Consider the following 72,089-nt stretch of genomic DNA (forward strand, 5'->3'; position numbering starts at 1 on the left):
CTCTGATCAATAATGATTTGGAACACTCTTTCATATGAGTGGTAATAGTTTCAATTTCATCCTCTGAAAATTGTCTGTTCATATCCTTTGACCATTTATCAATTGGAGAATGGCAAGGCTAGTGTTTCTAATACAATATTGAATAACAATAGTGGTAGTGGGCAACCTTGCTTCACTCCAGATCTTACTGGGAAAGGTTCCAGTTTTTCCCCATTGCATATGATGCTTACTGATGGTTTTAAATATATGCTCCTGACTATTTTAAGGAAAAGTCCATTTATTCCTATCCTCTCAAGTATTTTTATTAAGAATAGATGTTGGATTTTATCAAATGCTTTTTCTGCATCTATTGAGATGATCATATGGTTTTTGTTTGTTTGGTTATTGATATAGTCAATTATGCTAATAGTTTTCCTAATATTGAACCAGCCCTGCATTCCTGGTATAAATCCTACTTGGTCATAATGTATTATCCTGGAGATGATTTTCTGTAATTTTTTTGCTAATATTTTATTTAAGAGTTTAGCATCAATATTTATTAGGGAGATTGGTCTATAATTTTCTTTCTCTGTTTTCAACCTACTTGGTTTAGGTATCAGTACCATGTCTGTGTCATAAAAGAAATTTGGTAGGACTCCTTCAATCCCTATTTTTTCAAATAGTTTATATAGCACTGGAGTTAATTGTTCTTTAAATGTTTGGTAGAATTCACATGTAAATCCATTTGGTCAACAGCACCTACTTCTAATTATTAGTTTTATTTTAAAAAATTAATCTCAGCTTTGATTTTTCAGGCTTTCCATTTTACCAATTAGTCTAGTCACTAAATCTATAGGCTACCTAAATTTAAAAGAATACTTTTGTTAATTTGGCTTACCTGTGAAGGCTAAATTTCCCTAAAGAAGGGAGCTTAATTCTACAATCAGACTAAAATAAATCAAAGCAATCAATACTGCTTGAATTTTTGCTCTACCACTGGTATTTCACCTCCAGGACAGCCCTGACCCCTTTGTTACAGATCTCTCCTTCCAAATTCTCAAGCTGACTTGGGCTTCAAAAATGTCTCAACCTGATCTTTTGTTTGCTCTACTGCTGGAGAATTTGATTGTAGTGGTTATTTTAAAGTCATATGGAAGGAAGTTTTGGGAGAGGCCTGCTGAGTGCTTTCTCATTACTTCCACTTTATTCTGTCTATAACTTGTTTCTCTGTAGGTATTTGCATGTTATCTTCTCCATTAGACTGAGCTCCTTCAGAGTAGAAATTGGCTTTTCCCTTTCTTTGTGTCTCCAGCACTTAGCAAAGTGCCTGGTCCATAGTAGGTGCTTAACATATGTTCATTAACTGACTGTTCTGGATCAGATTCTTAGTAATAGGAAGAAGTTGATATTTAAGGCATACATAGAACAAATTCTCATTTATAAACATAAGAAGAATTTCTCATTTTTAATTTCCTAAAAGATAAATTGTCAAGAGAAGAAATCTAAACTATCAACAAACATATGGAACAATCCTCAACATTAAAATAACTGGAAAAAATTAAAATTAATGGAACTTTGATATTTTCTTTCATAACTATGAGTTACAGGGAATTGATACTGAAGATAAGTGGATAGACAATTAAGAAAACAATTAAATTTCCCTCTATGAACTGACTGGCAAAGATAACCCCTTTAAAAAAAAAAAAAAAGCAAACTGACAATTTTTGGAGAGACTGTGAGAAAACAGGTCCAGTAACAAACTATTCATGTAGGTATGGGTTAGTCTAACCATTCTGAAAACTAATTTTAATGTATCAGCCAAAAACCTTGAACTGAGCATATCTTTTGATCTAGCTATACCACTCCTGGATCATACACCAAAAAGATCAAAGAAAGATGGGAAGGATCTGTGTATACAAAAATATTTATAGCACCTTTTTTGTAGTAGATTTAAAGTGGATATTTAAAGTGGAATGCCCTTTAATTGGCAGAATATTTAACCAAGTTATGCTTTATAAATATAATGAAATATTATTGCACCACAAGAAATGTCAAAATGAAGAGTTTCAGAGAAACCTGGGTTACCAAGTATTAAAATCAAAGGTCTGCTTTGTGGATAAAAGATTAGACTTGTTCTTCTAGGCCAGTGTTTCCCAAAGTGTGGTACGCATACTGGGGTACGAGAAGAATTTGGTGAGGGTATGTGTTGCACTGGAGTTTGGTGGGGATATGCACTGCATCGTGCTTAGCTGTGCCTAATTCTACGTTCTCATGAGTCAAGTCAAGACAATCTTGTGAGGTGTGAGATGGTCCAGTGTGAAACGGTGTGAATATACTGCACTTCGTTACAGAGACAACTTACTTCATTAATAGTGTCTTCTCCAGGCACCTGTGCATTTTTAGCTTTTGTGCGATTTTTCTTATAGGAAAGGTTTGTTATGTGCTTTAGTAAGTCCCACTGATTTTCATTATTTTTATATAGAAATTGTTTGTGCTGAGATAACAGATCATCATAATTTGGTTCCCTGGTTGTTAATTTTAATCTGAGATGCGGCTCCACGTCCAATAGTCTGTTCCTTTTTTTTTTTTTTTTAACTACAAAATGCTGAAAAAGCAAGTTCACATAAATATGAAGTTGGAAAAGGCAAGATGTATTTCAGAACTTTTTCTGTTAAAACAAGATACTCATGTTGCATTTGTAACTGGAATGATGTTAAAGTACACTCCTTATGTCTATTTTTCAAGAATCCTTCTGAAGCCAATTCCAACAATTGCTCTTCTTCTGCATGCGACAAACCTTCTGGCATGGATTTACATTTTATTATGAATAATTTTATTTTTCATTTATTATTATTTTGTGTATGTACCAAAAAAATAAAAAATAAATATATTTTGATTGTTATTAAAATACATCCATTTTTTTTTTTTTTTGACGAGGGGTACTCAGCGTTACAAAAATTATAGAAGGAGTACACATATGTCAAAAGTTTGGGAAACACTGTAATATAGACCACTTTAGATTTGATAGCAGGAAAAACTTACTAAAATATGTTTCCAAAAGTGCAGTGAGTTGCCTTGAACAGAGGGTGATTTCCCCCTCTTTGGACCTTTTTAAGGAAAAGTTACATGACCATTTTTCTCTTATACTGGAAATTCTGTTCATGTATGAATTGGATTATTTGGCTGCCATGGACCTTCTAAATCACAAGTTTTATGCACATTATTTAAACCAAGCCTGACAAGGAAATCTGAGTACAACACAAGGCTTTTTAAATAATGTTTTGGTTCCCCCAGTTACATGTAAAGACAATTTTAATATTTGTTTAATTTTTTTGAGAAAGGAAGAGAATTTGGAACTGAAAAAAATTAAATTAAATTAAACTCTCTCTCTCTCTCTCTCTCTCTCTCTCTCTCTCTCTCTCTCTCCTCTCCCTTCCTCCTTCCCTCCTTTTCTTTCTCTCTCTTTCTTTCTTTTTCCCACCCTCTCTCTCTCTCACCTCTCCCCTTTCTGAGATAGTCAATAGTCAAAAATTTAGTATGGATTAAACATGTTTAATTATGCAAATCATATAACCATATTAATTATTCTGTGAAAGAATACACAGAACCAAAGGGAAAAAATCATGAAAAATACAGAAAGTGAGAAATAATATACTTTGATCTGCACTCAGACTTTATCGGTTCTTTCTCTAGAAGTGGATAGAATTTTTCCTTATGAGTCTTTAGAATTGTTTTGAGTCACTGTATTGTAGAGTATAGTAAAGTCTTTCACAGTGGATCATTGTATTCTGTTACCATGTACAATATTCTACTGATTCTGCTCACTTCATTTTGCATCACTTCATGGAAGTCTTTCCAAGTGTTTCTGAAGTTTGCAATCTTATCATTTATCAGACCACAGTAATATTCTATGACCATAATTTAAGTATGTTGTATTGCTTTGGCTACATCCTACAAATTTTGGTTATGTTGCTTCATTGTTGTAATTTTCTTTGATGAAATTACTGTTTCTGTGTTTTGTTCTTTGACCTACTCATTCTTTAGGATTAGATTATTTCGTTTCCAATTAATTTTCAATCTCTCTTTCAGTGATCCTTTCTTAAATGTCATTTTTACTGCATGCTGATTTGGATAGATTTAATATTTCTGCTTTCCTGCATTTTACTGAGTTTATTATGCCCTAATACATGGTCAATTTTTGTGTATATATCATGTCCCAATAAGGAAATGGTATATTCTTTTCTACCCATATTCAGTTTTCTCCAAAGGTTTATCATAGCTGACTTTTCTAAAGTTCTAATCACCTCCTCAAGTTCTTTCTTGTTTGTTTTATGGTTAGATTTACTAATCTGAGAGGAAAAGTTAGGTCTTCCAGTATTATACTTTTATTGTCAATTTCCTCCTGTTTTGGCATTTGTTGTTCTCTTCTGAATTTGTGTTTTCATCTTTCCTTTTGCCACAGTAAGTTTTTTTATAGTCATACTTCCTTCCTTCTTCCCTCCCTCCCTCTCCTTTCATCCTTCTCTCTCCAAGGGGGCTTCCTTCCTTCGTTCCTTCCCGACTTCCTTCCTTTCTTTCCTTCTTTCCTTTCTTCCTTCCCTCCTTCCTTCTTTCTTTCCTCCCCTCCTTCCTTCCTTCTTTTTCCCTTCCCTCCTTCCTTCCTTCTTTTTCCCTTCCCTCCTTCCTTCCTTCCTTCCCTCTTTTCTTCCTTCCTTCCTTTGTTCCCTCCTTCCTTTCTTCTTTCTCTTCTTTCTTCCCTTCTTCCTTCCCTCTTTCCTTTCTTCCTCCTATCTTTTCTTTCTTTCCCTTGTCTTAGCTTGCTGTTCCACTACTTCAGAGGCTAACAGCTTGCTTGTTGTACTTTCGTCTCCACATCTCTCAGACTTGACCAGTGGCCTCTCTTGAAACATGACATGTTTCTGGAAGACATTCCACACCTATCCTACCCCATAGAAACCAAGCACATAAGGTGAAGCAAGCACAGACTCAACGGTTGTTGAATCAATGAATTGTACACATGTGAAATGTTCTTGCTGCCTCATAGGCTGAACTGTAATGCTTTCTCGAGTGCTTGGAGTCAGAAAGAACTGCATTCAAATCCTGATTCAGATATTCACATGTTGCATGACCCTGGCAAGTTCCTCTCTTCACCACTGGTGGCAAAAGGACTGGGCTAGAGCCCCACATCCCCATTGGGCTAAGTCTGGTATTATATAGAACCAGAACAAAAAAGCCCCCAAATCAGGATTGACTGGAGGTCAAGTGCAAGTTTTCCCCTGGGACAGTTGAAGCTTCTCTTACTGTTTATATTAAAAGCAGTTTACATTCTCTGTGGGATTGTAGGTCCCGCTCCCAGACCCTGTGCCCACCACACGCAGAGATAATTGAGGAGTTCCTAACTCAGGTAGGACAGCCAGAGCTTTTCCTCAGGGTGCTGATGAGTTCAGAAGGGGCTGAGTACTTGCAGTGTACTGAGAGAGAGATCTACCCTTTCCTACCCTTGCCTAGCCTCAAGGCAGCCTCCTGAATTTGGCAGCAGTCTTTTGGGAATCTCTGAATCCCTCGTGGGACCTGGAGTTAGGAATCCAGTTCAAACCCAGCCCTAGGCACTAATTAGCTACACCACCTTAGGCAAGGGCAAGTGAGAATGTTCCAAGTCAAGCACTCCTCCCTCTTTCTGCCTCCTCAGTAAGAGACAGCCCATCTGAAAGTCTCTGTAATCTTCCAGAGTTGCTTGGGGCACTACGGGGTTAAGTGACTTGACTGTGGTCTTGCTATTAATATGGGTCCAAAGCAGGACTTGAACTCGGAGCCTTCCTGACACTAAAGCTGGCCCTCTACCCTTACCTCAAGGAATCCCTCTCTTCCATGCAGACACAGTTCAAGCATCACGTCTACCATGAAACTTTTCTTGATTCCAGCTGCTAGTGGCCTTCTTCTCGGAACGCCTTGTATTTTGTTTTATTTGTATTTATTCTCTACATACTTTTCCGTGTTTTTGGTCTATTTAGAACATAAGCTTTTAGTGGTTTGGGACAGTGTTTGCGTCTCTCAAACTTAGCACAGCGCCTGTAATGCAGTAGATACTTAAGAAATGCTTGTTGATTACTTAATTAAAATTAATTTAAGTAATTAAATTACTTTTAAAAAAACTGCCTGGCTATGTGCTCAGCACATAGTAGGAGCTGAATCTATAGCTATGGAAAGAATTCATGAGTTGTAGATCTAATCTAGAGTAATTATTAATTATTATAATTATATCTTTTATTTTGTCTCAATCATAATATTCATCATCTATCACCATTATTTTATTTATCATAGCTAACTCATAGATTCTTTTGTACTTTAATTTGATACATGGTATGAGGTGTTGATCTCCATCAAATTTCTGCCAATCTACTTTCCACTTTTGCCATATATTTTTTAGTCAAGTGCTTAGCATAAATGGCCCGCTGGGCAAATGTCAGTCCAGCAATTTCAAAATGATGTGAATTTGCCCACAGACGTGGCTACAGGTGAGAGAGGGAGGCAGGTAGGAAGGGGGCTGCCTGCCTTTGAAAGGAGGAGGCCACAGCACCAGGGATGCTAAATCGAGAGAAGGAGCAGGATGTTGGGTGTTGGGGCCTGTGACATGATGGCCCGGACAGAATTGAGAGGAAGCTCATGTGAAGGACAGACAAGTGGAGACCTGACATGGCCACAGACACAAGAATAGAGGCAACACAGAGAGTGAGGAAAGACACAAGGTTCCTAAGTACGGATGGACAGGAGACAAACTTGCAGATGCAGACACATGGATCAGTGGGCAGAGGATGGCAAATGTTTCCTCTCTCAGTGATGGAGGTCTCAAGCCAAGCCCTGATCCTGAGACTGCAGAGGCGGGAGGAGTCACCCTGTCTTCCTTTTTTGTTAATTTTTCAGCTGATATTTCCTGTTCCTTACCTCACTGTATCCTCTGCCTTCCTTCTGCTCCTGCCTGAGAGCCAGGGCAGGTAATAAAATGGCGTTTTTTGTTTGAGGAAAAAAGTCAGAACAACTATATGGTACACAGAGGAAAAGACATTTGGAGCAGGACACATACTCTGACAACATTTCAGTTACTACAGACTTACTCTCTGGGGAAATGCATCTAGTCTTAGAACATTCGGAAGAAAAGATACTTGTGACTGGAGACACTGTCTCTGAGAACATACCGCTTACTGTCCCTCATTACTACAGTTTTACTATTTACTCCTGTAATTCATTCAATTTTTCCATTAAGAATTGGAATGCTATGTCATTTTGCACATATATATATTGACTATTGATATCATTTCACTGTATATGGTTGCTCTGAACTTTTAAATTTAGGATACTTTTGTTTCCCAGCTGTTTGTCCCTGGTCTACTATGGCACCTGTCTTCTGAATTTTCCATGTCCAGCCCCCACATATCTGCCTGCCAACATGTTTTTTTCCTTTTTGTTCCAGTCAGGTCCTCATGGGACTACTCTCAGAAGACATCTGTTCCTCTTCATGCTCCCACTTCTTTGTGCTCAGTCCCTATGTATCCTTGAACCAGGTGTTGGCTCCTTCCCCACATGTGTGCAACCCTCTGACTTACTTCTCTCCTGACCTCTTCCATATCCTTGGGTAAATTCACATTACATGAAAATTGTTTTATATAGAGATTTGGGAAACGGTTCACCTATGTAAATGAGAACTATCTGTATACTTTTTTCTTAGCTGTTATGTGGCAGCTTCATAAATATTGAACTATAAATCTGTGCCTTTGGCCCAGTAATACAGCTATTAAGTCTGTATCTCAAAGAGATAAAGAAAAGAGAAAAGAATCTATAGACTCTGTTTCTGTGATGGGCAAAGAAGCAGAAACCGACAGATGCCTGCTTATGGGAAATACCTGAACAAGTTATGCATAGTGAAGAATACTATTTTAAAAATTTTTTATTGATTTATTTTGTTAGCATTTTATTTTACAGCATGGGTTTTCTGTTCCTGAGAGTGCCTTGACATTGACCTTCAATCTGGTCGCAATGTAATGGCTGAATATAGGGCTTGTTTTATGTCTTCAGGTTAGTTGCTTAAAAGCAGTTTACAACAGAAAGGTAAATAAATTCCAACTTTACTTTTATTCTTTTTGAATTTGAAAATGATCTAAAAACTTTCCTTCTTGTAAAGTTCTGCCTTGTAATAATAAAAAATAATTCATATTTCCTTCCTGCAATGAGTCTATCTCAACTATAAATACAGTTTCTTAAGGATATCTTTAATCTACAATTAAGTTAAAATCAATTTCACAAAGAACCATTTTCTCTTTTTAAAATTCAGAGTTGTGGAACTATTTAAAATTATGGAACTTATTCTAATTCCTCCTGTATTCTTTTAAGTTTTTTAAAATTTTAACACTTTTTTGAATGTGCTGAATCTCTTTTTTACTGACTTATCTCCTTAAGATTATATGTTTAATAAAATCATTCTTAAATTTTAAAATACAACATTAAAATTAATTTATAGTCATTTTAAAATTCCCTTTTCATGATGTAACCGGATATATCAATTTTGATTTTCATTAAATTTTACAAAGTTTGTTGGTACCCTAAAAGTGCATTAAAATACTTGCTAAAAATAATCAGATTGATGAGTCAGGGTAGCAATTCCTAGTTTGAAATAAACATATGCCAAATTCACAATGGCCATTCTCTTTGCCAAAAGATAGGTTTATTTAGAAGAGGTTATAGACAAAATAAGAGATAAAATAGGCACCATGAATGGCAAATTTGAGATAGAGTTGGGACAACAATAGGGTTACCAAGAAAAGGAATTTGGAAGACTCTACCAGAGGAATATGCCATGAGGTCTGAATCTGCTACTGATGAGTAGGTTAGGTCCATAGAGGATTTTAGTGAACTAAAAAGTGTGAGTTAGAAGAAGGAGAAAGGCACAATTAAAGGGAAAGCACTCTGAGGAAGAGAGAATGGTTCATAGTGGGCTTAATCCCAAAAAGAACTTAGCAGAATTCTTCATCATAAGCAGATCTGTTATAAGGAAAATACAGCTTTAAGGGTTTCTCAGGAAAACCAGGGAGTTAAAATCAGGGACTCAGAAGGAAGGATCAAAAAGCCAAATGGAATACACCTGGTAGATGAGGTCCCAGAGCTGTCTAAAAGATATGCTAATCAATATCTCAAAGGTTATTTAAAGATTCCCAGAAGTTGGTGGATAGACAATGGAGATTGATAAAAAAAAATTTTCATTCTCACAATCACTTTATACCACAGGATAATCTGGGAATTGGTTATATTTGATAATAGCCAGATGGCCTTCTTCATGATGGGGAAGAGAGTAACTTCACATCATCCAGTATTGGAAATAGAGAAAAGAGAGACTCTTCTGAAAAGTCTATGAAAAATTTTGCTTTTTATATTCTTTTGTCTTTAGTTGATTTATCCAAAGCAGGAGAAAAAATGGAACAAAGAAATTCTTGGAAGCACCCTCTAGCATGGATTAGCACAAAACACAAATAAGGTATTACAGAGAACCCACTGTATCAGGTTAAGATTTCAAAGATATTTTCCAATTGTGTAAGGTCCCTTACTATCTGAAGCTAAGAACCCACTATTTATAAACTTAATTCTATTATTCACAAAATTGACATACATATAGAACATTTAAGACTTGACACCACATTAAAAACAAGTCTCAGTTTCTTCAAAATTATTTTAGATTTTAACAGGTTCTTGAGAGGATTTGGGAGAAATGATGGAGCAAGTAAAAAAATCTGGAATTTTCTGGATTTCCCCCACAAACAAGACAAAATTGCACTTCAGGGTGAATGTAGAGTGATAAAAAGAAACAAGACTTGGGGCAGAACAGTGGTCCTCCAGCATGAGAAGTAACATTGTAAGATTTTGTTTTCACAGTTGAAAAATTTCAGAGTCTCTTCATTGCCATGGTAGAAAAGAATGTGATTTAAGTTTTAATCCTTTAAGAGAGTACATGCACAGTTTACAGAAGCCAGAACCAGCAGTTATATTCTATAATCTCACTCTGTTTCCTCATCCCCTCCTCAGAATTTTCATTGGAGGAGGCCCTTCAAAAATCTAACATTTCATGAGGATACATGTACATCCTGACTGAAGAGAATTTAAAAATGTCTTAAGTCAACAGAAGTGGTTGAACACAAGTGTCCTGGGTTTATTCTTTGATCAAGCTAAAATTTTAATTAACTATGCTTAATAAGCTTCATGTATATTAACTTCTCCTCTCTTAAGCAGGAGATATTCACCATTTTTGAAAGTATAATAATATGGGAAGGGGAGAGGGAACATGGAAACATATCAAGGAATATATGTAGTGGAAGTGTCAATGAAGAAGGGACCCCAAAACTCTAAAACTCCTTGAAGGAGAGATTCTCTTTGGACCCTGTGTCTGTGAGACCCTGCCCAAGGAAAACAAGATAAACAGCTTTATTCTGTTATCTAGGTGGGACTAGCTGAGTCAGGAGTTGGAGATTCCAACCCTATTCAATTGAAGATTTTCTATTCCAACTCCAGTTCTACCCACCAGCCTCATTGGGAGGGGGAGCAGGCCTCAGCTGTAGCCAAAGGCTTCTATTATAAAAACAGCAATTTTAAACCCAATCTTTGCAGAGGAGCTAACATGCCATCCTTGGCATAACAGCAAAACTCTGCCCACTGGCATGATATTGTCTTCCAGCGTTACCCTCTCTATCTCCCTCACCTATATCCCTAATGAGACTTTATGCCTCTCTGTTGGGATTTTTCTACTAGAAACTTTACTTCTATGCCAGGACTCCTCCACTATTTTACTCTCCTGTCAGGACCTTACTTTATATCTCTCTGTCAGGACTTTGGAATTCAGCCTTTCTATTCATTCATAGCAAAGGCTGACTTCCTAATGCTTATAATAAACCTCTTTTACTAATCTAGGTTTTGGGGTTCGTAAATCCCTTTATGAAGGATCTCTGTCCTGCCAGAAGGGGGGTTCCCACAACTCCCTACCCATGTGCCGAATCCCAAGGGGTATAGGGGAGCCAAACCCCTTCATTTGGCTCCCTGACCACCCTAAATCTAGACCTCATCCTCATGAAATGTTAGATTTTTGAAGGGCCTCCTCCAATGAAAATTCTGAGGAGGGGATGAGGAAACAGAGTGAGATTATAGAATATAACTGCTGGTTCTGGCTTCTGTAAACTGTGCATGTACTCTCTTAAAGGATTATCACCACCAGCTGCTTGCAAGAAATGAAATAAAGCCTTTCTTCACCCACTCCAAAAATCTGGGTCTGAAGTTTTAATTTCTAAGATCCAGAGACAACCAAGAAAAATCCAAAGAAAGATACCAAGACAAAGCTTTGGCCCTTATGAAGTATAATTACCTTTAGGCTAGTTTAACTGACTGATATAGCATGTGGCAAGCCTCCTTGGAGATAGGTGGGTTGGGAGATAGCTTCTATTCAAGACACAGGAATTTTCACTTCTTGGATAGTGTGAGGAGTCAGGGGTCTGAATAAGGTAAGATGGGGGGAACTTCTGCTTTTAACGTAGGTCAGGTTCAGCTCTGCTACCAAGATGTGGTCCTGGGCAAAAGAGAACCAGCACACACCTAGTGAGTGCAGAAGCAATGGGCATGGATGTTGCTGATTGTGCATACCTACAGGAGAGTCGGGTTTTTAATTAGTTCCTGGCCAGAGGAAAGAATTGAAAGGAGAACAATGAAAAACAAAAAACAATGAAAAACAAAAACAACAATAAGTTTGTGAAAAGAAAGCCAATCAATTAGAAAAGTAGATTCAGAATCTCAAGGAAGAAAATTACTCCTTGAAAATTAGAATTGGGCAAGGGGAAACCAGTGAAGATATAGGAGACCAGAAAATAACAAAACAAAATATAAAGAATAAAAAAGATGAGAATATTGAGACATTTTATAAGAAAATAAAACTAATCTGGGTAACATGTTGATCAAGAAGAAAAGACAAAATAATCTATCTGAAAACTATGATCAAAAAAAGAATCTTGATACAATAATAGAAGAAATAATTAAATAATATTATCTTGAAGTATTATAACAAGACTGGAAAGTATTAAAAAATCCATCAATCACAACCTAAAAGTGATCCTACCAAAGAAAAAAACCTACATCAATATCATAGCCAAATTTCAAAACTACCAGGTCAAGGAGAAAATTTTGTACATAACAAGAAAAACAAAACAATTCAAATATGGCAGAGCCACAATTCCAATCACACAAGACCTAGTAAACACACATCTTGGAACAGTATATATTCAAAGCCAAAAAACTGGGCTTTTATTCAAAAATATTATACGCAGCAAAGTTAAGTATAATCCTGAATGAAAAAGGGATATTCAATGAGTTGTCAGACTTTCAGGATTTTGTAGCAAAAAAATTTTAACTTAATAGTAAATTTGGCATACAAGATCCAAGAGAAATATAAGGTAAGTGGCAGTGGGTTTATGTTTTACATGTGAAATTGTAAACCATATATCTAAGACTGTCATTAGTAGTTGGATAGTCTGAAAGAGAGATTGGGGTAGAGCTGAATAACGATGTGATTTTAAAAAGCAAAACCATGTAGGAAAAGGTAAAATATTTAATTATCTTATCCAAATGCAATATGAAGAACTGACAAAAAGGAATGAGATTAATCACAAGGACTGGCAGTTTTCGAATCTTACTCATCAAGAATGGATTGAAAAAAGAATACTACATACATATGTACATATATACAGACACACAAATACACACACACACATATATATGTATAAAAATCTTCTAAATTTAGAAAGAACTAAGAGGGTAAAGGGATAGAATAAAAGGGGGTTTTAGAAGGATGTATGGATAAATGGGAATAGGATATAGAAAAAAAATCTATGTTCGGAAGCTTATAAAAGTCTTTTAAATTCAGATAGAAACAACACAGTGAGGGGAAAAAGTAAAAGAGAATAAAAGAAGAATCCTTGAAGGTAGGTCAAGTAACAGGAAGGCAAGGTAGCATGTAGAAGTAAAGCAGAGGAGTTGGAGGGACATGAAATGAAGAGATACACATTAACCCAAAATAAAGATCAGTAATAGAATTTATTATGTGAAAAATGGCAGGGGTAATGATCATGATCTCAGAAAAAGTTAAAGCTAAAATAGATTTAATCAAAAGAGAAAAAATAGACTTTTTTCTAACTATTTTATAATCATCATGTATTATATCCTAATTTGATGGCATAACATTAAAAGTATTAATTTTAGTAGCCCTGACATTTCAATGTTATTGGCATGGCCTAATCATGAATCCTGAATATTCTTCCAGGTATTTGGATTGTTCTTTATTTCCTTTTTATAAAAATGTATATTTTTATTTATTTCTCAGTTGAAGACAATAAATATTAAAATGGATTTTTAAAAAATTTTATGTTCAAAACCTCTACAGGCAACTTGTAGGTAGTTTCCTCTCCCAGATGTATCCTTTGAACACTGGCAGAAAGACATCTTTCACTTGCTTTGCTATGATTTGTATGGTTTCCAAATGGGTTTAAGTATTGCCCTCTTGTACTATCACAGCCTCTGGAGTAGAAAAACTCTTAAAAAGAGAAGTCCATTATTGGGGGTTCCTAAAGAAATACATAGTAATAGAAGTAGCCATTTCAGAGGAGATTCATTAGCTATCCTAGCTAATTATTCAACATCTCCATTTCATCTATCATCCCCAGTCATCAAGGATGATGGAAAGAGTTAATGGGATACTTAAAACCTCACTTTCTAAATTCTCTGAATAGCTGGGTGTCTCTTGGCCTAAAGCCCTTCTTTCAGACCTGTAAAGCCTTAGATTTGGACCATTTGGTTTCCATGAGCTCAGTCATTTGAAATAGTAACAGCATGTCCAATGCCATTGTACCCATAGGTGGGAAGCATAATAGCTACGGGTTCCTGCCTACAATACTATATTGGGTTGGCTCAGAAAATGTCAGAAATTTACCAACTTGCCTCAGAGTCCTGTTCTTTGGAGATTCCAACAGAGTCACAGCCCTTAATCCAAGCTCATGTCTGGGTTGACTGGAAAAGCCACATCCATTTTTGAAAACACTCATTGGAACCGTGGTGGAAAGGTCCCTTTGAAGTCCTATTCACCACCTCTACTCCACTACACCTCTACTCCACATCCCCAGAGATTGGAGTCCTGGATCCACCTGTTACATCTCTAAAGGGCAGAACTGCCCACGTGGATTGCATAATTTACACATGATTTGACACTGAACAAAGCAGCCAACAGCTGAGGCAGACAGCTGTTCACAAGTTCCCAGGCCGAGAAGCAGCTGACAGTAGATACAGACCACTAACTTAAGAAACCAGATGTGATCTGAAGGTTGCAGCTATTTACTCTCTGAATGAAGACTTTTTTTTTCCTGCTATTATAATAGTTTCTGGCCTCTCATTTTTAAAATTTTTTATTTTATTAAAGCTTTTTATTTTCAAAACATTGCATAGATAATTTTTAGCACTCACCTTTGCAAAACCTTGTGTTCCAAATTTCCAAAATCTCCCTTCTCTAGATGGCAAATAATCCAATACATATTAAACATGTGCAATTCTTCTATACATATTTCTACAATTTTCATGCTGCACAAAAAAAAAAAAAAAACAGATCAAAGGGAAAAAATGAGAAAGAAAACAAAATGCAAGCAAACAACAACAAAAATACTATGTTGTGATCCACACTCAGTTCCACAGACCTCTTTCTGGCTGCAGAAGGATCTCTTTCATCATAAGACCATTGGAACTGGTCTGAATCATCTCATTTTTTTTTTATTTCATAGCTTTTTATTTAGAAGTTATATGTATGGGTAATTTTACAACATTGACAATTGCCAAACCTTTTGTTCCAATTTTTCCCCACCTTCCCCCCACCCTCTCCCCTAGATGGCAAGATGACCAGTACATGTTAAGTATGTTAAAGTATAAATTAGATACACAATAAGTAAACATGTCCAAACCGCTATTTTGCTGTACAAAAAGAATCGGATGCTGAAATATTATACAATTAGCCTATGAAGGAAATCAAAAATGCAGGTGTGCAAAAATAGAGGGATTGGGAATTCAATGTGATGGTTTTTAGTCATCTCCCAGAGTTCTTTCGCTGGTTCAGTTCATGACTGCTCCACTGCAACTGATTTGGGTCATCTCATTGCTGAAGATGGCCAGGTCCATCAGAATTGAGCATCATATAGTATTGTTGTTGAAGTATATGATGATCTCCTGGTCCTGGTCATTTCACTCAGCATCAGTTCCTGTAAGTCTCTTCAGGCCTTTCTGAAATCCTCCTGCTGGTCATTTCTTACCGAGCAATAATATCTCATAACATTCATATACCACAATTCATAAAGTCATTCTCTAATTGATGGGCATCCATTCAGTTTCCAGTTCCTTACCATTATAGAAAGGGCTGCCACAAACATTTTTGCACATGTGGGTCCCTTTTTATCTTTTATGATCTCTTTGGGACATAAGTCGAACAGAAACACTGCTGTATCAAAGGGCATGCACAATTTGATAGCCCTTTAGGCATAGTTCCAAATTGCTCTCTAGAATGGCTGGATTGTTCACAGCTCCACCAGCAATGTATCAGTGTCCCTGTTTTCCCACATCCCCTCCAACATTCAGCATTATCTTGCCCTGTCATTCTGGCCAATCTTCAGAGTGTGTAGTGCTTAGAGCAGAGTTGTCTTAATCTGCATTTCTCTGATCAATAGTGTTAGAGAACTTTTTTATATAGTTAGAAATGATTTCAATTTCTTCACATGAAAATTGTTCATATCATTCGACCATTTATCAATTGCAAGATGGCTTGAATTTTTATAAATTTGATTCACTTTTCTATATATTTGAGAAATGAGGCCTTTATCAGAACCCTTGAGTATAAAAATGGTTTCCCAGTTTAAATAGCTCCCATTTCTAATCTTGCATGCATTGGTTTTGTTTGTATAAAAATCTTTTAACTTAATACAATCAAAATTTCCATTTTTCATTTCCAGAATGTACTCCAGTTCTTCTTTGGCCACAGGATTCCTTCCTTCACCAATCTCAGATGGTCACTTATTTTTCAAAATGCTTATTCTACTCCTTAATTCTTTCCTCTAGTCAAGAGGACTACTCCCAAACCACTCTCATTATGCTGCCTACAATAAAATGCTTCTCAAAAACACTCAGTTTAAATGACTGTTGGGCTTGTTACTCAAGCCTCTTGAAGCTTCAGTCTCAGCTGCCCCATTAGAAGCCTGGATCATGACCCCAATGGGAGGGTTCTATTTTACTCTCCTCCTAGACAGCCTGCTCCCCCAAACCCTGCCCCATTCTTGGCTGAGAATCCAGCCAGTGCTTTAGGAGCAGCAGCTTATGAAAAGGAAGCAGCTGGTGTCTTCTACTGTTATTTCTGTCCCCATTGTCATAACACCACCATGGTCCAGGTAGCTTGGGGCAGAGGGACATGCTAACCAAGAAAGTAGAACTTACATGCAGGGTTGGGGTCCCTAGTACATCAAACTCTTACCTACAAGATCCTTTCCACTGGGGAGTATCTTCAGCAACTCAGGCTCCACTTTGTGTCCTGGGCACAAACCACCTAGACCCCCTGGGTCCCTAAGTCACATGCAATGTACTTTTGCCTTCATTCTAAAGTCCTGGTGGGTTGTTCCCCTAAAGGCCTCACGTGGCCAGCTTCTGTGGCCCCGGCTTTTCTAGGACACTTTAAGTGCTTTCTCTAACAAGTGGAGTGCAGGAACCTCCCCCACCAAACCAGGCATCACACCTCTGAGCCTGGTCCCCAGGAAAGGTCATGGCCAAGTCTTCTATTTCCAGGTCAGTGTAGGATTCCCAGAATGCCCTTTGTTTCCTTACAGTGACCCAGCTAAGTACCCATGCCTGGAAGCACTCTACTCCATGAGTTTAACCCCCTGGGAATTGTTCTCTTACACCAGCGCCTTTGCCTTTGACCTGCCCCAGTGCACAGGACTACTCTTCTTATGTGGCTCCACTCTGTCCCAGCCTTCCTCTCTTTTGGGAAGGCCTCTGCACTCTTGTTCACACCATGCCCAAATTATCCCCATTTCCAGGGAAATGATGGGGGAAAGGAGTCATAAAAGTAGCGAGTCATCTAGAAAGAAGTCACAGGCTCAGGCGGTCTTAGAGTCAAGGAGCAAAAAGCTTTATTGATGCCAGAAGGCAGGCAAAGTTCTTAGAGGGATTCACATTTCACAAGGGTGGGATCTTTTATGGGAAAGGACTCAAAGTGGGGCTACGCCAAAGATGTTGGAGAGCTGGGGCCTGAGGTGTGGTCGTGTCCCTGAAGATTCAACCATCTCTAACTCAAGCAAAGGCATTTATTTGGGCATTTGTTTGTTATGGGGTGATGCACCCTACCAGCTTCCTACCTAAGAAAGAGCAGTAGAGTGAGGTGAGAGTTAATATAGAGAAAGAAAAGTAAGTTTAAAAAAATAGGAGTATTGGGCAGAGCAGGGAAATTGGATGATCTCAGGACATTCTGCATAACTTTGGACAATTTCATATAAGGTATGCATGGGAAATGTCCCTGTGACTGGAGTATGGTATGCATGAAAAAAATGTAAAAATCCCTTTTATTCTGGGGCTGGGGCAGCAGCTAGATATTCATGGAAAAAGTAAAGGATCTCTTTGGTCCAGTGAAGTTCCTGAGAACAAGTGACAGGATTATTGGGCTGGGGCAGTTACTATAACCATCGCAAAGGGTATACATTTATTCCCCTCTCAAAGAACAGGGCCCAAATTTATTTGGGGCTAGGGATGGAGGTCTCTTCTGCCACAACTGCTTCAGACTGATAACAGTAGAGATGGATGGGAATTGCACCCAAGCAGCATGCAAAGGTGAGCTGCCCCTTGCAGAGGCTGAGGTATGCAGTGATATCCCTCCTGCAAGGCCATGTGAAAAATGATTGAGGTGAGACTGAAAGACACAAATCTTATTAAAATGCAATGTCTACATATCAAAAGCAAAATAACAATTAGGAAAGTATCACGAGAGAGGACAGTAGATCCCCAGGAGCTTGTCCCCAACCCTTTGAAAGGAGCTTCTGATGAAGTTCAGTCACACAATTGGCCTCCTAAGAAGTGGATCAGCTGTAATTCAACCTGGTGGGAGGTGTTGGTGTAAACAAGATAGCCATTATTGGCCAGAGAACAGACACCCCCTTTAAAGGCAAGGAGGTAGTCTAAAGCAGTGCAGTTGTCTAGGATTGCACTGGCCAAAAACTCAAGGGACATTTACAGATCTTCGAGGGACTAAGAGTTGACCTGAGTGAGTTCTTCCAGTGCCTTGATAAAATTAGCAATGACATCATTAAGTTCTAAATAATCAAGGTATGGGACAAAGATAGTGCTCACTCTTCCCCAAAAGTCATTAAAAAATAGCCATGGTGCTGAGTCTATGAGATGGACAGTGGGTGGAGGGTAGATTGATTTGGAAGGGCTGACAGGTGGGCATTAATGGAGCCACCCCTCCTCCCCTCGAATACCTCTGTGTCTATTCTTCCTCGGCATCTCATTTGCCCACCATAGTGCCCATCACTATTTTTTCCTCAACTGTGCCCCAATCTTTCTTTTGAGATACCATATTAGTGATGTCAATTTTAAACATATGGTTTATATTTCCCACTTAAAAATAAAATAAAATAATTTGTCCATGTTGAGTTCCTTGAAATTTATCTTTGATATTGGCTCTTATATGTTAAATTTTCTATTGTTTCTATTTTAACTTTCCTATTGTTTGGGTTTAGTTGATAGAAAGTCCTGAAAATCTGCATTTAATTGGATGTTCATTTTTCTCATTCAATATTATGAATAATTTTGCTGGATATGATTTTTTTTTTCTGTAGGCCCTGGTCCTGCTTCAATCTCAGCAGTGACAGCACTGGGAAGAGAATTTCCTATGAATAGGGGGCCAGTCAACCATCTCCACCACCTGCTCCTTCTGGGGCAGCCAAGCTAAGCCAACTAAAGCAGTTAAGCACCTCAAGGGAAATATTTGAGGTAGCAGGTGCTCAGCCTCCTCTTACTACTATCATTGGAACTAAGAGATTGTTGCATTAACTGAAAGTTTGCCAGCACTGTACACAAATCTTCAGAGGTGCTCAGGGAGAGCTCAGCTGTCTTTGTTCACATAATTTGCCCCAAACTTGACAGAGATAAGGGACACTAACAGCCACCTAAAACAACCTACACATAAAAGCAATTTCCAGAATAATTCCCCCAGAGAAATGGTCTTCCAGTACTTCCTTGCTTCCCTTTAAGGAAAGGGAGCCTATGACTTCAAGGTATCCCATTGCACTTTGGAAAAAATTCTCATTTTTTAGGAAGTTTTTCCTAATTCCATGCTTAAATAAGTCTCTTTATAACTTCCAAATATTGCTCACCATTCTCACTCATAATACTCGATTCCCATGCCAGACTTTTGTAAATGGGACTTGTTTTTCCAGGTTTGTCCAAGACTCTTTATTCAGGCATTTCTTATGTTGCAATAATATTCCATTATACTTATATATAATAATTTATTTAGGCATTCTGCCAATTGAGGGGGCACCCCATTGGTCTTCACTTTATTAGTACTATTACAAAAAAATCTGTTACAGTATTTTTGTGCACTTGAGTCTTCTCCCTCTTTTTGATCTTATTGGAGTATAGCCCTCATGGTAGGTCAGAAGGCACATTCAGTTTAATGCTTTTGAAACATAATTTATATTGATTTTCAAAATTGCTGAAGCAGTGGCAAAATCTGTTTATTAGTGGGCCTGTTTTTTTTCCAGTACCTCCAACAAATTTTTTTTATCTTTGTCATCAGTTCTTAAAGGGCAATAAGCAGCTCTCTTAACAATTGATTTTCTTATCTTCAGTAGCGATGTCCTATTATTCATACTGTAAACTTGTAAACTTAAAGTTGCTTTAATTTACATTTCCCTTAATTGTTAATAATTTCAAGATGTTCCATATGTTGTTGTATTACATAGATTTCTTGCTCTGAAAATCACTTGTGCATATACTTTGACTATTAGTTAAGGAATTTCTCTTATGATTATATATAAGAATTGGTTCTCTATCTACCTTTCATAACAAAGAAACTTTTTGCATGTTTTCTGTTGCAGCATAACAAAAATGACAAGAAATGGAAAGTCAAATTTGAAGGGGATATAAAAAGATGGGGACACAAATACATTATGGGTGGATCTGAGAAATAGCACAATCATTTTGGAAAGTAATTTGGAATTATGTAAGGAAAATAACAAAACTTTTATAGTCTTTAAAACAAGGGCTCCATTACTAGGAAGGCCATTAATAAGCCATTCATAATAAAAGAAAGCCATTGATAAGAGAAAAAGGTCTCATATACTCCAAAATATTTTTAAGAGTACTTTTGCTGACAGTTATGAATTAGGAACAAAGTAGATGCTCATCAACTGGGGAATGATTGCTAAACAAGTTATGGAACATGGATAATATAATACTATGATTTAAGAAATTATGGGAGAGGTGAGTACAGGGAAGTATGGAAAATTCTTTGTGATCTGATACAAAGTGAAGTAGGCAGAGCCAGGAAAACAGTATACATACACAGTGCCTAAGACAATTTAAATGTTAAAGAATGATACAACAAAAAATTAAAAGAATCTGGAACAAAAGAAAACATCAGATGATGCTATCAACTTACCTCATCCAAAAGATGAGAGATCCACAGATGTTAGACCTTGCACACCTTTCCAAAAAAGTATTTATCAGTTCTGCTTAGTTTTCTTTTCCTTTCCAAGGGGGGGAAAAAAAAAAACCTGTTTGTTACGTGGGATGTCTTTTGAGGCTGGGAAGAAGGAAGGATCCTTGGAATACCCTGTTGATGTAAAAAAAAAAAAAAAAAGAAAAGAAAACATCAATAAAAATGTTTAAAAAGAGGTCAACTGTGTCAAGGGTAATAACAGAGGGAAAAGGAAGAAAGAAAGCATTCTGGGTTACTATACTACAGATAAGTAATTATAAAAAACAGTTTTTGTTCTTTAATCTTGTGCTAATTTGTGGTTTTCCAAGCAAAGATACTGGAGTTGTTTGCAGTTTCCTTCTGCAGTTCATTTGACACATGAGGAATTGAAAGCTACAGGGTTAAGAGATATGCTAAGGGTAACTTAGTGAGCTGGTAAGTATCTGAGACCAGATTTCAACTCAAGAAATGACTCTTCCTGATTTCAGGTCCAGTGAGAAACTACCTGCCTGGAAAATACTTGGAATTTATTAAAAGTTGAAAGGTTGATGTGTAGAGTCAAGACAATGAACTAAAAGTAGGGCTTCTTCAGAGCTCCCTCATAGACTCCTGCAAATATCTTTAAATAAGGACTCTATACAAATTTTAGAGTAACAGAACCCACAAAAAAGATGGAATAAGACAATTTTTAAACATACAATGTAGAATCTGATAAGGAAAAGTCTGTTTCACTAGGGTGAGAGAGAGCTCAGTTGAGCTCAGACTGAAGCAAGAATATCAGGTACCAGCAAGCCAGGAGCAGGCATCTGGCTACTGAATCAATGATAGTAGTAACAGTTTCCAGAGCTTTCAGCCCAACATACAGTTTGGATATTGGAAAATGGATCAGAAGGAGCTTATAGGGGTCTTTTTTCAGGGCCAGAAGCCAAACTGTTATATTGTCTGCACTTAGATTTGGACCTCAGTCTTGGGTTAGTCTCAGTGGCAGAGGGAGCACTAGCACAGCAAATCTTGTGGTTGCAAGGGAAAAGGAATTCTGGTCACAGTTCCAGGGTAGAAGAGAATGCTTGTGGTCACTCACAAACAAGTGCACTTTACAGGAAAACACATCTCTTTAGATCATACCCTCTTGGAAGAATCAAAAACTTGTAGGCCTCCAGAATTATCTCTGAAAACAGTTGCACAGAAAACCTGAAGCATGGGACACTGTTCTCTCCACTTGGGAATCAGAACCCCATTACAGCATAGAGGGAAAAGTCAAGAAATAAGCTAGAAAATGAGCAGAAAAAAATTCCGACCCTAGAAAGATACCATGGTGACAAGGAAGATCAAAACACACACCCAGAAAAAGACAACAAAATCAAAATTTCTATATCCAAAGCCTCAAAGGAAAAAAAAAATGATCTCAGTCCATGGAAGAGAAAAAAAAGATTTTAAAAATTAAGTAAGAAAATTTGAAGAAAAATTGGGAAGATAAATGAGAATGATGCAAAAAAAAGATGAAAAAATAGTCAACAGCTTGTTAAAGGAGGCACCAACAAATACTGAAGAAAATAACAAATACAGAGTAGGCCAAATGGCATTAGAATCACCAAAAATTCAATGAAGAAAAGAATTCTCTGAAAAACAGAATTGCCCAAATGGAAAAGGATATTAAAAATTCACTGAGGAAAAGAACTCACTAAAAAAGTAGATCTGACCAAATTGAAAAAAAAGTTACAAAAGCTCACTGAAGAAAATATTCCTTCAAAAGTTAGAATTGACGTGGAAGGAAATGACTTCATGAAAAGTCAAGAAACAATCAAATAAAATTATAAAAATGAAAAAATGCAATAATATATGAAATGTCTCACTGGAAAAGCAACTGATCTGAAATATACATGCAAGAGAAATAATATAAGAATTATTAAAGGATGAAAAATAAGCCTAGACATCATCTTTCAAGAAATTGCCAAGAAAAACTGTTCTCATATTCTAGAAATCATAGGGTAAAATAGAAATTGAAAGAATCTACTGATTATTTCATGAAAGAAATCCAAAAATGAAATTTTTCATTTCTCCCAGGAATACTTTGGGATTCTAAAGTATTTGGGAATACTCCCAGTAATATTTTGGTCAATTAGAAGTTGACTTCCCAGATCAAGGAGAAAATATTGCAAGCAGATGAAAAGAAACCATTCAAATATTGTGGAGCCATTTGGGTTAACACAACATTTAGGAGCTTCTACATTAAAAGATCAGAGCATTTGAAATATGATGTTCCAGAGGGCAAAAGAGCTAGGATCACAATCAAGAATCAACTTTTCAGCAAAACTGAATATGTTGCTATGAGGGTGAGGGAGAATGGACATTCAATGAAACAGAGGACTTTCAAGCATTCCTGATGAAAAGACCAGACCAGTAGAAAATTTAACTTTCAAATACACAATTCAAAAGAAGCCTAAAAAGTAAACAGGAAAGAGAAACCATAAGGGATTTGATAAGTTTAAATTGTTTATATTCCTACATGGAAAAATGATATTTATAACTTGTAAAACATTTTTCATTATTAGAACAATTTGATGGATTATACAGATACAGAAAGCAGAGGTGTGAGTTGAATATGGTGGTATGATTATCTAAAAAATAAAACTAAGTTTTGATAAAGAAAAATGTGCAGTAAGAAAACGAAAGGGAGAGGTAGAATGGGCTGAATTATGTGACATTAAAGATGCCTGAAACAGATTTTACAATAGAGGAAAAAATGGAGGAAGTGGGGAGTGGAGGACATAAATCTTGGTCCCATTGGAATTGACTCAAAGAAGGAATAATATCCATACTCATTTGGATGTAGAAATATGCTTTGCCATACAAGAAAGTAGGAAGGGAAGAGGATAAAAGAAACGAGGTGGATAACAATAAAATAGAAGGCAGTTTCAAGGAGGTAAAAATTAGAAGCAAAACATTTTTTGAGAATGGATAGAGTAAAAGCAGAGAAAGAAAAGGATAAACAGGGGGAAAACACTATGGAAGGAAATAGAAATACATGGTTGATAATTATCAATGTAAAAAAAATTAAAGTGAGTTTCTCTGATATAGACTTCTTATCTCAAACAGAATGAAATCAAATTTATAGAAATAAAAAGTATTTCCTCAATTGTTAAATGGTCAAAGAATAGGAACAGTCAGTTTTTAGACAAAATAATCATAGCTATCTAGAGTCATATGAAAGAAAAATTCTCTAAATCACTATTGATAAGAGAAATGCAGATTGAAAGAACTCTGAGCTACTACCTCACACCTGCCAAATTGACTGATATTATAGAAAAGGAAAGTGATAAATGTTGGAGGAGACGTGGGAAAATTAAAACATTAATGTACTACATTAATGTACTATTGGTGAAGTTGTATACTAATTTAACCATTCTGGAGAGCAACTGAGAATTATAACCAAAGGACTACAAAATCATGTATACCTTCTGACTGCTTGGTATTAGTATTAGTATTAATATTGCTTAATACTACTCCTAGGTCTGTATCCCAAGAGGCAGAAAGGAAAAAGGGAAAGGACCTATGTAGAAAAATATTTATAGCAGCTCTTTTTATGGTGGTAAAGAATTGGAAATTGAGGGAATGTCCATAAAATGGGGAATGACTCAGTTTATATGATTGTGATGGAATACTATAGTATTTTGGAAATGATGAACAGTATGCTCTCAGAAAAGCATGGAAAGACTTAACACGAACTGATACAAAATGAAATGAATGGAATCAGGAGAACATTGTACACTAATAGCAATATTGCATGATGATTTACCATGAATAACTTAGCTATTCTCAGAAGTACAATGATCCAAGTTAGTTTTGTAGGATTCATAATGAAAGGTGCTGCCCATCTCCAAAGAAAGAACTGGTAGAATTTAAATGCATAATAAAGATACTTTTTCTTTATTTTTTGTAATGGGCTGAAGCTGAGTTGATGCACTGAGGGTGGAACACTGAGGGCGGAACACTTGAGGCTAATTAGCAATTGGCCAATACTCTATTACTATATGCTTGGAGAAAGAATGGCCCCATCCACTCTCTGTGCAAGTTTGATGTATTGTATAGGAGATTGTGTAGAAGATTTGGTGGGTGAAGTGTGAGAGCCAGAGGCACTGCTAGCCGGACTAATGTTGCGTTTGCTCTCACTTCCTGTCGCCATTCCCCTTCACCTCAGCAAAGAATAAAGATCAAGGACTTTCGCTTACCCTGACTCTGGCTGATTTTAAAATACTCTGGGTGAAAAACGCGGTCATCACAATTTTTCTTGGGTTTTTGTCTGCGTTTTCTTTCACAGAATGACTCACATCGAAATTTGTTGTGCATGACTGTATGTATATAACCTATGTCAAATTGCTGACCTTTTCAATTTGGGGAGAGGGAAAGGAGAGTGAGAATATGAAACTCAAAATCTTGGGGTAAAAAAGGATGTTAAAAATTTGCATGTAATTAGGGAAAAATAAAGTATAAAGTTTTTTTTTCTTTTTTTGGTAAAACTGAGAGGTTTTTCAATGGGAAACCTAAAGTATATAATACAGAAGCAAACAAAACAAAATAGCATTTAATAAATGCAGCAGGTGTCTCATGCAGTGGAAAGAGAATGGGGGTCTGGGAAGGAGGTGGCATACTGTTTGATTTAAAATGAAAGATAGGACTTGATTAAAGGAGTTTACCAGAAATTTGGTAGGACATGAACACTACATACCACCTATACAATTAAACTACAAAGAGATACATTAATTAGGTGTAAAAGGGTCATCAATAACAAATTAGAAGAGTTAGGAGAAAATTATTTTTCACATCTATGGATAGAGGAAGAGGTCATGACAGAAGTCATGGAGAGGATCACAGAAAATAAAGTGGCTAATTCTGCTTCTACAAAGCTAAAATATTTTTGTATGGTCTCAGACACTTAACAGTTCTTAGCTATGTGACCCTGGGCAAGTCACTTAACCCCAATTGCCTCAGCAAAAATAAATAAATAAAAATTAAAATAAAATATTTTTGCACAAACAGATCAAATGCAGTTAACATGATAAAGGCAACAGTTAAGTGAGAAAGAACCTCTTTGCAGGAAAGTTCTCCAAGAAGTGATGCGTATGTAACATATAGGAGGAATTGATTCTAATTTCTAAGATTAAGAGCAATTCTCCAATAGGTCAAAGGACAGGGAGCTTTCAAAGGATACTATATAGCCTCATAGTAAGAGAAGTGCATATATATATATATATATATATATATATATATATATATGTAAACTGTTATGCCACAGATCTCTTTAACTGTCCTGACTCAGTTTCCTTGTACAAGTTTCCCTTGTCTCAGTCTTCCTAATTACTCCCCTAAGCTGTAAATCTCCCTCTGGTCCATGAAGGCTGAGGACCAATTAGTCTAAGGTTATAAATTGTCAGCCCAAGCAAGATAAACAAGAGAGTAGACTTCCTGATTATCTTCTGTCCTTGAGAATTTACAACATCCTCTAAAATATTCCAAGATATTTCACTAACATCTTTATCTCTGGGTATTCAGACATCCTGTCTCTGGGTTCTTTTTTGATTCATAGCCTTTTCCAGCTGGGCTTTCCCGCTCTTTCCCACTCTTTCCCTCTTCTTTGTCTCCAAAAGGTATATAAAGGTTAGAGATTCTCCTAATCAGGACTGGATAATTTGAGACGAGAGTCCTGTCCAGTCAATCTTACTCTCCCATTAATAAAATATTAAAAACTCTCTAATCTCTCTCCTGCCTCAGTTTCTCCGGCATTACAAAACAAGGATAGTTGGAACTTTCACCTGAAGAAGGGAGAAAAAGAATTTCCCCAAAAGCTTCTCCCTGCTTGCCTCCATCACACCCCAACACACTCCACTGACTGCTCCCCAAACCCAAACATCTAGACAGAAGCCTGCGCGGGCAGGAAGCACCAGGGAGGAGCAGCCCTGGAGGAGGAGGTCCATACAGGTAAACATGTACACACACACAACTATACACACACATAGGATCCTACCTAAAACACAACAGAGGCATAAAAAAGGTATTAATATTCCATGACAGCCCCCACCCATACCCACAAACATTCTCCTGGGAATTAAAAGAAGCTGATTTAAGGGGAGGTTCAGGAAAAGGTTGAAGAGGGAATACAAGAGAATATAATGGGGAATGGGAAGGTAGGGCAGGAAGAAGAGTGCCAGGAAGTGGGGCTTACCTCACACATCTAAGCAGATAAGTGCAGGAACTTCTGTATTTGTCAGGCAGGGGTGGGGGTCTTTGTAATGGCTGATGGGAAGGGGAAGGGGAGACAAATTTCCAGCTGCACACAGATCCCCTCCAGACTCAGGGGGAAAGGGAATTCCCTTCTCTTCCTTCTCTTACTCCTCCTCTGTCTCTGACAGAGAAGACTGTCAGCAGGGCTGGTCTCCATCCAGAAAAAAAAATGAGGGAGAAAGTAAGGTAGGGATCTCTACACTGGCAAGCCCAGAGCACACAAAAGCCCCTCCCTAATCATTTTTCTCAGTTCCCATCTCCTAGCCTGGGAGGGAAGGGTGACAGAGTTCATCTTCCACTTTCAGAAGGGCCCAAGGCTGAGCAGAGATCCAGGTTCCTCAGGGCAACTGCTGGGGCTGGGGGTCAGGGGCTGAGCTCAGTTTATGGTTGTGGTAAGGTCATTCTTTTTATGGAAATTGGGAGAGCAAGAAGGTAGAGGGGCTGTACTAGGCTCATCAGAAGGGAAGAGTCCAATAGCTGCCGCAGACACAGAGCAGAGGAGAAAGAGGATGGTCTGGGGGAAGGGCAACTCACCCTCCTTTCTCCAAGCAGGAGCAGACAAAAGCAGGCCAGAGGCTGGGAAGGACATGGTGGTACCTAGGGGTGGGGTAATGTAAAATACTTGCAAGTATACTTGCTAAGATAAACCCAGGAACTATATGAAAACAATTACAAAATACTTCATCCAAATAAAATCTTATCTAAACAATTTGGAAAATACAGCTTTTCGTGGTTAGCTTAAGGCAATATATTAAAAATGACAATTCTACTTAAATTAATTTACTTATTCAGTACTATACCAAAGTACCAAAAATATTTTATAGACCTAGAAAAAATCATTACAAATTTCATGTGGAAGAGCAAAAGTTCAAAAAGATCAAGGGTCTTAATGAGAATAAATGTTAAGGGAGGAGGCTTAGACACACCAGGTCTAGACTTAATTACAAGTGAAGAAGGGGCCCAAAAACTTTAAAAATCCTTGAAGGAGAAAATCTCCTTCAACTCTGCCTCAGTGAGGGACCCGCCCGAGATAAAGCAAACAAGACAGTTTCATTCTGTTATCTAGCAAAAGGAATTCCAATCCTATTGAATTGAAGAAACTCATTGAATTCCAGCCCTAAGCTGAAACCCAGGGAGGAGTCAACTTGGGACTCCACCCACGAGTTCCCTTCAACTAAAGCTCCCATTATAAAAGAACCAAACTAAAATACTCTCTTTGCAGAGGTTCCAAACATGCCAGCTATGCCATGCTAGGCTATGCCTCTTTTATCAATCTAAGTTTTCGGGTCTGTGAATTCCTTTACAGAGAACCTCTGTGCTGCCAGAAGGGAGTCCTCAAAACTCCCAACCCTTGTGCCAAATTCCAAAGGGTTGCAGGGGAGCCAAACCTCTCCATTTGGTTCCCTGAACCTGGAACCTGCCACTAGATCTTATCATTTAACTCCCTAACCACCAGAAATCCTAATCTCATTTTGGTTTCCTAAATCTAAATCTTATCATTTGGTTCCCTACTAAAGGGAACCCCAAAACGTAAACCTTATCACAAACAGTAATGTTCAAAACTATCTGGTACTGGCTAAGAAATAGACTGTTGGAACTGGGAGAATTCTTATGTAAAATATGGAGCTTAACTGATTATTCCTCCCATTTCAAAGTAAGTAAATACCTTTCTTAGCCAAGAGTAGTTATTACTTGAATCAATCAGAACCAAAAGTGTTACCAGATCTATATAGGTCTTCTGGAATCAATCAACAACGCTGCCCTATAAGATTGATCATACTTTTAGGAAATTGTATGAGGCATTCCAGAAAAAAGATAGCTATTCGTTGTGTATAGAAATAGAAAGGAAGGAGCAGAGTCAAAGCAAGCTAAGCTAAGAACTGGCAGAAGTGGCTCAACCAGGAACAGGGGTAAAAGAAGGAAGGACTGAGCTCTGGCAGAGGAGGATATCAAAAATGGCCACTGAGCATCTTTATCTTATTAAAAATTATTTAAGATATCTCCAAAGCAGTTTTGTTTATCTGGATTATATTTATAGACATTTACCATATTGGAAATAGAAACTACTTTTGAATTTGTAGACCCTCTAAAAGGGTTTCAGAGATCCCCAGGATTCTCTAGACCATACTTTGAGAACCACTTTAGTGGACAGAGCACTAGCCCTGAAGTCAGGAGGAACTGAGTTCAAATCTGATACTTAACACTTTCTAGCTGTGTCACTTAATCCCAACTGCCTCAGGGGAAAAAAAAAAAATCTCCTCCTTCCCCAACTTCCCTTCTTAATACCTGTCTAGTCATAGACACTATTGTAATCTGCTTTTCAGTTACACAAAGGATTCTAGTAATTTGAATTTTACTTCAATCACAGAGGTGAGGGGTAACAGAGACAGAAAAATGCCAATTTATGTAGGGAGCTCAACCTCTGCCTAAATACTAGAGAATTTCCTAACCCATAATGTTTCATATCAAAGAAATTCCTTAAAGCTGCCAAAGAAGGAACCATGTAGACTAGGCAGGGCATTATATTATTCCCTAGGCTGAGTTTCATAATGAGCTCATGGTCATCATTTGATGTTATACTCAGAGATCACAGAATGTTAGAGCTCAAAGAGACCTTTCAACCCAGAATGTCAATGCACCAGGAGGACCTATGATTGTATATAGAATGACCACATGAGAAAGATCCTCAATAATGAGACAAACAAAGTTCGAGGATCTTCAGAACAATGAGTATCACTGGAAGCATATTTACGTAAATTCACATACTTTACGCTAGAGATCTTCCCAGTAAGGAACTGGACCTGAGATCTTCTATTGTTATAGTTGCTGGACAAGTTTAATCTTTCAAAGCTAACTAAAGCCAAATTCTTCTTTCCACCATCTGACCTCTGGCAGAATCTTGGTGTAGGGGACAAATGTAGATTTTTAGTAATACCTAAATAAAAAAGCAAAATGGAATTCTGCTCTTGCCAGGTAGCACAAATGAACTTATGTAACTCTAGCAAAGTTTATACCCTGACACTGTATAAATGACTGCTGGCAGCTGGTTTGGCTCAATCCTTGCAATTAATTGTTGAGGTGAATCATTTAATCAATGTAAATGTGAAAGCATAAACAGGCTTTGAAGCCCCCTATCAAAAAGCCGCAACTCTGAGCAGAAAGGGTACTTTCCTTGGTTTGTTGAAAGGACAGTGAGTGAAATGGGGATCTTATAAATCTTTTCTAGTGGAAATCAAAATTAACTCAGCCAGTCCACCTTTGGTGAAATATAACCTTTGTAGAGGCAAATTTTAGTGTCCATCATGGAAGCAGCATCTGGTTCCAATCACTGGTTGCCATGATGACTGATTATTGCCAAGGATACCTGGAATTTTCAGGCTACTTCTTTATCAGGCATCCATGATGATCTCTCCTGAGAGGAAAGGGGGAGGGCTTCTTCAGAGCTTTGTCTTGGACTATCAGTTGGGAACAAATCTAAATTACAAGGATGAAGTATCAGGACATATCCACATGTGTACATACAGGCACTGTGTATATTGTACATATTGACAGAGAATAAAGATATATCTGGAGCTGCAGAGATAGAGCAAGGCAGAGCAAGAGCCAGAGCAAGAGAAATGTAGAGGCTGACTGCAGTATAGTATACATAAGAAGACCTATAAAAGCAAGCAGCTGTTGCAATGAGACTTGCATCAGGGAAGGGAACAAACATCATCCTGGGCACTGTGGAGACCTCACGGATCTCCTCCTAGCCAGAGGGGAAGAAACTGAGGCCTAACAAGTTGTTACCCAGGATCACACAGGTACTAAGCCTCAGAAGCAGCATTTGAACCCAGGTCCTCTGCCCTATGGCACCTGAAGTTCTCTCCAGAATACAATTTGGCTTCCCAGAGTCACTCTTAATAAATATATTAATTAATATTAATAATATATATAATATATTATATATAATGAATATTAATAAATAAATAACAGCAGGTACTTAATAATACTTGCTGGATTGGTTGGGTCCATAAAAGTTAAGACAAGTCTTCTTTCTTCTCCAGTGATCTTCTCTTTCTCCCCAGGTTCCATCAATTCCCTTTGGATCGGAAGAATCCACCTGTCTCCCTCTGTTGGGGTCCACCTTGCACTTTATTACTGTCCTGAGGTCTTTACGTTGGTATGATGATGTTTGGGAGTTGCTCATTGATGGAACATTAGCCCTAGAAGTGAATATAGATAAGCTTTCACCTGCAAACTGTTTTCTAGGGAATGCTACATTTACACCTTGAAGTTTCTTCGCAACTCTAGGCTTATCATCAAGAATGTTTGGAAGTCCATCATTTCAATATAAATCCATGATTTCCCCCATAAGATTATACTATTTGGGTGGTTATTTTTGTTTATAATTTGTAATATTCTTTGCATCCTGGAATATGGTATTTCAAACGCTCAACTCTTTTAGGGAAAAGGGTGAAAATCTTGTGTATTCCTAACTGTAGCTCTGTTACATGAATCCTTTCTTTTCATGCTGCTGGCAATATTTTTTTGATCTGCACAGAAATGGATGACCAAAAAGGAGAAGCCAAAACCAAGAATATTTAAAGAAAGCATTCTCAGTACATAAGAAACACTTCAAAGATAGTATGTTTAGGGATGATGACTAGGACCAAAAACCTTAACAGTGTAATGCAAGATGTTATCCAAGAGAAATCCCCAAATTCCAAAGATAGGTAATGAGATACCAAATAACAAAATGCATAGATGATTTCTAGAAAAGAAACACCAAGGGGTGTAATTTCGGAGACACATCGTGTTTGAATTTAATAATTCAACTGGAAAAACAAGTTCTAGAAGCAATGAACAGATATTGATCATAACCTGTCTGTGATATTGATGGGAGTACCAATGAGCTGGTAAATGGAAAGGGAATAAAAGGGAATGTGAGATGCCCGTGGGTCAAATTGATGATTAGCAAAGAGGGCAAATTAAAGCTTGCCTCTCAGGAAGTGAAGAGTCTTCAGGGAAATGGATGAGGAGGGGGAAGAGGGGAAGGTTTAAAAAGGGGATGAGGGAGGTCTTGTTTTGGTAGTGGGAGGAAGAATTTACTGGAAGAATTGAAAGGGGGCAAAAAGGGGAAAGTAGATAATGTGAAAAAAATGAAGCAAAAAAGAAAGAAGCAAAAACATAAAGAGAAAGGGATAGGAGGAGGGGAGAAGATCTGAGGAGAAAAGAGCTGTTGGGAATAGGGCCATTGTGATAGAAGGCGAGTCAGCCCGGAACAGCGGCCAGTGGTTACAAGGCACAACCTGCATGAAGACTCAGCTAAGGATACGGAGAAGGAGTAGCCAAGGTGAGGGGTCACTCAGGAGCTGGTCCTGTCTTTTAGCTTTCTTTGCATTCTCAGGGCTTACTACGGTGCCTGGCACATAATAGATACTTAATATTTACTGACTTAAAGGAGAAACTGTACTGTCGGGAATAACTTGGGGAAAAACTGAGATAAAAGTATCAAGAGTAGCCTCAATCTCAGTGTGAGTCTGCAAAGCAATCAGCAAAAGCGAAGGTTACGAAAAGAACAGGGATTTGGTGTCCAAGAGATAAATAGCAACGTGAGAAGTTTCAGGGGAACGATGAGGGCAAGTTAACGGTAGAAAGTTTCAGAAGAGGGAGTTGGGGAGTGGGGTGGGGAGGAAGAGAGGAGATCTGCACACCCTCCCACTCGTGAAGAGTGTGGGGGCGGGGTTGAGCCGCCTGGGTAGAGTCGGAAACGAGGCTGTAGCGCCGTCGCCGGGGTTTGCGTGTCTCTCTCTGTCTCTCTTCCCCACTCCCTCCCTTCTCCTCCTCCCTCCCTCCCTCTCTCTCTCTCTCTCTCTCTCTCTCTGTCTCTCTCTGTCTCTCTCTCTCTCTCTTTCTCTCTCTTTCTCGCACCTCGTCCCCCTTCCCCCACAGTCTGCGCGCTCCGCTCGCGCCCCTCCCAGTCCTTTCAGCCGTCCCCTATTTCCCGCCCTCTCCTTTCCACACACTGCTTCTTCCTCCTCCTCCTTCCCCTACCCTTCCCACCCTCCCCCCACCCCTACCCCCCGCCCCAATTCGGGCAGCTGTGGCGGCACGGCAAAGACGGCTACGGCTACTGGGACTCGGCGCCCGAGCGCTGGGAACAGACGGACACGGAAGTCCCGGGCCAGCGGCGCTCCTCCTGCCGCCGCGGCCGAGGCCCAGAACCTCAGCGCCTCCTTGCGCGGGGAGCTCAACATCCGCCCCGGTGAGTTCCTGCAGCCCTCCTTGAGGGGCCCGGTCCGGGAGCCGCCGCCATCGCCGCCCCCAGCCGCCGCCGCCGCCGCCGCCGCCGCCCCTGCAGGTGCCGCCGCCCGGGGAGGCGGCTCCGGAGCAGGAGGCCCTGCTGGCCCCGAGGCACCTGTGGAACCTCCTCTAGAACAGACAGTGTCGTATGAAGGTTCCAGCTCAGCGGTGAGCATGGAAGTTTCAGAACCGGTCACAAAAACAAGTGGAGAGACCGAAATGTCCCCAGAAGAATCGTGGGAGCACCAAGGACCGAGTGAAGCAGAAGCGGGGGAAGGCTCGTTGGGGGACGGAGGACCTCCAGAGGCGAGTGCTCCAGAAATGATGGCGGAGAAGGAGGAAAAACTACCCAAAGGTCAATCTGTGGCAGCACCAGCAGCCGCCTCAAAAAAAGAACATGTAAACGTAGTGTTCATTGGGCATGTGGACGCTGGCAAATCAACCATTGGAGGACAAATAATGTACTTGACGGGGATGGTTGACAAAAGAACACTTGAAAAATATCAACGAGAAGCTAAGGAAAAAAACAGAGAAACTTGGTACTTGTCATGGGCCTTGGACACGAATCAGGAAGAACGAGACAAAGGTAAAACTGTGGAAGTGGGCCGAGCCTACTTTGAGACAGAAAAAAAGCACTTCACCATCCTAGACGCCCCCGGGCACAAGAGTTTTGTCCCACACATGATTGGGGGCGCTTCTCAAGCTGACCTGGCCGTGCTGGTCATCTCTGCTCGCAAGGGAGAATTTGAAACTGGGTTTGAAAAGGGAGGACAGACAAGAGAACATGCCATGTTGGCAAAAACAGCCGGTGTAAAACACTTAATAGTGCTTGTTAACAAAATGGATGACCCAACAGTAAATTGGAGCAATGAGAGATATGAAGAATGCAAAGAAAAGTTGCTGCCATTTTTGAAAAAAGTTGGCTTCAATCCCAAAAAGGACATACACTTCATGCCCTGCTCAGGACTGACTGGTGCAAACCTTAAAGAGCCATCAGATTTCTGCCCTTGGTATATTGGGTTACCATTTGTTCCATATCTGGATGATTTGCCAAACTTCAACAGATCAGTTGATGGACCAATTAGACTGCCGATTGTGGATAAATACAAGGACATGGGCACTGTGGTCCTGGGAAAGTTGGAATCAGGCTCTATTTGTAAAGGCCAGCAGCTTGTGATGATGCCAAACAAGCACACCGTGGAAGTTCTTGGAATCCTTTCTGATGATGTAGAAACTGATTCTGCAGCCCCAGGGGAAAACCTCAAGATTAGACTGAAGGGAATTGAAGAAGAAGAAATACTTCCAGGATTCATACTTTGTGATCCTAAAAATCTTTGTCATTTTGGACGTACATTTGATGCTCAGATAGTGATTATTGAGCACAAATCTATCATCTGCTCAGGTTATAATGCCGTGCTGCACATTCATACCTGTATCGAAGAAGTAGAGATAACAGCCTTAATCTGCTTGGTAGACAAAAAAACAGGAGAAAAAAGTAAGACACGACCACGTTTTGTCAAACAAGATCAAGTATGCATTGCCCGTTTAAGAACAGCAGGAACCATCTGCCTTGAGACCTTCAAAGATTTCCCTCAGATGGGTCGTTTTACCTTAAGAGATGAGGGGAAGACCATTGCAATTGGAAAAGTTCTGAAACTGGTTCCAGAGAAGGACTGAACATTTTCCTTGAAATTGACTCTGCAAAAGCCTACTTCACACTGCTTCCCCTTATTTTCTGCCCATTGATAAACTTCTTCCCATATTTTGTAAAGGCAAATTTCACAGCAAAAGTCCACATAATGTCAGCTTTCTCATATTCAAAGTTCTGCTATGCCACTGTTGCTCCTTCCAAATTCTGCTTCCTTGGACAGATTCGGCAATAGCTTTGTAAGTGGTGTGGACGTGATTGCTTACAATAATGAAAAACCTAAACGAATTTTTTATTTTTAGTTTTCCCCTCAGGCATATTTATACATTTTCCCCAAGCAGATCATTTAGAGCATGCAGGTGTGTGTGTACATGTTACAAAAACTACCATGTTAATAAAATATTCAGTTTGAAATCCTTAAGAAAAAGAGTTGAGAGAGGGGAGAGCAAGTAAAGGTGACTTTTGCAAATGGACTTCTCAAATACTTTAGTCGCAAAAGAGGTGATATGTGGGAGGATAATTAGAACAAATGAATAGACTCTGAATAGAACATGAATAGAACAGAAGTGGTCTGTTGGAGGAAATGGGTTGGAAGAGGACCACTCATGCAGGTAGAGGGGTTTTGCTCAATAAGCAGTATGCACATCCTTATGTGTGAGACAGGTGTGATGGAGTGGCAGAGGGCACCTGAGTAATGTGACAGGAAGAGGGAGAGGAAAAGGAACTCTCAGGGACTGACCTACATATTTTTAGGAAAATCTTCACTGAGATCATGGGGGTTAGGGTGGGAAGGAGCCATGGGAGATATAAGGAGGGATGAAAATTTTCTGAAGAGCCATTGTGGTTAGTTTAAGAGTGAGTTAATTAGAGAACTAAATAAAGATAGCCTTGGGGCTGCAGGAGTAGCTTGGTCACTTTTCAAAATTATATATATATATATATATATAAAGAGAGAGAGAGAGTCAAAAAAGAAGTGTAGTTCGAACCTGTTTTGTGGAGTAATACTGGTAGACGGTGGTCCTATCATACACGACTTGGAATTGAAGTTTAAAAATACCATGGTGAACTTGGTATCAGCCCTTTACAAATTTACTGTCAATCATTTTCAGATTGGGAAAAGGAAATGAAATGGCTTTTGGACAAACCTTTCATTGTTCTGTTAACAGCACAGCAGATGTCAGAAGAATGAGGTGTTCTGGAAAGTGAACTTCTTTTTTGCAGAGCACTTTTTAAAATTTTTCTTTGATGATGATGCAGGATACATTGATGTCTGTAGGGATGACAAATGACAGATATGAGTCTAGGTTTATGTGACCATGTATCAGACATTCAGTTGTGTCTGAATCTATGTGACCCCATTTGGCTTTTTTTTTGAGGGGGGGGGACAAAGATTCTACAGTGGTTTTCCACTTCCTTCTCCAACTTATATTATCCATAAGGAACTAGGGAAAGAGTGTTAAGTGATTTGCCCAGGATTTCATAGCTAATACATATCCAAGGCCAGATTTGCATCCCTGAAGATGAGCCTTCCTTACTCCAGGTCCATCCCTCTATCCACTGAGCCATGCAGCTGCCCATGGTTGTGCTGCCATGTCCCCACGGGGTCCCTCTGATGCCTCGGTGAGTGTGACCAGAGTAGGTGTCTCTCAGAGAGCAAGCCTGGCAGAGCTTTCCAGGGTCTTTGGTGCTGAAGTGATGTTATTTATCGCTGATGATATCTCATCTAAGCCAAAGTGTCATGTGAATCCTTGAAAACTCATTTCAACAAAGGTTAAGGCTAGAATAAGGACTTCTCACATTAAAGGGAGAGTAGATGTATACAGAAATCCCATAAACAATTAAGTTCAGGCCAATAAGCAGCTGTTGAAAGTTCATGAGGCAAAATTTGATTACTTTTGGAAATGGCTTTTCTTTTAACATTTAAAAAATAAATTTGCCCCTTGTCATTCCAGTCATCTAGAGATGAGAACACACTAATGAGCTGGGAGTATAAGAGGCAGTACCATCTCATGGACCACCCCTCAATTCTGACGGCAAAATCTAGGTTCACATTGTGAGAAATAATACTCTGAATCCTCAGAAGGGCACAGTGAATCAATAGACACAGAATAAGTGAAGCAGTTAATCTTTTTAATACACTCCTTCAGGAGCTGGTGTGAAAACTCCATAATTTACCCTCACAACTCAGGTAGAAGGCCCCCAGGTATACCTTGTAATCCTGCCTAACCCCACCTCCTCCTCCTTCCTGAAGTTTCCTTTCAGAATTCACAGGTCATTTGAGTCCCCCTATATACAGTTCTTAATATGTCTCCCCTCCCTGATCATACATCCCATGTTCAAAGATGGCGACTAATCTCACCTTTGGGTTGTATCAGTTAATATGCATGAGGTTCATTCAGCATGGGTGCTTCTTAAACGCTTGTGGCCTGTCATTGACTCCAGCTGGTTTTAGCCAGTTGTAGTCCTGGGCTCCCTCTTCAGAAACTTTGTGTTTAGCTAGCTTTCTGGCTCATAAGGTGATTGGTTGGAGATATCTTACCATCCTGTTTTATCCCTTCTCTTCATCCTGACATTGTGTTTGAATAAATTCTTTTTTGACTACCAGCACTACTGTTGACCACTTATATGAGTCCTCCATCTAATTCCTTATCTTTATAGCCAAGTCAATATCTGTGGAAACAGAACATTGTTCTCCCACAATTTCTCACAACATCCTACCTTACTAGTGGCGAACACATATTTCCTGTGTGGCCTCAGACAACTCCCATCACTACTTGGGAGTTCAGTATTTTCCTCTGCATGGGAGGTTTTAACTAATTGACTTTTAAGGTTCCTTCCAACTCTAGATCTGAGTCTAAATGATATTCGGGGCAAGCCCCTTTACCTCCCTGGGCTTCGTTTTCCTCTCCAGCATAAGGAGGTTAGACAAGGTGGACTCTGAAGTGCTTTGAGGTAGAGATTTAAGTCTATGAAATTGTGAACCCATTTCATGGTTTGAGTTAAGGACTGGGTGAAGAGGGAATTGAGGTAGCAGATAGAGCACACACATAAGAGATTTGAAGGAGAGGCTTTGTTTGGGATAGAGACTATGGTCCAGTAGCAAGATTAGTGAGATATGGAGCCAAGGCCATTCATTTTATTGCTCTTCTTTTCTCCACATTTTTACTTCTAAGTGGACAACATTAACACTTTTCCTGGTTCGTAGCATCTGGGCTTGGTTGTCGCCCATTTCTTTGGAATCACCTGCTGATAAGCCTCTGACATGGCTGCCTCTGTATTATTCAAGTAGAAGAGCATGGTCATTGATTTCCCCAGCTTCTAAGGGGACAGATGACCTGGGAAATAGTCTTTGTGCTGAACCTCAATCTTGTGCCATTTATCACATATACTTATTGTGGGCCCTGGGTCACCCAAGGTCTCCATGCACCAGGCAAGTTTCTGAAATTACAAATTGCAGACAAAGAAGGTGTCAATGGAGAGCTCTTCTTTCTCTGGGAGTTTCCCAGAGCCCTCACATGCTTCCTTGGAGTGGTGATGATGTATGTTATATGTTGTTTGTTTCTTATTTTGTCTTGGTGATTATTGTCAAAGAAGCACCAATTCCTGAAATTTTCCTAGCTGGAGAACCCTTAGCTATACAGCTTTCAGGGTACATTGGTTGGATTTTTCGCTCAGACAAAGCATCCTTTGCTGAGAAGAGGTTCCAAAGTCCCCTTCCCCTAAGGGGTTTTTATAGGCTGAGAACAAAAGATAATACATTAAGTATCCTCATTTGGTACACTGGAAAAGGAGCAGCCCCCTCAGGTACAGGATGCTCCATCAGAACAGGTCCACCAAGAAGAATATTTGTTCATTCCTTTAGGAGAATTATGTTTTCTCTGGGAACTTTTCAGGTTTCTGGAGTAAACACAGGCTCGCAATAAAGAATACTCATGAATTAAGGTACCAGAAGGGTAGCTGACCCTTCTTGTGCTTCCTGAGATTCTATCAGATAACTGCAAGCACATTACAAAGTTCTCAGCAAAAAAATTTACATGCTTGAGACTCACTGGGATTCCTCACTAGCATTCCTTACAATTCGTCCCTAGGATCAAGCATATCCCTCTTTGGTAAAATAAAACAACAGAGCTTCAACTGATAAACCTTTACACATAGCAAATAAAACAAGAGGGTTTCAACTGATAATCACTTATACACAGTCACTTATACATAGTAAAAGTTTGTAGTCTAGAAAAAACCATAGTTGAAAGGCAATTCATAATAAAAGGTCCAAAACATAGAAAAATAAACCTATCAAAACACATAGATATTACAAATATTTTTATATTAAATCCCATCCTGATACTGAAGGAAACAATTGTTCTTGAGTCTCATGCATCCAATGTGCAATGTCATGAATATTATGCATATTAGTTTCAATGGCAGTTGATTTATTAATGTAAATACAACACGAGGTATTGATGATCATGCACACTCTTCCTACAGCTAATAAATAATCCAAATCAATTATCAAGGATGACATTAGCTAGGGAGTATAAGGATTCCCTTCCAGAGTAAGTTTTGTAAGCCTTGAGCAGCTGCATTTCCACACTACTCAATAGCAGCCATTATATTGGTTAGAACAACTTCATGATCTATATATCCCACCCAGACTGGTATTTGAAAACCAGTTACTTTTTTCACCTACCATAGAAAACTATACCAAGATTCCCTTTTCCTGTAGTAAAGTTGACTCTAAAGATGTTGAATGATTATAAACCTGAACATGGGTTCAGAAACCCAATGGTGCAATACCCATAATTAGCATATGGACTAAGGCAGTAACAGGCTACAATTGAGGCAACATCCAATAAAGTCTTATTTTGGATATCAAGAGCTTCAAATACTAATGATGTGGAGCATATCTACTGCACAAAAAGACATCTGTTGGAAGTACGTAGTACACATTGAATTTTTAAGTGTAGTTTTAAGTAGATTCTGTAATTGCAACCTCTAAGCTTTCATATAATCACATTGAGGATCTTAAATTTATGCTTAATAATTCTTGTATTATATCCCATGAAGGTGAAGGATTCTTTGGGAAACCACGGATTAGTTTCCAAAATGGTTTTCCCAGGGATGAGCACAGTTGAATTGGGAAACTAATAAGAACAATTTCCTGTGATGTAAAAAATAGATGTATTATAAAACAGGGTAGGGGTCTGGGTACAAAGGGTATGAGTTGTGTTATATGGCAAAGATGTAATTTCCTGAAACACATTGATAATAAAAAGGACCAATATAGGCTACAAGATCTAAAGAAATTAATATACTTTGGTAATGATTACTTGCAGAGTATGTGATATTAATATAAGGGAGATATTAATATAAGGGTGATCCCTCCTGCAATGTCCAATTCGGGATCACAGGCATAGGAGGTAATGCAAAACACAGAGATTCATATAGGACAGGAGGAGAACGTGAGGAAGAGTTATAACTCTGGACAAAAGGAGGTCCTACTTGTGTTTGGGGGTGTTCTTGACAGACCTAGCAATCTACTGGTCCAGTAGCTGCCACTGCTTTTCCAAGATGAACAAGGACATTTTTATTCCAATAGGCATCAACACATGCATTCCATAGAAAGAGCAAAGCTAAAAGAAAAAGATTATTCTCATGGGAAAATATGTGATAAAGGTACATGGTATCACTTGTCATCCCTAGGGTAGCACACAAGGACAGTATTATTCAGTCCTTCAACTACTATCTCCCCACCTTGAGGCATATCTGTGGGCATTTTTCTTGCCATATTCTCAAGCATATTTTCATATTGGTGGATCCATAATCATCAAAATCATCACAAGCTCAGGGGCAGGCTGTTGAATTCATTTTGTTGTGAGATGTAGGATTATTTAATCACCCCTTGTCCCTTTGTACAGACCAGGGCTAAAGTTTTGCAGTGTTATCTTGATTTCTCCCACATAATTGTAATCTACTATTGCTTCAAAACAAGTAATCTTTATAGAGCAAGATTGGATCTGGGTAATATGTGTCCATAGAGGAATTTTGACTCCAATTCCAGTATTGCATACTAATTTCTTGTGGATCAATGTAAAAATCTTCTAAAGTTTAAAGGTCTCTGCTGTTTCTGAAGTCCCTTAATTTTTTTTAAATTTTATTTTATAATAACTTTATATTGACAGACTCCATGCCAGGGTAATTTTTTTTTTTACAACATTATCCCTTGCACTCACTTCTGTTCCAATTTTTCTCCTCCCTCCCTCCACCCCTCCCCAGATGGCAAGCAGTCCTATATATGTTAGATATGTTGCAGTATATCCTAGATACAATATATGTTTGCAGAACAGAACAGTTCTCTTGTTGCACAGGGAGAATTGGATTCAGAAGGTAAAAACAACTTGGAAAGAAAAACAAAAATGCAAATAGTTCACATTCATTTCCCAGTGTTCTTTCTTTAGGTGTAGCTGCTTCTGTCCATCATTTATCAATTGAAACTGAGTCTTTGTCAAAGAAATCCATGAAGTCCCTTAATTTATACATAGGACCTCATGATCTTTTGTCTACCACTTAATACCCAAGGTCTGTTTTGCCCTCTGGGATCTTACCTGTAACCCAGGGGTCATCACTCTACATAAAGGGGTTCTTTGATCTTGTCTAAGTGGATGGTTATTTAGTTGTTGCAAAGCATCAAATAGGTTATCCTTCCATCTTAATAACATAGAGTTATTACCCAACTTTCATAATTTCTTTCAGCAACCCATTCATTTTTTTCAATAAGCCACATAGCTTGGGGGAAATAGGGCATGTGGCAAATTCACTCTATAATGTGTTGTTTACAATAATTCAATTTCTTTGCCTTTGAAATGAGGGCCATTATCACTTTGTATTTGCATGGGGGTGCCATAATAGAGTAATTATATCTAAGGTTTTACAGGTGTGGTCCATTTATAGGGACAGGCTACTAATACACCTGAATAAATGTCCACACAAGCACAAATATACTGATACCCCCTTGACATAATTGTCCAATATAGTCAATTTGCCCAATCTAAGTTAGCAAAGTACCCAGACTTAGCTCTCCTGCTATAGTTTGGGGAACAGATTTCTCTCTACAACTCACAGGAATCAAGCTATTCTCAATACTGACAATGTTATTAATAAGCCATGATGCATTGCCAACCTTAGGATCATCATTAGATATATGTTTCCCATTAGCTTGTGATGTGGCTGTTTTAGTTTGTCAACTTGATGCTTGTGCTCTCATTCAGGCATGTTCAGCTTAGTGTAAGCATCTACCTGAAAAATTGATATGTTATTATTCTATATAGTATCCCAAATATCTATCCACAATTGTTTTTCCCAAACCTCTTTCCCATAAGTCGTCCATTGATTCTTTTTCCATATGAGCATCCATATTGCTAAGCCATTGGCTACTGCCCAGGAGTCAGTAAAGACATGCCACTCTCCTTTTTATTTGTGCTTCAGTGCCTGGTACACAGTTCTGTCCACTGACTGCTTTTTCATTGTCCTGTACTTTCCAAAGTAGCTTTAGTCACTGGATTATAAGATACCCCTTTCCAGTGTTTTTGTTGTCCAACATATTTGGCCATACCATCAGTATACCAGGCATACAATTTACCAGCTGTGGTTAGGGAATCAAACTCTTCATTCTGATGAGGTTTAGGTTTTGGGGTTCCCTTTTGTCAGGGAACCAAATGATGAGATCTAGATTGAGGGAATCAAAATGAGATTAGGGTTTCTGGTGGTCAGGGAGTTAAATGATAAGGTCTACTGACAGGTTTGGGGTTCAGGGAACCAAATGGAGAGGTCTAGCTCCCCTACACTCCCTTGGGATTCGGCACATGGGTAGGGAGTTTTGGGGAACCCCCTTCTGGTGGCACAGAGGTTCTCTGTAAAGGGATTTACATACCTGAAAACCTAAATTGATAAAAGAGGTTTATTATAGGCATTGGGAAGTAAAGTTTCTAGTAGAGAAATCCTGACAGAGAGACATAAAGTCTTTTAGGGAAATAGGTGAGGATAAACAGAAGGTAGCACCGGAAGAGAATATTATCCCAGCAGGGAGAGGTTCCCTTGGCATAGCATGGCATGTCAGGTCCTCTCCAAAGAAGTGAGTTCCAAGTTGCAGTTTTTATAAGGAAATCTGAGACAAAAGTTTCAACAGAATGAGATTCCCTTAATGCTGTCAGTGCCTCGAGGTCTGGATGAGACTGCTTACTAGGAGTGATTGAGCCAACAATAGGGGTTCTATCTTGGAACTGAATCCTTCACCTTGTCCCACCAAGATAACAGAATGAAGCTGTTTATCTTGTTTCCCTCGGGCAGGGTCCCACAGACAACAGGGTTCAAGGAGAACCTCTCCTTTGAGGAGTTATAGAGAGTTTTGGGGTCTCTTCTTCAATTCCACTTAATGGATGAATTCATCTTAGGGTGGCATCGGGCATTGTTGATTCTGAAGTATCACATAACATCAGTTGTTCATGGAGGGCAGAAATGTTGTTTTCACCTTGTTTTGCTCTATTTTGAATATGTCATTTCTATTTTATTATGCTGGCCTCTTGTGTGTGACCAATTTTATAAGAGACTTCAGTGCTTATTATCCAGCTCATTATTGGTATTTTGGAGTGCAATAGGATCCTATTATTTAAGGTTAAATGTTCACTTTCCACTAGTGCCCAATATGCTGCTAACAATTGTTCAAAGGAGGTATAATTTTGAGCAGCTTGAGGGAACTTTGCATGACCAGAATCCCAAGGGCATATTCCTTCCCTCTTGTTTTTGCCATAGGCTCCAATCAACATACCCAGATTATAGACACCTGTAATTCTATGGGCCCATTCTTCATAGGCTAGAGGTCTAAAGCTGTCTATATAGCCATTTTTGCTCCTCAAAAGCTTGGGCATGTACCCGAGTCCAGTGAAATTCATATTTCTTCTTAGTTATCTGATATAAAGATCTTAAAATCTGTCCCAAATGGGGAATATGATTCCTCCAGTATACAGATAGCCCAATAAAGTTCTGGGCTTTCATTTTATTTTTGGGTATGTCAAAGTCTAATATCTTTTCTCTAGCCTGGGGTAAAATTGTTCTTTGGCCTTTATTCTATAGTATTCCTAAAAACTTTACTGTCTAAGCTGACCTTTGAAATTTATTAGGGTTAATCTCCCATTCTTTAGATTTCATGTGTTTTATTGTTTTCTGTAAACAGGTTTGTACTATTTCTTCAGTTTGACCTTAGATTAATATATCCTCAATATAATGTGAGATTAATATGCCATCAAATGAAAGTTCCTCTAAATATTCAGCTATTATAAGATGACATATAGAGCTATGCAAGCATCCCTGAGGCAATCTAGTGCCTCAGGTGTATTGCCTCCCTTGCCAAATAAATGCAAACTGGTCCTATTGTGTGACATCTGCAGGAATGGTAAAGAAGGCATTAGATAAATCTATCACTGCATACCACCAGCCTGGGTTAGCTTGAATATTCTTTATTAGGATATTAGTATCAGGAACACAACAGTCAATGCAGGAGTAACTTTAATTCCCTATAATTAACAATCATTTGCCATGTCCCATAAGATTTCCTAACAGGTCATATAGGATTATTCCATTCAGAAGTAGTAGGTACTAATACTTCTGTAGCCACATTGTCCTTTTTTAATATTTGTAATCTCTTTCTGCCCCCAAGAATTCTATGTTATTTTAGTTATATAACCTTAGTAGGCCTAGGGAAAACAAAAGTGGACATTTGCCTGTTTCCAACTAACACAGCTGATATATTCTTTTCAAAGCAAATTGATACTTTCCATCAGGGAGAAAGTCATTTTTTTCAATATATCTATCTTAATTACATATTCAGGGATAGAATTCTGATAAAGCCTCATTTCTTAAAAAAATATAGATAATTGACTCAAATTTATAAGAATTCAAGCCATTCTCCATTTGATAAATGGTAAAGGATATGAACAGAGAATTTTCAGATGAAGAAATTGAAACCATTTCTAGTCATATGAAAAGATGCTCTAAATCACTATTGATCATGCAAATTAAGACAACTCTAAGATACCACTACACACCTGTCAGATTGGCTAAGATGACAGGAAAAGATAATATTGAATGTTGGAGGGCATGTGGAAAAACTGGGACATTGATGCATTGTTGGTGGAACTGTGAATGGATCCAGCCATTCTGGAGAGCAATCTGGAATTATGCCCCAAAAGTTATCAAACTGTGCATACCCTTTGATCCAGCAGTGTTTCTACTGGGCTTATGTCCCAAAGAGATACTAAAGAAGGGAAAGGGACCTGTATGTGCCAAAATGTTTGTGGCAGCCCTGTTTGTAGTGGCTAGAAGCTGGAAACTGGGTGGATGCTCATCAGTTGGAGAATGGCTGAATAAATTATGGTATATAAATGTTATGGAACATTATTCTTCTGTAAGAAACGACCAGCAGGATGATTTTAGAGAGGCCTGGAGAGAGTTACATGAACCAATGCTGAGTGAAGTGAGCAGAACCAGGAGATCATTATGTACCACCACAACAAGATTATATGATGATGGATGTGGCTCTATCCAACAATGAGATGATTCAGGCCAGTTCCAATGTGACGAAGAGAGCCATCTACACCCAGAGAGGACTGTGGGAACTGAGTATGGACACAACATAGCATTTTCACTCTTTTTGTTGTTGTTGTTTGCTTGTATTTTGTTTTCTTTCTCATCTTTTTCCCTTTTTGATCTGATTTTTCTTATGCAGCATTATAATTGTGGAATTATATATAGAAGAATTGCACATTTTTACCATTTATAGGATTACGTGCTATCTAAGGGAGAGGGTGGGAGAAGGGAGGGTGAAAAAAATTTGGAACACAAGTTTTTGCAAAGGTAAATCTTAAAAACTATCTTTGCATATATTTTATTTTATTTTTGCTGAGGCAATTGGGGTTAAGTGACTTGCCCAGGGTCACAAAGCTAGGAAGTGTTAAGTGTCTGAAGCCAGATTTAAACTCAGGTCCTACTGGCTTCAGGGCTGGCGCTCTATTCACTGTGGCGACCTAGCTGCCTCTTTGCATATATTTTAAGAATAAAAAGCTTTAAAGATAAATAAATAAATCTAGGTATAAGTCAGAGTACAGGGCGAGGGAGGCAAGATTTACCTCCCAGCTGTTGTGATTTTGTCTTTCTTTATACAACTTAAACAATTCCTGTGTGGACATTCCATCTTTCATCTCCCTCTGGACCCCTAAGCACAGTAATGAAGAGAATAAATCTCTTTTGAACATTCACCCTTCCTTAGTGTGTTAATCAGTCTTATTGTTATTTTCATTATTCTCTGTACCAGTATCATTCCCTTTATTAGGGTTGTTTTCCCAGTCACCTAGATTCCCTTCTTGACAGATCTTGTCTAAGATAAGAGCATCCCAATTCTCCTAATAACAAAATAAGCACAAGGTGTTTGTAAGCAGGAGTAACCATCTTAACTATCATATTTCTATGAGGAGCTATGACTTGGGGCCATGTAATAATTATCAGCATCCACTACCATAATTGCAATTTCCATTACTTCCATCTTTAATCCTTCATGACATCCTTTAAAGAGTATCAGGGATGGTCTCCTCTCAGCCACATTGAGTCAGTGGCATATTGTCTTGTGCAGTCCTCTGCAGGCAAAGTTAATAGGCTAATTTTAATAAAATTTCCATCTTTGACCTATGTTCCCAAATAGATTGTTACACAAAGGGGTTATGGTTTATCCCTACAAATTTGATAGTCTCAGTTATCACATGTATTCCCCCAGAATTATCACTTAGCCTAAACATTCAAATTATCAGGGCTTCTCCCCGCTTCTGGATAGATCTAGCAATTATAGTCATGATTTCCTGGTGAGTAAAATCCTCAGTTACTTTTTTATACAGTGCTTGCCCTCCCAGCTGGGACTCTTGCTTTCTCCTTAGCATGGGATGGCTTAAGTGATAGCCAAGTTGTCTTAGCTGTAACTTCCTCTAAACTTGCAAGTACAGGGGAAAATATCCAATTCCTTAAATTGTTACAAAGCCCCATGAATCAGGGTTAGTAGGATTGATGGGGGTGAACTCTGAAACTGTGTCGCCATCGATCTGTAAAAGAAGGGAGACTTGAGGTCTCAAACTCCAAAAAGTCTGGAAAGAAGTATACTTTCCAGACAAACCTTTTCTAAGATAAGTGGCTTTATTCAATTGGAGATCACCCTCCATTAATCTTTTGGGGGTGTAGATCCTCTTCAGGAAATTTCAGATTCTGAAAAGATCTTGGTCTAAAAATCAGCTCAAACTGCCCCCAGCCGCCCTTCCCCCATCCACCCAAGATTTGGTCATAAAATAGGTTGCTGTTCACATACTCTTTGCAAATTTCTTCATTAAGAAACTTGCCTGCTAAGAGGGAACTTCTAAGTGAAAAATAAAAGTTCTTTTTGCCATTCAGATTTCCAATTCGTGAATTCTTTCTCGTTAGACTTCTGCTGAGACCAGAGGGGATTCTCACATTGTTTCTCTACCATTAGAACCGCATCAGGACTGATAAAATATCATAATAGGTTTTAAACAAACTTTCTTTTCTTTTAGTTGTTCAGTTTATAGCATTCAAGTTGCTGGATAACAAGCCAAATCTGAGTTCTACAATTTCAGAAAAATCCATTCCATAGCACTTTTATTTACTTATTGAGTCTCATTATTCTGTAGTAGACCCAAGTGGCAGGATTTTATTTTTCCTTTCTTCAAGTTATTATAGCTTGGAAAGTTCTTAGAGTTGGGCTTCCCTCTCCTGTTCCCTTAAGTTTTCCCTTTTATTTTATGAAGAAAACAAGACAATCCTTAAAATTTGGATAAAATATAACCACAAAAATGGGAAGGAGTGTCTTCTAACTTACAGTAACATTTTCAGTTTTAACACACACACACACACACACACACACACACACACACACACACACACACACAGACACACACACATACACCAGTTAAAAAAGTTAAAATACAGCTGACCAGCACTTAACTTTAGTTTATACAACTTCTGAATTTAAGCAAATGTTTCAATCAAACCTTTTGGTATGATAAAACTCATTTGGATTACAATAGAGCTTCTTAACTGTGCCTCCAACCTAATGTTTCTCACTGAGTGGCCAGTAATAGTTCATGGCCTAAGCCTCAGTTGGTCATTGTTTGGGTTCTGATGGCTCAGAGTGATTTTGAGTTGCAGCTGTTTTTATTCTGGCCAGAAACACTGAGGGTCTTCTCATCCAAGACTGATTTTTTTTTGAGTAGACAAACTTTTGCCTCATTTCTCCTCTAGCCTTAAATCACTGAATGGGTGCTGCCTCAGAGAAACTGAGGCCTAACAAGACCTTAGTTTAAAAAGGCCAAAGTTTCCCACTGTATATGGGACCATCTCCAGTCAACCTGACACATGTCTTGCCACTGAACTCAGCAGACTCTGGAGCAGAAAGTGAGGCTGGTGACCTCGCACATCTCTGCCTCACTTAGATCCAATTCATTTGCAAGTCAAGACGTCACCATCCTGATGCCATTGGTCCTCTTCCAGAAAGAAGGCTGAACAACATGCTAAAAACAACAAGATAAGATCAAAATGAATAGATGATTTAGACATAAAGGGAGATGCCATAAGCAAATTAGGAAAGCATCCATTTTGGAAGGTAATTTTGAATTAGGCAAAGAAAGTAACAAAAATGATGTGTCTGCTGAGTACAGAGAAGTAGATAAAGATCTTTATGAAGTAATATAAAGTGAATTAAGCAGAAGCAAGAAAATAGTAAATATACACATTACTACAACGATTTAAATGGAAAGGATACAACAAAAGATTGAAAATACTTCTTAGGAAATATTAAAGATTGTGGGACTGAAAAGAAAACAGGAGAAGACATCCTTTCCTTTCCTTGCCCGAGAGGTAAAAGGCCCACCTTTTCCTAAGGGTATCAAACAAGCTGTGCTCACTTTTCTATTCCTCCCTAAAATAAAAAAAAAATTTCTTATATGGCATGTCTCACAGGGGGAGAGAGCAGGATATATGGGGTACCCAGATGCTGTAAGAAACAAAAAACAATAATTTTAAAATGAGTTCAAGTATCTTGATGGGATGGAAGGAAAGGAAAGAAGGAAAGGAAGGATTGGGGGTTAGTAATTATGAGTATCAGATCTCAAACTATACTACAAATCAGAGATTATGAAAGCAACTGCTGTTATTTAGTCCGATTTGACATTTCCTGAACCTGATAAGGTTTAGATTTAGGGAACCAAAATGAGATTAGGGTTTCTGGTGCTCAGGGAGTTAAATGATAAGGTCTAGTGGCAGGTTCGGGGTTCAGGGAACCAAATAGAGAGGTTTGGCTCCCCTGCACCCCCTTGGGATTCAGCACAAGGGTAGGGAGTTTTGGGGACTCCTTTCTGGTGGTACAGTGGTTCTCTGTAAAAGAATTTACAGTCCCGAAAACCTAGATTGATAAAAGAGGTTTATTATGGGGATTAGAAGTAAGGTTAGAAATCCTGACAGAGAGGCATAAAGTCTGCTTAGGAAATAAGTGAGGGTAAAGAGAGGATGGCACGAGAAAGAGTATTCCCGTGGACAGAGGCCCTTGGCATAGCTGGCATGTTTGGAATCTCTGCCAAGAGAAGGTTTAAGTTTGGCTCTTTTATAATGGGAGCTTTAGCTGAAGGGAACTCGTGAGTGGAGTCCCAAGTAACAAGGATGAAACTGTTTGTCCCTCGGGGCAAGGTCCCTCACTGAGGCAGAGTTGAAGGAGATTTTCTCCCTTAAGGATTTTTAGAGTTTCAGGGTCCCCTCTTCAAACCCATGTAAGGTTTTCTTAGCAAAGATATTGGAAGGATTTGCCATGTCCTGCTGCTGCTCATTTGATAGGTGAGGAACTGAGTTAAACAGAGTTGAGTGACTTGCTGAGGGTATCACAGGTAGTAAGTGTCTGAGGTCAGATTTGAACTCAGAAAAATGATTTTTTCTGAGTTTAGGCCCCACAAAATACAGAGATGCCCAGAAAATAAGTTCAACTTGTTAAAAAACTGAAAAATAGATCAATGGGAAATATAAGGTATACAATTTACAGAATCAAAAAAAAATGACTTAGTGTTTAATATATCCAAAGAGAATATGTTCCAGAAAAGATAGGGGTACCAGGGGAGGACACACTATTTGATTTTTCTAATAGTATAAGAAAAAATTAATTTGCCAGAAATTTGATTGAGCATAGCAACTATAACAATCAAATTATAATTATGTTACAAATTCATATATGAATTAGATATAAAAAGGCAATTATAGCAAATCAGAGGAGTAATGGGCTAATTACTTTCCATATCAGTACATAACAGAAGAGATTTTAACAGAACAAACAACAGAGAGAATCACAAAAAATAAAATGAATTTATTCTGCTTCTACAATTGAAATGCTTTTGCACAAACGGGTCAAATACAGTTAAAACCAGGAGGGAAACAGTTAATTGAGGGAAAAAACATCTTTGTAAGAATTTTATTACAAATTCCCCATTTTTGTTCTGAAACAAGGCACATGGAAAGTCTCTTTCACAGATCCTGATTATAAACCAGAACAAAATATAACTGTATCATTGAATTAAAGGACCTCAAACAAAAGAAACAATAGAGATAATATGGAGAAGTGGAAGGGAAAAGTTCCTAACTTAAGTCCTTACCAAAAAAAATGTTGAAAACTATCTTTAAACATAATTGGAAAAAAAATACTTCTAAGAGATGGAAAAACATTTAAGGATGAGTTATTTTGTAAAGGGAGAGACCTTCAGAAATCAATTAATCACTCCTTGTTTTGACACATAAATTCATATTTTTGTAACTGGGACTATATTACAGTAAGATATGCTCATATTCCTATAAATTCCATTCCCTTTGATCTTCAAGGCAAGATTTCACAATAAATATTGGGTGACATATATTAAACATTTTTTAAGCTGTCTTTTCTCTCTCAAACTCTAAATCCAAGCCAGTGATGGGAAGAAGGGAGGCAGAAAGAAAGAGTGGAAATGTCCATCTGGGGAAACGAGCAAAGGACCCCTGCTGGTAAGGGGGTAATGGAGAGAAGGAGTTTCAAGGGAGAACAGAAGGAAACTGATGGAGAGGCACACATACCACCAACTGCTCTTGTCCCCAAAGGCTTCTCCCTGCAGGTCTCCAGCGTAGCCCAGCCCACTCTACCACACCCCACTCTACTACACTCCCGAGCCTTCCCGACAGAGCCCTGGCCAGGCAGGGGAAGCCCCGGAGGGGCAGACCCACAGAGATTCAGGTACATACACCCCCTCCCACACCCACGCACACTCTCACACACAGATTTTCCTGCCGATTTACACAACACACTCCAAAACAAAGGTACACAGACAGCCAGGACCTTCCACCCACCTTCCACACATCCTCCCGGGCAAGAAAGTAGCCAGTTGGGGAGGGGGGAGGTTGGGAAAAGGCGGCCATGTCCAGGGAAGAGAAGGGAAAAAAGGAGGGGCTGAGGTAGAAGCAGAGAAGGGGGCCCTTACCTCACTCACAGCCGCTTAGGCACTAGCAGGACCCTCGGGATCCGTCAGTCTGGAAGATGGGGAGAATGGAGAGGAGGGGTCTCACGGGGGCCGGGAACGGAACTGACGGGGGCCTGCAGACCCTCAACCGCTCTCGTCCCCGAACATCCTCACACTGAGACAGAGTTAGGCTTAATAAAAGGTGGGAGGGGTAGTCACTGTGACGTCACCGGAGGGGGGGCTAGTCCGCTCCCAGAACTGAGGGAGAAGCGAGGAGTAGAGTAGGGGGCTTTGTGACGTCAGGCCCAGAACAGTGGGAGTGCCCCTCCCCCAATCGTTTCTCTTGGCCTCCCCCACCCCCACAGGTTAGGGGAGGGGGTCGCAGGGATCTTCCACCTGGAAATGGGCCCGGCGCTGACCGGGTCCTCGGTTCCCGGGGCCGGGCGTGAGGGGCAGCCGCTGAACTCGGTCTGGTGTAGCTGAGGGGCGGCCCGCTTACTGAAACTGGGGGGAAGGGTGCCCTGGGCTTCAAAGAATTAAAGAGCAAAAGAGCTTCAGCAGGGACTTGGATTCCTTTCAGCCCCTAGAACAGAGGAGGAACCGGGTAGTCTGGACCAGGGGCACCTCTCAGCGTCCTCCTTTCTACAGGCAAAAGATAAAAAACAGAACGGATGGCAAGGACTAATTGGGAAAAAAAAATACTTCTAAGAGATGGAAAAACATTTGAGGATGAGTTATTTTGTAAAGGGAGAGACCTTCAGAAATCAATTAATCACTCCTTGTTTTGACACATAAATTCATATTTTTGTAACTGGGATTATATTACAGTAAGATATGCTCATATTCCTATAAATTCCATTCCCTTTCTCTTCTACTAACAATCTCTAAACTTCAATTTTCACATCTGTAATATGGGTGTGATAATAATACCTATATTGAATAAATTACAAAGTGTTTCTAAGACACAAACAAGATCTTTCCAAAGTTTTTCGAACCATGGCATAATAAATGTTATCATTTATTATTATTATTATTAATTTCTAGTCTTTTTGATAGAACATACATCTCCCACTCCCATTCCTATCTATTAGTGATGGGGATCAGAAAATTCTCAACTCTTCAGACTTCTCCAGATTAAATGGCACCAGGGGTGAAGGTACAGTGACAAATATAAAAAAGAGTTGGGTAGAACATTGGTCCTCTTTGGACAATCAGAGAAGATCAGAAGAAAAACCTTAGGATGCAAGTTTAGCCCTGTGAAGTGTAAAAACCTCTGAGCTAGCTCTCACTAAACAGCTAAAGGAGTACATGGACAAATAAAAAGGGAGAGAGGTGAAATGTGGCAAATGTTTTCATATAAATAAGGTAAAAAATTTTTTTACATTGAAGGAAAATGAAGGAGCTAAGAGGGAGTAAGTGAACATAACTCTCATCAGAACTGGTTCAAAGAGAGAGTAACATACAAACTCAATTGAGTAGAGAAATCTAACTTACCCTACAGGAAAATAGGAGGGAAAGGGGATAAGGGAAGTGAGAGTAGATAGGTAGATGGGATAGTGAGAAGTGAAACACTTTTCAGGATGGACAGGATGAAAGGAGAGAAGGAATAGACTAAACAAGGGAAGAAATAGGATCAAGAGAAATACAGTTAGCAATCATAACATTGAAAAATACTTGAAACCAAATTTTTTTTCCAATAAAAAGCCTCATTTCTCAGAGAACAGAGTCAAATTTATAAAAAGATGAGCTTTTCCCTAACTGATAAATGATCAAAAGATCTGAACAGTTTCCAGATGAAGTAATCAAAACTACTTATAGCCATAAGGAAAAAAAAGTTCTAACTCACTATTGATTGAAGAAATTCATATTGAAACAATTCTGAGATACTACTTTGTGGTGTTCTTCACTTCTTTAAAATATAATGGTTCTCTCTGGGAGCAGGTTTCTCAGGGAGGTTTTCTGGAGGCAGCCTTAGTTTCAGTTAAAAGTAATAATTACTCAAATGCAGCCAGGTGCTGGAAGTTCAGATCTTTTATTACTTCCTCAAAATAGTCTGGCTACTTTTTCTTAGAGACCTATCTCTCTGCTTGGTTCCAAGAGCTCCCTCCGAATGTCTCCAAATCCAAAGGTTTGTCCTTCAGCCTCCAGCCAGCCAGGTGGAAAATGGAATGAATCTCTCTTGCCTCCGAGAGAGGGCTTGTGGGCTTCTTCCCAGAGTGCTCCTCTCCAACTCCTAGCAATGTTCCCAAGTAACTCATTTGACTGGCTCTCTGAAGCTCTATTTATGCTCCTTCTCCGAGAGTGGGATTCTGGGATACAAGAGAGTGGGATTATGGGTTTCCTCCCAGAGCACTCTCTGGCCCTGGGAGCTTCTTGCTTATATGAGCTCTCTAAAGGTGTGAACACAAGCATTGTTTCTATCAGTTCCACTTAGTACCTTGTTTCAAGTTCTGGCCCATAACATCTCCTTGTAGGACTAGATCAGTGATACTGAACCATGCTGAATTAAATAACTATTGTCTCTATCAACCCTAATGACTTAATAGTTTGTAAAGATTCCAACACTACTTCATATCTATTAGATTATCTCATAGGACAGAAAAGGAAAATGACAAATGTTGTATGGAATGTAGGGAAAAGGAGACATTAATGCACTTTTGGCACAATTGTGAACTGATTCAACCATTCTGTAGAGCAATTTGGACTTTTCTCAAAGAGCTATAAAGCCATATAAACTCTTTGACCTACCAATATCATTACTGGGTCTGAGGCCAAAAATAGGTAAAAAAGGAAAAAGACCTATATGTACAAAAATATGCATAGCATATTTGTCTCAGGGCAAAAAAAAAATGGAATTTGAAGGGATGTTCATCAACTGGAGGACTGCTGAACAAATTGTAGCATGTGACTATGATGGAATACTATTGTGTTGTAAGAAATGATGATGGGACAGCTAGGTGGCACAGTAGATAGGAGGACCCGAGTTCAAATGTGATATCAGACACTTAGCACTTCCTTGCTGTGTGATCCTGGGCAAGTCACTTAACCCCAATTGCCTCGGCAGAAAAAAAAAAAAAAAAAAAAAAAAGATAATGAACAGGATACTCTCAGGAAAACTTTGGAAAGATTTCCTTGAGCTCATGCAAAGTGAAATATACTAATTACAAAGTTAACAGAAATACTGTGTGATAATCAGCTGTCATCAACCAATAACTTGGTTATTCTCAGAAGTACAATGATCCAAACAACTCTGAAAGACTCATGAAAACAAAAGCTATCCATCCCCAAAGAAGAAACTGATTGTTTCTGAATACAGATTGATGCTTATTTTTAATAGTTTTTTTTTATTTTTCAAAGTACAACAAAGATAGTTTTCAGCATTCATCCTTGTAAAACCTTGTGTTGCATATTTTTTTCCTCTCTTCCCACCTCCCCTTTCCCCTAGACTGCAAGCAATCAAATATAGGTTAAACATACGCAATTCTTCTAAATATATTTCCACATTTATCATGCTATAGAAGAAAAATCAAATCAAAAAGGGAAAAATGAGAGAAAAAAAGGAATCAAGCAAACCACAACAAAAACATGAAAATACTATGTTGTGATTCATATTCAGTTCCCATAGTCCTTTCTCTGGATGCAGATGGCTCTCACCATCTCAAGTCTATTAGAATTGCCTTGAACTACCTCATTTTTGAAAAGAGCTAAGTCCATCACAGTTGATCGTCACATAATCTTATTGTTGCTGTATACAGTGTTCTCTTGGTTCTACTCATTCCATTTAGAATCAGTTCATATAAATCTCTCCAGGCCTTTCTAAAATCATCCTACTGATCGTTTCTCCTAGATCAATAATATTCCATTACATTCATATGCTGCAACTTACTCAGCCATTCCCCAACTGATGGGCATCCACTCAGTTTGCAATTCAAGGAGACTTTTTAGACTTTATTTTTCTTGAGGTATTTTTGGAGGGGTCTATGTTTTCTTGTACATTGTGAATTTTATGAAAATGTTGTCCTTGAGAGCAGTTTGGAGCTATGCTGAAAAAGTTATTAAACTGTGCATACATACCCTTTTAACCCAGCAGTGTTCTACACTTTGGCACATACAGGCCCCTTTCCCTCCTTTAAGATCTCTTTGGGATATAAGCCCAGTAGAAACAAAATAAATAAAATGTTTTCTGTGACTTCACATGTGCCTTCTCAATGTGGGTGGGGAGTGAGGAGTGAAGAATGGCGAAAATCTGGAATTCAAAGTTTTAAAAACAAATGTTACAAGTGGTTTTACATATTACTGGGGAAAAATAAAATACTAAATAATAATAATAATAAAACAAAACCCTAGATCTGCATAGAAGTTTTGAAGTGGAAACACAGCAGGCAGCTCAAGTTCCCAGGTAGAAGCTTGTCCAAATCCACTCAAGTCCCATTACTGAGCCACTGCCAATCATCATTGTGCCAACATAGAGAGTTAAGAAGAGCAAAAAGGTAGAAGGTGGACCTCAACAGAGGAAGAGGAGCATATACTGCTGATCCCGAGGCTTTGTCCTTGGCAGGTGAAATACCTCCAACCTAAGGATAAATTCTGGGGGGATAGAAAGGATTATTGTAGAGCGAAGAAGACTCTTATGAATCCAGGCTATCAAAGTAGCATTTCTTAAGTGCCACCTGTGCATATGCTCAGAGCTGTGATCAAGTACAATTCCTTCTACTTTATACTTTTCATGAGGTAAAAATAACAGCTGTCCAATATTTGTCATTTTATTAGTTCCCATGTAAGATTAAAGTCATTTAACATTTGTGAAGAATTACAAGCCAAGTTCTGATTTTCCTTGAGGAGACATTGGTTTAGCAGCAAAAAGATGTACTTGGAGGCAGAATTGTACTCTGAAAAGAGCTTTGGCTACTAAACAGGAAGAGGACTTGGATTCAAATGCTAAAGATGTATATGAAAGGCTTCTTATACATGGTGGGATATTAACCAGAACTTGACAGGAACCAGGGAAATTGGGAAGCAGAGAGGAGGAAGGAGAGCATTGCAAGACATAGGGACAGCCTGTTAGAATGGCCAGAATAGGGAGATGGACTATCCTGTGCAAAGAGCAGCAAGGAAACAGTGTGACTGGATCATAGACAATCTGCAGGGAGATGATAGGTGTAGGAAGGGTACACAGATTGGGGCAGGTTTTGATGGGCTTTGGATGCCAAAGAAACAATTTTATATTCCATCCTTGATGTGATAGGGAGCAGCAGGAATATATTTAGGGGGGGGTGTGGGGGTAGTGGTGTTATGGTCAGAACTGTGCTTTTGTAAGATCATTCTGGCAGCATCACCGAGGATGGACTGCAATAGGCACAGAGAGGAAGGCAAGAAGGCCACTCAACAGCTATTGAGGTAGTCTAGGCATGAGCTGATGAGGGATATCCACCCTAGGGCTTCTCCAGAGTAATCCCCAGGTTCTTCAGGTATATACAAGATGGGTCCTTGTCAAATGGATTAGACAGAGCTCATGGATCAGATCATGGGTGAAACTTGCAAAAAAGGATAGATTTAGATTTAATATAGGAAACACCCAAACTAGTAAGGGGAGAGGGCTGGAGTGCATCTTCTACTTGTAAAAGGCCCAGGACTGATTAACTGTCCCAGGTTCCTAAGGGCAGGTGGCTGGAGCTGGAGATCAAGGTTTTGTGGGCTGCTGAACTTAGTTTGGGATCACTGGAGATCAGTTTCTGCATCTACAGGAGAAGAACAGGAAGGCAGAGGGGACATCCAGTGTTCCCCATAAAGGAATAACCAAATAGCTGTGGTAGTCTGAGACCTCTATTCCCACAAAGGGACTTAGATTCCTGACAACCCCAGAGCAGAAGAGGAAAGAGGTGGTTTGAAGAATAGGCAGATCTCAATCTCCTTTCTCCAAGCAGGAGGAGACAAGATCAGGCCAGTGCTAGGAAGGACATGGAGGCAACTTGGCCTGCTCCCATTTCTACCCTTAGCCTAACTTGGGCTGGAGGAACCTGGAGGCAATTGTTGCTGGCCACTTTATGTCTCCAATGAAGGAGAGTTGAGGCAGAACATTGGGGATCCTTCTCTACTCCATGCAAGTGGAACCTTACACTCTTTAGAGGGTTCAGGAATCCTGCCAGGAGCCTCTAGAGATGAAGAAGAAAGCAAATTGATAAAGTACTTGCAGAGATAGGGATGGATAGATGAGGGATATCTGGGGGACTCCCAGAGAAGGAAAATCCCTCCACTGACACCTTCGCTGCCTGCAATTTGTGCTCTCAGAAAATTGCCTGGAACATGGTGAGCTTAAGTGATTGTGGTTCCTCAATAAATTTAGGCTGTAGGTGGCAGAAGGTTGAGGTGTCAGCCCAAAGACTGTCTCCCTGCCCTGGGAAGCTGGGGAGATAAATGGCCATGCTCTTCCACTTGGATGAGAGACAGGCAACAATGTCAGAGGCTCAGCAGCAGGTGAATCCACAGAAATGAGCAAACAACCAAGTCCAGAGACCATGCTTCAGGCTAAGTGTTAATGTAGCCATTGACAAGGACAGAACTTGGAGGAAATAAGTACAAAAAAAGGACTGATCTCAGCTAGGAAAAAATATTTGTTAAATAAGTAGCCAGTTTTAACCAAGATTTTACCAGTGTCAAATCAGAGAAGCTCAAGCACAGTATAAAAAAATAGTTCTGGACCAAACAAAAACCACTGAGGGAAGACTTTAAATGTATCTTTATAGCTGTAGTAGAGCTGGGGCTCCAATCTGGCTCCTCTAACTTCATGTTCCATTATTTTTGCCACTTCACTACTGCTTCTATCCCATGCGAAGCCTTTCCTTCAACATCTCTTATGTGTATTCTTTATCTGCTGCCTCAAGTCCATTAATAACCATATGTGAGTTTCTATGGAGATGGAGACCAGAGGGGTTGTGTCCAGAGAAGATGTGTCATTTTATCTTTCCTGCATTTCTATGCTGTTACTTCAAAGCAAACCTGGTACTGCTAACTGACCAATGACTACCCAGGAGCTCATTTTATTCCAACACTGACCCTGAATAAAGAACCTGCTGCAGCTACAAAGATATGCAGAGATATGAACTGACCAAAGGAAGCTTCCTCCTGACTGTAGCACTGCAGGTCCAAACCTTTGCTTTTCTATTAGAGTCAGGAAGAAGAAAAATCCTATCAACAATTGTTAAGGGACAGGTCAATTCTCCAAGAGCCTCCACAGCTGTGAATCATAATATCTGAAAGTAGTTGCAAGGAATCCTTTGCTGACACAAGTGTTGCAGACTGGGAATGAGATAAATTGGAGGCAGAAGGAAGAGGAGAGAGGTCAGACAACACAATGGCCTCTCAGTGAGAGAGGTCAGAGAACAGCAACTGCCTCTCAGTCTCCTTGTATCATCCTCTCACATGACGGGATCCATTCTGCAGGTCTGGATTAAATCTCCAGCAGCCACTGTCAGGTGGCTTCTGTGTATTTCAAAGCTCCTATGTATTTCAACAAACAATTATATCCATGAAAGAGTTGGGAGAATTGGGAATGCCATAACTAGGCTCAAATAATTTGAGGAAGAGCAGAGTTGACAAAACAAAATTTGAGGTAGTCTGCTCCTACTTTATTGGATTTTGAGTGATATTCCTTTAGACTATAAACCATTTGTTGAGCACCTACTGACTGTTCACCATAGTGTTAGGTTTTACAAAGGAGTGGTAAATTGATAAGAATGAGAAGGACTGGAGATTATGGGGAACAGCTCCCAAACCAAAAGGACTGGCTCTGTTTTTTTCTTTTCCCCTTGATTCCCTTTAAATCATGAAGTGACAGTTCCATCAAATTAGACACCCCTTTGGGGAAAATAACAACAAATACAAGAATAGGGGTTGTAGGGCTCAGAAAATGGAAATAGTGGTTGCCAATGGGATATGTAATACAGTGTTTAGTATTGTGATTGATGAAGAAAACGATGTGGCACCAAATGATGTTACTTAGGAACGCACCAGTTATTGGGTTTCAATCATGTGAAAAATTCACAATGGCTGTTCTCTGCGGCAAAAGTTAGGTGAATTTAGGAAAACAGATGAAGAGATACAATAGACACAAAGTATGGTAACTATGAAAGAGAGTGGGAGAGCATATAGTTGGCAAGAAGAGTATTTTAGTAATTAATGATGAAAAAGACATGTTCCCTAGTGGAATTAGCATTAGCCAGGAGAAAGGAAATACCCCAAGAGATTAGGCCATGCCCTTAGCTGGCAGGCTAAATTCTAAGAGGGGTGTAGTAGCCTAAAAGAGTTAGCTACAAGAAGGAGAGAAACTCCATAAGGCACCATGGGGTTCGAGAAGCGAGACATTAGGGAGCAAGGTGGGGTGAGGAGAGGAAAGACACCATATAGCATGGAGTAGGGTGAAGGGGAAAGACACAAAGAAACAAAGTGCCATGGTGACCTGACCTGGGGGCTTACCAAAGATGGAGTGGGACATAAATAGATTTATATGAGAAATTTAACCTCAGGGATAAGATTGGGATTTCTTGGCTGGACACAGTAAGTTAGGGCCACCCATGGGGGAGAGGGAAGTAGGGAACCTTCAAAGAGGGTGGAAAAGGTCTGACATAACTTGGAATTTTTGACTGGACACAGGAAGGTGGGGATATAAGGTTAAAGTGATCCTCATCACGGACCTTCCCTGTTTGTCTCAGGGCAATACTTCAGTCTCTGCCATCTGCACCAAACCATCCAGGACCTCATCACTTAGCACAGTTTTCTGCCCATAGAAATTGCTCAACAAATGTTTTTTCCATAAATTCATTCATTCATGGTTGGCAGAACAGAGCTCTCCTTAAAGAGATGATAATTTTGGGGAGGTTAAGCAATTAGTAGCCTCCAACAGTTGGTCTCTGGAAAATATGGAAAGGCAAGGTGCTCCAAATCACTATTGATCAGGGAAATGCAAATTAAGACAACATTCAAAAGTTCTGATAAAGGCCTCATTTCCAAAATATATAGAGAATTAACTCAAATTTATAAGAAATCAAGTCATTCTCCAATTGATAAATAGTTAGATATGAACAGACAATTTTCAAATGAAGAAATTGAAACTATTTCTAATCATATGAAAAGGTGTTCCAAATCATTATTGATCAGAGAAATGCAAAATAAGACAACTCTGAGGCACCACTACACATCTCTCAGATTGGCTATGATGACAGGAAAAAATAATGATGAATGTTGGAGGGGATGTGGGAATACAACACTGATGCATTGTTGGTGGAGTTGTGAATGGATCCAACCATTCTAGAGAGCAGTTTGGAACTATGCTCAAAAAGTTATCAAACTGTGCTTACTCTTTGATCCAGCAGTGCTACTACTGGGATTATATCCCGAAGAGATCTTAAAGAAGGGAAAGGGACCTGTATGTGCCAAAATGTTTGTGGCAGCCCTGTTTGTAGTGGCCAGAAACTGGAAACTGAGTGGATGCCCATCAATTGGAGAATGGCTGAATAAATTGTGGTATATGAATGTTATGGAATATTATTGTTCTGTAAGAAACGACCAGCAGGATGATTTGAGAGAGGCCTGGAGGGACTTACATGAACTGATGCTGAGTGAAATGAGTAGAACCACGAGATCATTATACATGGCAACAAGACTATATGACAATCAATTCTGATGGACATGGTGCTCTTCAACAATGAGATGATTCAAACCAGTTGTTTGTTCAGTGATGAAGAGAGCCATCTACATCCAGAGAGAAAACCATGTGAACAGAGTGTGGAACACAACATAGTATTCTCACTCTCTCTGTTATTTGCTTGCATTTTATTTCCTTTATCAATTTTTTCTGTTCCTTCCTTCTTGATCTGATTTTTCTTGTGCAGCAAAACAACTGTATAAACATGTACACATATATTTAGGATTTAACATGTATTTTAACATATTTAACATGTATTGGACTATCTGCCAGCTAAAGGAGAAGATGGAGTAAAGGAGGGGAAAATTTGGAACAAAAAGTTTTGCAAGGGTCAATGTTGGAAAAATTACCTGTGCATATGCTTTGTAAATAAATAAATAAAAAGAAAAATGAATAAATTAAATAAAATGCAAGAGAAAACATATGGAAAGGCAATGGCAAAAATATCAAGAAAATGCAAGTGGGAGCAGAACATGAAAGAATGGATTTCTCATGGCAACAATTTCCCTATCTGGCAGAATATAAAAATAAAGCTTGGCAACTGTTCTTTAGGAGTTGCTTTGCTTTTATCAGGAGGTATGTTAACTGTTTTACACAGTGATGGCTATTGCCCTTCCACTGCAATTGAAAGAGGGAGTGGGGCAGCAAGTGCCAGACAAATTAAGCCCCCTTAGAACAGAGAATGGGAAAATAATTTGAACAGGCAATGTCAAAGAAAGGAGGGGTCTTAGAACTCTGAATGTCAAAGGTGGGAGGGGCCTTAGAACTCTGAATGTCAAAGGTGGGAGGGGCCTTAGAACACTGAAGTTAGAGGTTGGAAGAACCTTAGAACTTGGAATGTTGAAGCTTGAAGGGTTTTAGAACACATTGTCAGAACATTGAGGGGTCTAGAACACATCCAGTAAAAGCCTAGAAAGGCCTTAGAACTCAGAATGTCAGAGCTTTGAGGGGTTTTAGAACATTGAATATTGCAGTTGGGAGGGGGGGCATAGAGCACTGAATGTCATAGTCTAGATGGGCCTTAGAACACTGAATGTCAGAGCTTTTAGGGGTTTTAGAGCACTGAATGTTGGAGTTGGGATGGGCCATAGAGCATTGAATGTCAGAGCCTAGAGGGGCCTTAGAACACTGGATGTTATAGGTGGGAAAGGGCTGTGAAGTCCGGACTAGCTCTCTGGAGGCCTCAGGATCAGCCAGAATCAGGATAAGTAAAAGTCCTTGGTCTTTAAGGGGAGAAGCAGGCAAACTGCCATGAATTTTGCCAACGATCTCTCCTCGATTCTAGAGTCCAGAATCTCCACCTATCTCCTCCTTGGTCTGCTGCCAAGTGACTCTGGCCCTTCTCTCATCATACCTTCTAGTCCTTGCCTATGATTATCTTAACACCAAACATTCAGCCAGCATCAACTGTGAGAAGGGCCATGTATCCAAACATATACCAATAGAGTCATTGTCTCATATTGAATAGGTAATTAGCCTTAAGTACTCAGTTGTCTGATTCAAATATACCTTTTCAGATTTCCAGCCCTCTACATCTCCTGCTTTCTTTTGTTTTATAACACAGGTGGTCATTCCATCCCTGACTTCTCAGGAAGGGAGATGAAAAGCACCAAAGGGAAGTGGGGAGTCAAGCCAGATATTGCTAACAGATTTCTGGGCTGGAGGGTCTTACTAGAAATAGGTATGCACAAAACCATCAGCATGGGAGGTATTACACAAGCACATAGCAATAAAGCACAGGCTATTAATGGTGACTCTCCCCACAGTCAGTGCAGGCTCAATGTGGTGCAACAAACATGAATTGTATATGCAAGTAGTGATATAACAAACAATATGAATCAACACAGTGTTGTAAACGATTGCCAAAAGTCCTAGAAGGAGGATATGTAAACAACAATCACATATACGCCTTCTTCAGCAGCCAAGAGATAGTCCCAATCTATTGTCCATTGCTTCACGTGTCAGGGAATTCAATGATCCCCACAAGTTTTTGAAGTCCTGCAACAGTCCTTTTATATGTTAGGGAATCCAATGATTCCAGCAGATTTTGAAGTCCTGCAACAGTCTTATCATGTCTCAGAGGATCCAATGATTCCTGAGGGTTTTCAAGTCCTGCATCAGTCTCATTAACAATTTTTGATGTGTCTATGAGTCAATTGCCATAACTGCCATGCTCTTTCGGTAGTGGGCACAATCAACGATGGAAGCACTCAGTGTTTCTTGGGTCTTCTCCTTTGTTTCCAGATTTTTCTCTTTTTCTGTCTCTCTCTAAGGTGAATACGGCTCATTGGCACCCATCTGATTCCTTCTCCATCTGTAGAGAGACAATCAAATCCTCTCCCCCAAGCAGTTAACCTATCTGGTCCTTTTCATTCACCACTTTCTGGATCTCTCCTCATTACCTGGTGATTATCTAAAGATAATGGAGGTGCTCACACTGGGCACTGCTCTTCTGGTGGGTTATAAAACCTGTCTGCCAGAGCCAGTGCATCTTTGTCAAAAATCTAAAAGTTAATAGTATAAAGAGCTAAATTTTCAAGTTCTCTAGGGTTACCTGTGGCTCCTCCTTTCTTTTGTTTTTGGAAGAGTATTTTGATGTCTCTATTTCTCCTCTCTACTATTGCCTGTCCTTGAGGATTAAAGGGTATGCCAGTGGTGTGTAAAATCTTATACTGTGCACAAAAGTGTGCAAAATGTTTAGAAGTATATGCAGGTCCATTACCTGTTTTCATTGCTTGTGGCACACCCATAATTGCAAATGCTTGTATGAGGAATTCAGTGAGATTTACAGAATTTTTGGCAGCAGTGAAACAACAGGTGATGTTGATGAAGAGACTCCAGCGGAGAGTCACCAAAACTTGGAGTGAACACTGTAGTAGAACAGTGTAGGTGGGTGGTCATCTGTGGGAAATATTTTCTAAGAAAACTGAGTACACTAAAAGTCTCTTTCTCAAACCCCACTGAAAACATTTCTGATTTACCTTCAAAATCAAGAGAGTAACAGGTAGGGCCCATAAATACTTGTATCAATACTGCAATTATTCTTACATCATTTTGATATATTTTAGAAACTTATTTCATACAAAAAATGTGTATATATGAATATATGTATATATACATATACACATACACATATGGTAACAGGCAGAGGACTAGGTCAAGTTTTAAATTATCTGATTGCTTATTTTTAAAAATAGAATAATGAGAAAGTTTGCCAAAAAACTATCACAACTATCACACAAGTGACCATATTATATTACAAATTCATATTTAAATTAAATGTGAAAAGGTAATTGAAAGCTAATTAGAAGGGCAAGGAAATTACTTTTCATATCTATATATAAAAGAAGAGGTTACTATAGAACAAGCAACAGAGTGAATCAAAAATTTTGAAATGGATTAATTCTACTTTTACAATGTTGAAATACTTTTGCAAATCAAATAGATCAAATATAGTTAAAAATAGCATTAAAAAGATACATTTCGTTGAAGAAAAACATCTTTGTAGCAAAGTGCTCTAACGACTGGAACATAAAGAACATATAGAAGGAACTATTCCATTTTCCATAATTAAACACCATTCTCTGATGTGTCAAACAACTTGAACAAGATTTTTTCTAAAAATGAAATTCAAGCTATCAATATCACAAAATGCACAAAAACTGTCATAGAAATGTATATAAAAACAATTTTGTTCTTTCAGCATTTAAGTCATAGAAATAAGAAGGTTCAGGGACAATCTCCCATTGTGTTCTGAAACAAGCTACCTGGAAATTCCCTTTCACCAGGTACTGATTGTAACCAGAACAAAATATAACTATCATTAAAGATCAAAGGAAAGAGTCAATAGAGACAATATGGAGAAAGGGAGGGGAAAAATTCCTAATTTAAAATCCTACAGAAAAGAATGTTAAAAACTAGCTTTAGAGGTAATTGAAAAAAAAATACTTCTAATAGGGAAAAAGCCATTTAAAAGTGAATTATTTTATAAAGTGAAAGATCATGAGAAGTAAAATAGTATCTTCTTATTTCTCCATATAAGTTTTAATCTTTGGAAGTGGAATTTTATTAAAGTAAAATATGTTCTTATTCCTATAATTTCCATTCCCTTTGATCTTCAAGGCAAGATATTATCATCAATATTTGGTAATATATTAGAAATATTTATTCTAAACTGTCTCCTCTCTCAGAAACTTCAAGTCCAAGCCTAGGACAGTAGAAAAGGGAGGCAGAAAGAAAGAGGGAAAACGTCTATGTGAAGAGCAGAGCAAAGTAACATCCTCAAAAGCTTCTCCCTGCTGTCTCCACAGCATCCCAGGCCACTCTACAAAGCCCCTCCACCAACCTCCCAGCCCCCCAGACAGAGTCCTGGCCAGGTAGGGGAAGCCCCTGAGCAGCACGCACACTCAGATTCACACAAGTCCATAAAACCCTGCCGGCACCTACATAGACTCACACACAGATGATCTGATCTTCATACACATTTTACACACACACACACACACACACACACACACACACACACACACAGAGAGAGAGAGAGGTGCTGATGATTCCAGGACCTCTCATCCAACCTTCTGCAATTCCTCCTGGGGCCTAAGAAAAGCTAACTGGAGAGAAAGGAGGTTCATGTAAAGGCGGGTTGGGGAGGGAAGAGAATAAAAAGAGAAGAAAAGGAGGGGCTGAGACACGAGCAGGGGAGGGAGCACTTACCTTTCACAGGCAGTAGCAGGGGCCTTGGGATCTGTCAGTCTGAAAGGAGCACGAGAAGCACTAAAATTGCTCTCCTCCTCCTACATCCTCATACTGAGAGGAAAGAGATATATTTATTTTTTAAATTTTTAAAAAAATTATAACTTTTTATTGACAGAATCCATGCCAGGGTAATTTTTTACAGCATTATCCCTTGCACTCATTTCTGTTCCGATTTTTCCCCTCCCTTCCTCCACCCCCTCCCCAAGATGGCAAGCAGTCCTTAACATGTTAAATATGTTGCAGTATATCTTAGATACAATATATGTGTGCAGAACCAAACAGTTCTCTTGTTGCACAGGGAGAATTGGATTCAGAAGGTAAAGATAACCCGGGAAGAAAAACAAAAATGCAAGCAGTTTACATTTATTTCCCGGTGTTCTTTCTTTGGCTTTTGTCCATCATTGATCAATTGAAGGAGATATATATTTAATAGAAGGTAGGAGGGGGCAGTCACTGTGACATCACCGTGGAGTGGGGTTATCCTTCTCCCAGAGAAGAGGGAGAAAGGAGAAAGGAGGGGAGGGGGCGCTATGATATCAGGGCCAGTGCAGTGGGATCCCCCCCTTCCCTAGTCATTTCTCTTTGACCACATCACCCAGCCTTGTCTGGAAGCTTGGGGCCTTCCCCTGCCCCCAGGACTCTGTCTGGGGGGCTGGGAGGTTGGTGGAGGGGCTTTGTAGAGTGGCCTGAGATGCTGTGGAGACAGCAGGGAGAAGCTTTTGAGAATGTTACTTTGCTCTGCTCTTCACATAGACGTTTTCCCTCTTTCTTTCTGCCTCCCTTTTCTACTGTCCTAGACAGTTTAGAATAAATATTTCTAATATATTACCAAATATTGATGATAATATCTTGCCTTGAAGATCAAAGGGAATGGAAATTATAGGAATAAGAACATATTTTACTTTAATAAGTAAAGTAGGGAGGGGGCCACAGAGATCATTAAAAAGGGCCAAGGATACACATGTGAAAGTTGTTTGTAGCAGCCCTTTTTGTGGTGGTAAGGAACTGAAAGCTGAGTGGATGCCCATCAATTGGGGAGTGGCTGAGTAACTGGTATAGGACTGTTGTGAAATATTATTGTTCTATGGGAACCAATCAGCAGGATGACTTCAGAAAGGTCTGGAGAGACATAAAATAAACTGATGTGAAGTGCAGTATGTAGAACTAAAAGAACATGGTACACAGCAACAAGATTATGTGATGATCAACTCTCGTGGAATTGGCTCTTTTCAACAATGATTCAGGCCAATACCAATAGCCATGTGATGGAGAGAATCATCAGAGAGAGGACCCTAGGGACTGAATGTGGATTTCAACATAGTTTTTTTTTCATATTTGATATTGTTGTTTGCTTATCTGTTTTTTTGTTCTCTTCTTTTGTTTTCCTTTTGGAGCTGATTTTTCTTGTGCAAAATGATAAATGTGGAATATGTTTAGAAGACTTGCACATGTTTAACCTGTAGTGGATCATTTGCTGTCTAAGAGAGGGGGAGGGGAAAGAGAGGGAGAAAAATTTTGCATACAAAGTTTTACAAGGGTGAATGTTGGAAATTATCTTTGAATGTATTCTGAAAAATAAAAAGCTATTATTATTTTCAAAAATAAAAATTTTCCTCAAAAAACATTATGTTGTGGATATTGTGTACATTGTTTTTTTTTGTTCTGTTTTCATCAGTTTGCATCAATTCATATAGATTCTTTTATGCTCCTCTGTATTCACCAGGCACATCACTTCTATTACATTTATGTACCACAATTTGTTTAGCCATTCTCCATTAACTATGGGCATCTGAATGTTTCCCTTTGTTATTGACCAGCAAAAGTCCTTGCTATCAATATCTTGCAGAATATAGAGTTTTTCTTCCTTTCATGGATTCTGTGAGGAATAAAGTCAGTAATGGAGTCTTATTTAAAGAGTATGGACTTTATTTGCACAATTCCAAATTGCTTAAAGAAATCATTGGATCACTTCACAGCTCTACCAACAATATGCATTTCATGTTTCTATCCTTCAACAACCCTTCCAATATTGAGATACAGACTTAATAGTCATATTGCTAGGTCAAAAGGCATGCATGATTTTATAGCACTTTGGGCATAGCTCTAAATTGCTCTGCACAGTGGTTGAATCAGTTCACATCTCTACCAACATTGCATTAATGTCTCATTTTCCCCAAATCCTTTCCAATATTTGTTGCTTTTCCTTTTGTCAATCTAATGGGTATATGGTAATACTTCAGAATTGTTTTAATTTGTATTTCTCCAGTCAATAGATAATTAAAGCATTTTTTCATATGGTTATAGATAGCTATGGATACTTCATCTGAATACCATATTTTTATTAATTATCAACTGAGGAATGGCTTCTCTTTGTATAAATTTGACTCATTCTCTATATGTTTGAGAAATGAGTGGTTTATCAAAGATATTTGCTTCAAATTGTTTTCACAATTACTCCTGCTGACTGTATTTTCCCCATTTATTCCATTCTCTCTCTCTCTCTCTCTCTCTCTCTCTCTCTCTCTCTCTCTCTCTCTCTCTCTCCACTCTGTCTGTCCTCAAAAGTATTTTGCTTCTAATTACCCTCTACCTCGATCTGCTCTCCTTTCTGTCACCCCCCAACCTTATCCTTTTTCCCTCCTACTATTCTGTAGGGTAAGATAGATTTCTATACTCAAGTGAGTGTGTATGTTTTCTTTTTGGGCCGAAGCTGATAAGAGTAAGTTTCACTCACTCCTCCTTCCTTTCCACCTCTTCCCCGCTACTGAAAAGCTTTTTCTTATCTCTTTTATTTGTGATAATTTACCAAATTGTGTGTCTCCCTTTCTTTTTCTCCTGGCAAATTCCTCTTTCATTTTTTTTTTTAATTTTAAATTTTTTTAGATATCATCTTTTCACATTTAACTAATTCTGGTATCATCTATCTATCTATAGAATTCTTAACAGCCCCAATAATGAAAAATTTCCTGTGAATTACAAGTATCATCTCATGTGGGAAGGTAAACAATTTAAACTTATTAAATTCCTTCTGATTTCTCTTTTCTATTTAGTTTTTTATACTTTTCTAGAGTTCTGCATTTGGAAATGAAAATTTCTATTCAGCTCTAGTCTTTTCAACAGGAATGCTTAAAAATCTTTTATTTCATTAAATGTGTATTTTCCCCCTGAAGAATTTTACTTAGTTTTGCTGGATTGGTGATCATTGGTTGTCATCGTAGTGCCATTGCCCTCAGCAGTATCCTCTTCCAAGTCTTCCAGTCCTTTAATATAGAAGCCACTCAATCTTAGTGTTATTCTAACTGTGGCTTTTCAATATTGGATTTGCTTCTTTGTAGCTGCTTGCAATATTTGTTCCTGGCCTGAGTGATTGGGAATTTGACTGTAATGTTCCTGAGAGTTTTCATTTTGACATTTTCAATTAGTGATTGGGACTTTTTCTAATTCTATTTTACCCACTAGTTCTAGAACATCAAGGCAGCTTTCCTTGACAAGTTCTTTTTTTTTTTTTTCTTCTTCTTTTTTTTTTTTTTTTGGAGTTTTTAAATCTTTCAGTTTTATCTTTTTTTTCATTTTTTTATTATACCTTTTTATTTACAAAACATATGCATCACTCTGATTTCTCTTCCCTCTTCTTCTCTCTTACCTGGTTTTCAAAATCCCTTTTGAGTTCCTTTAGAGCATCAGTCTGATTCTTATTTTTCTTGGAGGCTTTGGATGTAGGAGCTTTGATTTTGTTATCATTGTCTGATTATGTAATTTGAGCTTCCTTGTCACCACAGTAACTTTCTATGGTCATAGTTTCTTTTTTGATTTGTTCCCCTCCCTAGGCCATTACACAGTTTTTAGCTCTTTGATAAAGTAGGACTGGTTCCAGGGTTGAGGATGCAATTCCTTAAGCTTCAGGAGTTTGGGGGAGTTGTTTTCAGAGATCCTTCTAGGGACCTACACTATGAGCCAGCACTGCTACCCAGATCTGGGTATGGACAAAGCAGCAGAGTTTTGCCCCAGTGCCAGCAAAGAGGCCCCTGCAATCTGCATCTGATTAGCTGTCCATCACTCCTCAGCACCTGTGAGCTGAGATCTCTTGAAGCTGCTGATCTTGTTGTTGGGGTCCTAGCCCAGAACTGCTGTTAATTCAGTGCCTCCTAAAGCTCCATCCTTGGTTGAGGTTCCACTCATACCCTAGGAAGCCAAGCATTGCTTGCTGAGGTGTCTGTGACCTCTGTGGGCCGAGGGGTCTGGAGATGGCTGCCACTTCCTGGGTTCCTGGGGCAGGGTCTGTGGTGGAACAACCTGCACCTGACTTTGCTTCCCAGACCCATCCTGAGGCAATAGACTCCTCCTGCCAACCTCCCAAGCCTCCTCAAGCTGGACAAGTGCCCAAGTCCATCTTTTTGTGGGGTCTGAGGCTCTAAATGTGTCGGGGTCATTATTTAAAGGTATGGCAGGGCCTGGGAGAGCACGCGGGTGAGTCCCTCTCTTCACTCCACCATGTTGGCTCCACCTCCAGAAGATGGCATCCTAGTGAAAGTTTGAGGCCAGAGAGGAGCAGATTATATATACAAGGGAGGTCCCTGCCTTGTGGCGAGTGCAGAAAGTGCCTGCTTAGCCAGCCATCTCATAGCAAAGGCTGCCTCTCGTTTCAAATAACACCCTCAATTGATGAAATGGAGGCTACTGAATTCCTTCTGTGTCAATGAGAATTCAGACGACATCACCGACATCCCGGTTATCTGCCAGTTTCTGCCCCATCAGAAGGCATCGGATCCAGGTGAAGACTCCGCAGCGGTGAAGGAGAAGCCCAGACAGAGAGGCCTGAGTACCTTCCTTCCTCCAGGCTGCTAGAAGCGGCTGAGGCTCATGATGAAGCCATGGTCTCAGCAGGAGGAGGAGCTGGAGACTTTTAGCCACACAAGCCACCAACACTGCAACTCGACCCTGACATGGCGAGGTCATTTTGGTCCTCTTCAAGCAGGGAGGAGAGCGGCCGAAGCCCACCTCCTCAGTCCTGTACCTGCCTCCTCCTCACACCTGCTGACCTGGCAGGGTTGGTTTTCGCCAATCTGGGACTCCTCCTTTTCCAAAGGTTTGGTGTTTGGTCTTGGAGGTCATCAATTGAGCGATCCTCAGCTAGTCCAATTAATACATTGATGAGTCATTACCCAGAAATGCTGTCTCTCAGGCTTTCATGGCCCCTGGACCCTGTTCTCTCTCCCTCTCCTTCTGGTGCACGCCATTCTCAACCAAGCCATCTTTGTCTTCAGGCACTACCAGCACTCTCAGATGGGTGGTGTGTCCCTGCGGCCTTGGTTCTTTCTCCACACGGGTCTTTGAGGCCTTCAGGGGATCCACCGGCCCCTAGGTCTAGAGATGGGAGGTACCTCAGAAACCATATAGTTCAATGTCCCTCTTGTTCCCAAGCTGATTTGTTAAAGGTCCTGGGCAAGGTTCAAGGGCTATCAAAGGGTATATATGCAACCTACTCAGTTTACAGATGCAGACACTGAGGTCCACAGAGAAGTGACTTGCTTAAAGGCATGCATAGGAATGCTGAAAAGAGCGCAGAGGTTCTCAAATGGAACTTTCTCATTTTATGATCTGGGAAAGGAAGTTCAGAGGCCCTAAGGGGCCTGTTCCGGCCCACACAGGTCATCAGAGACAGAGGCAGAACTTGCACCTGGGCTTCTTGGGTTCCCAGTCCAAGCTGCTTCCATTCTGCCAAAAGTGACCTCCTTACCCAACCTCACTTCCTCTTTCTGTGAGCAGGTAAAGATGCTGTTATCAAAAAGCAGTGTCTAAGTTGCTGACTCCGAGGTGAGGGGCAGTGGGAAGCACAAAAGAGCAAACTCAGTGAGTCCTGGAGCCGAGCTGAGACAACACTTCTGGTGCTCCTCCCTTCATCCTCTCTTCCTCTGTCTCATTCTCTCCCTTTCCCTCTCCACAGAACCAAGCCCTGTGCTGGACAAATAGTCAGGGCGCAACAGGGATTTTTCTAGAGCAACTGACTTAAAAGCCAATGACCTTGGAACTGATTCTTCAGATTTCCTTTGGCCATCATCTCTTCAGCGCTTTCTCAAGTTT

The 72,089-nt window shown here is 39.2% G+C and overlaps 1 protein-coding gene and 1 long non-coding RNA gene across 3 annotated transcripts; one reads left to right on the forward strand and one right to left on the reverse strand.

Annotated features, from left to right (window-relative positions):
- Positions 1-17,192: 17,192 nt before the first annotated feature.
- LOC127543007 (uncharacterized) lies at positions 17,193-52,233 on the reverse strand. Of its 2 annotated transcripts, XR_007949056.1 has the most exons (3): positions 51,575-52,233; positions 36,131-36,255; positions 31,057-31,257 (listed from the first exon to the last, which is right to left on the reverse strand). It is a non-coding gene; the product is annotated as an uncharacterized LOC127543007 (long non-coding RNA). The 2 variants fall into 2 exon arrangements; XR_007949057.1 differs by lacking the exons at positions 31,057-31,257; positions 51,575-52,233 and adding an exon at positions 17,193-20,908 and having other exon boundaries at positions 36,131-37,585.
- On the forward strand, positions 33,495-35,399 carry LOC127542967 (eukaryotic peptide chain release factor GTP-binding subunit ERF3A-like). The gene has a single exon (XM_051968917.1). The coding sequence runs from the start codon at positions 33,512-33,514 to the stop codon at positions 35,012-35,014; it is 1,503 nt and encodes a 500-aa protein (XP_051824877.1). The 5' UTR covers positions 33,495-33,511; the 3' UTR covers positions 35,015-35,399.
- Positions 52,234-72,089: the final 19,856 nt, after the last annotated feature.

The sequence above is a fragment of the Antechinus flavipes genome, chromosome X (assembly GCF_016432865.1).
Source record: "Antechinus flavipes isolate AdamAnt ecotype Samford, QLD, Australia chromosome X, AdamAnt_v2, whole genome shotgun sequence".
NCBI classification, from domain to species: Eukaryota; Metazoa; Chordata; class Mammalia; order Dasyuromorphia; family Dasyuridae; genus Antechinus; species Antechinus flavipes.

What these genes read in the sequence shown, in the direction of transcription:
- LOC127542967 (XM_051968917.1), top strand. Translation starts at nt 33,512, where the DNA reads ATGGAAGTTTCAGAACCGGTCACAAAAACAAGTGGAGAGACCGAAATG.